The sequence below is a fragment of the Pongo abelii genome, chromosome 23, assembly GCF_028885655.2.
Source record: "Pongo abelii isolate AG06213 chromosome 23, NHGRI_mPonAbe1-v2.0_pri, whole genome shotgun sequence".
NCBI lineage: Eukaryota > Metazoa > Chordata > Mammalia > Primates > Hominidae > Pongo > Pongo abelii.
In genome coordinates, this window is record NC_085929.1 from 22,950,383 (window position 1) to 23,022,471 (window position 72,089).

The window sequence follows — 72,089 nt, forward strand, 5'->3', positions numbered from 1 at the left end:
AAGATCTTATTTCCAAATAAGGAAACATTCACAGGTACCAGGGGTTAGGATTGAACACATGTATTTGGGGGACACATTCAATCCACTGTCATGGATAACAGTGGGTTCCACTGGGAATGTGGTGGTTCAGGAGTGGAAGGAAGATGAACTTTTCACTGTGTATTCTTTTGAATTATTCACGTTTTAAAAAACATTTTCCTTATTTGCAAACTATGCACCTAACAAAGGTCTAATATTCAGAATGTATAAGAAACTTAAATAATACTATAAGCAAAAAACAACCCCATTAAAAAGTGGGCAAAACACATGAACAGACCGTTCTCAAAAGAAAGAAATACAAGTGGCCAAGAAACATATGAAAAAACACTCAACATCACTAACCAGAGAAATGCAAATAAAAAGCACAATGAGATACCATCTCACACCAGTCAGCAAAGCTATTACTAAAAAGTCAAAAAACAACAGATGCTGGCAAGGCTGCAGAGAAAAGGGAATACTTATACACTGTTGATGGGAACATAAATTAGTTCAGCCACTCTGCAAAGCAATCTGGAGATTTCTCAAAGGACTTAGAACAGATCTACAACTTCACCCAGGTATCCCAGTACTGGGATTTGTCCATCAAAAAGACACATGCACTCATATATTTATTGCAGCACTATTTACAATAGCAAAGATGTGGAATCAACCTGGGTGCCCATCATTGGTAGAATGGATGAAGAAAATATGGTACATATACACCATGGAATACTACACAGCCATAAATATAGATACAGCTTTCCATGGATACATCTGGAGGCCATTATCCTAAGTGAATTAATGCAGGATCAGAAAACCAAATACCACATGTTTTCAGGTATAAATGGGAGCTAAACACTGGCTACACGTGGATATAAAGAAGGGAACAATAGATACTGGGTACTACTTGATGGAGAAGGAAGAGAAGGAGGCAGGGGTGTAAAAACTTCCTATTGGGTAATATACTCACTACCTTGGTGACAGGATCAATCATACCCCAAACCTCAGCATCACACAATATACCAAGGTAACAAACCAGCACATATATCCCCTAGATCTAAAATAAAAGTTCAAATTATTAAAACAACTTAAAACAATACATACATTTTTTCCTGCAAAAATGTTTTTAATCAAACATACACAAACCAAAAACAAAGTTGGCATAATCAAAGTGTTGGTACTGCTAAATTGCTGGAATTTACACTCACACTGAGGGTGGCCGCAGGCTCTAAGTTTCTGAGGTTGGAGAAGGTGAATAGCGAGCATAAATACTGAGTTCTGTCTATTCATTCAGGCTGTGAGGAGAAGCCAGGGGCTGGAAGATCATTTTGAGGGAGAGTGAAAGTGCTGGGAAGCATTGTTAGAGTAGGAAAGATTGGAGAATGCTTGTGAAGTAAGGAAAAAAAATACAATGAGAGAAATTTGGAGGTCGGTGGGTGCAAGGAGATAGTGGGGGTGGGAGATCCCTGGGGAGGCCAGATTGGCATGGGGAGGGACAATGGAGGAGAGGAGGATGGTCTCCTCTGCCATGAAGTTCATCCTTCATGGCGTGAAGCAGCAGGGATGGGTTTTGAGCCAGAAAGCACTTGTGGCAGAGAAGAGGTCCTGAAGGGCTTCCCCTTTACGCTGACCACCAGCGCCTCTGGCTGGAGCAGGCTGGCTATTAGCTGGCTAGGGTACTGATCAGACAATAGGGAGGAGGGGACACAGCTGCTTTGGGCAACTCATGGGAGGCCAGGGTAATCAGTTAGGGAGGAAAGGCCTGCCAAGTGGCAGGAGTTCCAGCTGGGGCTGCCCCCCTACCTACGCAGAATACAGTAGAGGATGTGGGCTGAGAAGGGATTGCCCATCTAGTTCTATCTGTCACAGAGCTGAGGGTGCTTGTGGGACCTCCTCCCTCACCTCCCTCCAAACTCACCCATTGCACACTGGACAGTGGCCCCCTTCCTAAGCCTGGGGACATTCATGTCCCTTGGTGAACCTGCTTCCTCATCCTCTGGGTACAGGTAGGAACCTCTGGTAGGTGGAAGCTAAGGTCCCAAAAAGGAGCAGCAGGGAATGTTTGCTTCCTCTGTTATCAATGCAGGAGGCCTGTGAGGCAGAATCTGCCAAAAGCTCATTGCGAATCCAGTTCCAGTTATAGGCAATGGGAAGGAGAACCACAGTTCACCTCTGTCAGCAAACAGTTCATGAACTCCCGTGCCAGGATGGTGGCCCATCGATGAGGGCTCTACCGTCTAGGTTTGTGTCACTGCATTCTATGATGTTCGCAGAATGACAAAACCACCTAGGAGCTTTGCAAAGGGCAAAGGGCGAGGCTCTGATCTCATTGCATGGAGGTTACTGTCGATCCCCTGGTTGCATAGTCTTTGCTCCCTGGCTCTTAGGAGTGAGGTCTTTGCAAACAAGGTAGAAAGGGCACTGACTGTGGACTGCAAGATCCAGTGCAGAGGAAGTCATTGTCCTCAAATCATCTGTGTATCTGCAAGGCAGGATCCTTAAGCTTCCTCTGTTTCTTCCCAGGACAGCCCTTCCTGGGAGGGAAGAGTGAGCCTCAGGTCATGCCATTCTGGGGCTGGGAGCTGCACTTTCCCCTTTCCATCCTCCTGCCCTGCACACAGTAGGTGCTTACTGGACACTTGAATTCTTGGACATAGTGTGGAAAATAAATCTTTGCAAATGGAATCGTTTGGAACACTGAGCCTGTGCCTATCATGGAAATTCTGAATGTATCTATATCACATCTTTCCAGGTTTAAAACCTGAATCTTTTTAGAGTAAATCCCTTCGAATGCATGCAGGCTGCAAATCAAAAGCAAGCAGTAGCTTCAAGCATGGGCGACTTGGTAAGGCTTTGGCAGGATGCATAAAGCGCAGAGGCCAAGAGGGGTTCCGGCTGAATTTGAAAGGATGCCAAGTTAAGGGGTGAAAAGAATTCTCTGAGCAAATGCAGTCACATTGATCATGCAGGGTCACCGGTGGCGGCAAGGAAGGCTCAGAAGATACAGTTGCAACGGGAGGCAAGCGAGGTGGCTGGCAGGCGGCCAGGCAGACACGGAAACACTGATGAGGTGGGCCCTGGAGAACTCTGGGTCTGGCATCGCACTCAGGGCTCAGGGCAAGAGGTGGGGAGGAGGCGCCTCTGGAGCCCAGGCCCGCATTCCAGCCCAGTTAGGATCTGGGGTCTTGTTTCCTGCCTCTGAGCATAATCTGACACTGTTTGGGGTGGGCGAGGTCGAACTCTGATTCTCTGGACCAGGGGCTCCTTTGATGCTTCCCCAGAAAAGGTCTGATCGGTCTTGAGTGATCTCTGGGTCCCAAATATCAAGAGCCCACCCCCTAGAAGGCTTCCTTGGCAGCGCTCAGGTGCGCAGGGCTGCAGATGGATGCCGTACCGCTGAGCTCAGGGTCTGAGCCTGGAGGAGTGACCAGACAGTGAGACTGCCCAGGTAGGGATGCGCTCCTGCAGTGCGCAGCCCCCAGCTGGGGCCCTGGGTGGCCCTTCCTGCCCTTATCTTCCATGCCCGTAGGTTCCTCCCCACTGCAAGGCACCGGCTCAGCGGACAGCTCTGCCCCGAATCTCTGGCCAGGACTGCAACCTCTCCTCTTGCCCTGATGCCGCTGCTGCTCCTCCATCCCGGGGTCGCCCCCTCTCAGGAGGACCAAGGCGGCAAATCCAGTGAGCTGTTGCTCGCCTTCAGTTCCAAGGAGGATGGGCACTTGGGCCTGGCACGTGGCCACCGCCACCTTCCACCGCTGCCCCATGGTTCAGGCGTGGGGGTGGAAGATGGGTGAGCCCGCCGCGGGGACGGTGCAGTTACCATTTCCTGTCTGACCTCAGTTTCTCTTCTATAAGCGAGAGGTGGGGTTAAGATCTTTTAGGACCCTCTGCCTACCTGGCAATTCTTGGCGAGGTCTTAGGGACTGTAGCAGGGTGGCGGGGAGAACGGGGATGGTCGGCCTTTGGGGGTCACACTGGGTCTCCCAGTTGCACTGTGCGGAGGGAAGGTTCGCGGAGACCAGAGACTGGGAGGCACAAGCCGGGCAAGCAGAGGGCACCGGTATCACCCATCTCTGTTTTAGACGCTTGGCACCACCTTGGCACAGTGAATGAGAAAATCAATAGCTGGAATGCACTCAGGCTCCAGTCAGAGAGGCTCACTCTTACTGTGCCTTCTGACTTGGTGGGGGAATCTGGGCAGTGGATGTGTGTGGTGGAGTCCTGGAGAGATGGCACCACCTGAGACGGGTGGGATGGGAGGGAAGCAGACGACAGGGACTGGAGGCCATTTCCTCATGCCACAGAACTCACGCTCTAGTGCTGCGTCTTTCTGAGTAGAAGAAAAAAAACAAACTAATGGGGAGGGGGCCGAGTTATTCTCCAGGCCCGATGGTGTCCTCTGGGGCTCCAGCAGGGAGGGGAGCTTGCTGCTCCAGAACAGAGGATGGCCTGCCTGGTAGTGGGAACCCCAGAGGCTGTGCGGGGAGCCACAACACACTTGGCACTCCTCTGATAGTGCCGGTTGGGGTTTCCTAAGTAACTCGCCAGCTCCTGGCACCTGGGGTGATGAGAGCTCCTGCCTGGGGTTGGGGACGGGGAGATGGGCACTGGTTTCCTCCAACTCCAACCTGCCCAGGGCTTGGCTGAGATTTCCCTTGCCTGGGCTTGGAGTGGGACCTGGGGTGAATCCTGGCTTCACCTCACTAAGCCATGTGCTGCCTGACATGTCACTTAACCTCAAGTCTCCATTTCTTTAGCTTCAAAACGGAGGGGAGAATCTTCCTGAAATGTTGTTGTGACGACTCCATGGCAGTGCATGGGGGCGTGAAGGGAAAGGGGTTTTGTTGACCACCTGAGTCATCTCACTATGTAAGCCCAGGAAGAGATCACTGGCAGGAGGGAGTTATGTCCCCGCCTGCAGTGTGCCCTGCTGGTGGCCCTCTCTTTGCTCCAAACTGCAGCTCCTGGGGCAGAGGGGAAAATCCTGCCACTCACAGCTGCCTACCTGCCCTTCTGCTGGTGTGAGCTGGGGCTACAGGGTGTCAGGCCCTGACTCAGCTCAGAGCACCCTGTTACTTGTTTCCTGAGCCTTTCACCTTCTAGAGGGATGTTGTGGGGTTGTGGTCAAGATAAGACGGGGCGTGTCGAATCACCACTGCTCCAAAACAACTGGCCTGGAAGTAGCGTGTGTGCCATCCTGAGAGGTGAGTAAGCAGAGACTGCACCGCCACCTGAACCAAGGGCTTGAGGCTACTTCTTCCTTGGTTTACGTTTGGAACAGAAACCGCCTTAGTGCATTTATTCATTAATTTAATGGATATATTGTGGGAATCAAACTTAGAATGAAATTACTTTTGGCAAGCAGAAAAGGATTTTAAACTAATCCTTCTATTTGAATTATGAGGAACTGGGGGCCAGAGAGAGGAGTTGCACCTCTGGGACATTAGACATAGGCTTCCAAAACTCTCATTGCACTGTAGAGAGTACCCTCCCAATTCACCAGATTTTCATAGAGTGGAGGTATCTTCGATGGGTGTTTGAAGCGTAGATGGGAGTTCAGCAAATGAAGGTGTCACAGGAATTTTACTGTAGGAGTAGAGGGTAGCATGAACAAAGGTACAGAACTGGGGAAGCCAGAGGTAAAGAGAAAGGAATACATGTCTGCAATTCCTCGTCTATCTTCTGAAATGCAAAAGGCTCTCAAAACCCAGAGGGCTTTGCAATTTTCATGATGGTTGCAGCTGACCTGAACTGCCATGAGGTTATATCTGATCTTTATTGATTCCATGAATGTGATTATGGATGTTCGTATATTATGCTGCATGGATTACAGTGAGCATCCCTGGACTCCTCTGAGAAGACTCCCTGATTGCCCATTCCTAGCTTTCTAGTATCCAAACCAGTCTTGAATTTCAAAACTGATTTTGCCCTAAGGTTTTGGGTAAAAAGTGTGGACCCTATTGTACTCTGGTGGGAATCCAAGGCATGCACATACAGAGATGTGGGAGATGAGGATGCAGAGGTGAGGGAAAGTAGGCCCACAGAGCAGCATGGAGTCTGGACTTGATCCATTAGGCTGTGGGGAGGCACTGAAGGTTCTTGAGCACCTGTGCCTGTTTGAAAACAGTTGGAACAGATAAGAACCAGGACCAAACCAGTAGGCTGTAGACAGTGGCTGCTGCAGTTATGTTTGTTTGCCCCTGCAAATCACATGCTGAAAAGTGATCCCCATTGTCGGTGGTGTGGCCTAATGGGAGGTTTTTGGGTTATAGGGGTGGATCCCTCATGAATGGCTTGGTGTCCACCTAGTATTAATGAATGAATTCTCACTGTGTTGCTTCCTGTGAGAACTGGAAACAAGAGTATGTCTTGCCTGGCACTTCCAGGCAAGAGAGGGAAGAGAGCCTGGCACTTCCCTCTCCTCTCTCCTGCTTCCTCTCCTGCCCTGTGATCTTTGCACACACCACCTCTCCTTGGCCTTCTGCCAAGGTTGTTCAAGCTACTGAACAAGCTACTGCTTGTCAAGTCTTGTGGGACTATGACAGGGATTGACAGGATCCCTACCCTTGGGAGCCCTTGGTCTAGTAGGGGAGGCTGATTAGTCTATGCCTTCCATCAGTCTGCTCAACACCCACTGAATATGTGCCTACTGTGTGCTGTAGAGGTGAAGCTGCAGCAGCCCCAGTCCTTTCCCCTGAGCTCACAGTGACTGTCAGCACAGCTGAGTGTGTGGGGGGCAGCATGCTTGGCACACTGCGGGAGACACTGAGCAAGTGCCTGCACAGTGTCAGATACAGACAGGAGCCCCACAGGCCAGGGCAGCTTCTCAGCAGAAGCAGCCTGTGGCCCTTGCCAGAAGGAGATATCAGCACCATGCTTCCTGTGTGGTCTGCACAATCATGAGCTGAATAAACCTCTTTTCTTCATAAATTTCCCAGCCTCAGGTATCCTTTAATTGCAACACAAAAGGGCTAAGACTTTTGTGTCACTTAGAAGGTCAAGTCAAAGTGGCCTTAACTCTTCTTCCTGTTTGAGAAGTGTTGCCTTTGGTCACTCAATCATAACCTCTGCCTGCATTTCAGAGCATCCAGGTGGGAGTTTTACACAACCATCTCTCTTAGCCTTCCCAGCATGTCTGTTCCATGGGTATTGTGGTCCCTACAATACAGAGGAGATATTTGAGGTTCAGAGGAGTTCAGTAATTTACTCATGGCTACACAGCCAGCAAATATTGGAGCTGGGATTCAGGTCCACTTTTTTTTTTTTTTTTTTGCTCTAAAGCCTGTGAATTTTCCCCTCTGCACTGCCTTTGGAGGGGGACCATGGAGGGCCTAGAATGGGAAGGATGTCACTTATTCTGATTAGGGGAGGTGGAGGGGTGGTTTTTGGGCAAGGCCTCCAGGGGTGACCAGGCCTGGGATGGGCCAACTGGGAGCAAGGTACAGGTGCAGAGGAGAGCCTGTTGTGAAGTGAATCTCACAGCTCAAGTTTTGCCTGACTGACAAATTTGGAAGTGCTGGATAAACTATGTTGATACTAATAGTTGACTACCTGTGGTTTTTTGGGGTTTTTTGGTCTGCATTTGGCAGCTTCTCTTCATAGTCTATTATATTCTGTTGTGTGTCTTTTGTTATAATACTTATTTGTAAATAAAGGTGAGATAAAGTATGCACAGAGTTTGTTGGGTTTTGTTCATGTCATCATGTTCCTTCTTACTTGGAGCCTGTGTGATGGTGTTGAAGGAGTGGACCCACCACCCGAGGATGGAGTGTATGCCCACCACCTGCAGGACCAAGCTGCATGCCAGGGCTGCCTCCCCAGTCCTGCATGGCTTTCATGACCCCCTTCTAGGTTTCCTGGTGATGATGAAGAGTGACCTGCTGGGCCAGGTGGGCCACCCTCTCTGGACATGGCACTTCCCGACAGGGCTGGGCCACCACATATATGCTGGGGACTGTCCTTAGTGTGCTCATTGCTGAACATCAGAAGACACCAAACATGTATTGAGCACTTTTCAGGTACTATGTATAGTGACTACTGGCTTTCTGTATAGAATGCCCTTTAAGCCTGGCTATGCCCCAAAGGTACGTCCACCTTCATATGAAAAATGGGAAGACTGAAGTTCAGAAGAGAACACACAGACAGCTAGGGGTGGAGCCGAGGTCAGACCCAGGGTTCTGCCTGCCAGCCATTTTTGTGCCTAGGCATCTGCTGCCCATAGGAACCTGTAGGGACAAGGCCCTGGGTCATCCACTGGAGCCTGAGTCATTTTACAAAATCATGACTGAAGGTCTAAAATTCTTTTGAAGCTGCAGCTATCCAGAATAAGATCTCTCCTGTAGGACAGTGTGGCACTTCTCTCTCCTGGATGTCAGTCACATCTTTGGTAGAGGGGCAGAAGGAGGACTGCATAGTTGAGAACTTTTGGCTTCCCTTCTCTTCACCCTGGACCTAATGCTTCAAAAGCAAACCTTAAAAACCTTCTTTGTTTTTGCTTCTGCCCCCTCTCCCAGCCCAACCCCTTCCTTCTCCTCTAACTTGATGAGAACATGCAGTTCTCATTTTCACACTGATTTGCTACATGACAAGGGTGCTTTTCAGCCTCCTGCAGCTACTGAGGCCCAGTGCGGTACAGGTTCTTGCCCGAGGTCACACAGCATGTAACTGGCAGAGTCAGGGTTTCACCCAGGTCTCCTAGCCCCACTACACTGCTGTTCCATGGGTGAATCAGCTCAGCATCCAGGGGCTGAACAGCTACTTCTTGCCAAGTCTTGTGGGGCCATGACAGGGATTGACAGGGGTCCTGCCCTTGGGAGCCCTTGGTCTAGTAGGGGAGACTGACAAGTCAATGCCTTCCATCATCAGTCTGCCCAACACCCACTGGACAAGTGCCTACTGTGTGCTGCAGAGGTGAAGATGCAGCAGCCTCAGACCCTTCCCCTGAGCTCACAGTGACTGTGGGGCAACATGCTTGGCACGGTGCAGGAGACACTGAGAAGGTGCCAGCATTGTGCCAGATACAGACATGAACCCCACAGGCCAGGGCAGCTTCTCAGAGGAGAGGAAGCCAAGTAGAAGGCTGCAGACATCCTGAACCAGACTTTGGCATCACACCAGCCTTGATTCAAGTCTCACCCAGCCCCTTACCATGTTGTCTAACAATGGGCAAATCCCTTCAGCTGAGCCTCTGAGCCTCATTCCTCTATTTGAAAGCCTGGCACAATAATGGGAACAGTCATTTCAGGAAAAAATGGGATCTTAAACTAAGCAACGCTAAGGACAAACTCCCTGAGGTGTGGCTAGGTGAAGGAGCCCCTTGGGATACTGAGGCATCTAGAATCTAGCTGTGGCAGGAAGTGTTACCACCTCTAGGTCAGAAGTGTGAGGAGAGGAAATAGTTTTCCCTCTGCCCAGCAGGAGCTGGCAGCATGGAGGAGAGGCTGCCATGGGGTGTTCCCCAGAGTTTGGCAGTGGTGGCCCCTGTACACAGCAGGATGGGAGTGGAGCAGATGCACCGTCATCCCCCAAACTCCTGCCAGTGCTTCCAACTAGCTGAGCCCAGATGAAAGCTGCTGTGAGGGCCCCTGGTGCTCCAGTCTGCAGGGTCAGCCTCCTGGCACTGAGAAGGGCAGAGAAGGTGGAGAATGGATCTGGGGATACACAGTATTGCCAGTGCTGTCACGCCATGATTTGGGCATGGAGTCAAGAGCCCGAGTTTCACTCCTTGTCCAGCCTGCCCAGAGCTTTGGCACTGCCTGTATACCCAGTTGAGATGCCAAGTTCAGAATCCTTCCTAAACAATCTTCCTTGCAGAGATCTGAAAGTTCTGGGCTCCCATCCTGATCAAGGTGCCAGGAAACCCTGGGTCCTAGTCTGTCATCCAGGGCACCAAGAGGGAATCTGCCAGGTCAAGGTGGGAAGAAGCTGGGCTGGCATGTCAGGACAGGTCTGATCAGGTGGGGCTGAAGCTCTGGTGGTGTTTGCTGCTCTGCTGGAAATGGCTTAAGAAGAGTCTCCCAGCCTCTCTGGCTTCTGCAGGCCATGAGGTTTCCCCATGTCATGTACAGAAAGTAGATTTAGCTCAGATGGTGAGGGGCAGGGCATGGCTGGGGGTCGTACTAGGGTTGTTTTGAATCTGCCTGGTACCATGCAGGGACCATCCACTGCAGGGATCGTCCACTGCAGGTTCCATGGGATGCTCTGGGCAAAGACTCCTCTGTGCTCTGCCCCTCGCCATCTAAGCTAAATTCACTTGCTCTGTCCTGGCCTCTCCTCTCTGTCTTGGTCCTTACCTCTCAGTTCTAAAGAACTCAGCATACTCTACTGACCACTTCTTTTCTGTCCCATCCCCACACCCTACAGCCCTGCTCCCTGCCTTCCTGTGGCCTCATGAATGCAGGAGTCCTTCCTTAAATGATCTTCTCTTCCACTTTCTAAAAGTTCTTGTTTGCCTCTTCTCTCCATTTGGAAGGGCCCAGTGGCTGCACTTGCTTTTGGGAGAGGGTACATCTCTCTGGGGCAGAGGGACCCCAGGTATCCGTGATTACCAATGCTCTGCAGACGGTACTGAATCCCTAATGGACAGACACAGCCCTGCCTGGGCTTCCTCCCTACGTGGACTCTGTCTTTGTCGCTCTTGCCTTATTCAGCCCAGTGTTTGATGACATCTTCCGTCACTCAGGGGCCAAGGGGGCATGGCCTAAGACCTTATCAATCAGTGTCGCTGGTTTGGGAGCTGTCCAATCAGGCGCACAGGTGGAGAGGCCTTAGCGGCTTCAGGCCCACGCTGGGGCCTTCGCCTCTCGCTGTGCCGGGATCTTGAGTTCCGTTCTTTACCGCTGTGTTCTCTGCTACTTCAGGCTCAGCCTAGGTGGCCCTGTGACCTGCAGGTATTGAGAGAACCATGCTTAAGACACCAGGGCCTCCTGGAAGCCTAGAAATGGTGAGTGTGAGGGGCCTGGTGTCCTGAGACGTGGCGGGGATGGCTGGAAGTGGCTGGAACCGCCTGTGGCGCAACCTGGGTTCCCTCAGGCCGCAAGATGGCGGCTGGGCCCACCCTGGGACTTGCATCCTGTCCCAGACTTGCACGGCGACCTCGCCCTGTCTGCAGCATTCCATCGCCTGGATGGTGAGGGTGGGCTGGAGGGTCCTGGGGAGAGTTCCGATTCGGGGTGTGGGGCTTGTGCGAGGGGAGCTATTGTCCGGGGTCCCCGTCCCTTCTTTCTCCTGTTAAACCTTAAAGGGCATCATTGCAAAAATGTTAAATAATTTATTGGAGCAAAGAGCATTTAAGAGTTGTCCAGCACTGAGCCACGGTTTGTGGTCCACAGGAGGGGCTTGAAGGACAAGCTTTTATAAGGTGCATGAGGACAGAAACCCAATTCAGTAAATGATTGGGGACACTTACGTAGTTGTCTTATCTATACGATCAAGGTGGAAATTTTCTAGTTATGTAATCAGAGGTTAATTGGTGGTTTGTGGTGGGTTAAGCCTGAATTTTGTTTCCCTCTAAGGAAGTAATTTACAAGAAATACTTCTGAGTTAGATTCTTTTTTTTTTTTTTAACATAGGAACACAGGGCACTAGAGCTACCTCAGTCTAATTGCCTGCTGTTTAATTATTATAACACTGTCCAGGGAACTGGTTTCCCCTTGCGTTTTCCAAATGCGTCTCAAGCAGGGTCTCAAGTCCAACCCCCTGTTCCCCCAGTCTAACTCTGGATTGCAGTAAAATACTAAATTTCAGGCTGGGCACGGTGGCTCACACCTGTAATTCCAGCACTTTGGGAGGTGAAGGCGGGTGGATCACAAGGTCAGGCGGTGGAGATCACCCTGCCAGCATAGTGAAACCCCTGTCTCTACTAAAAATACAAAAAAAAAAAAAAAAAAAAAAAAAAAAGCCTGGTGTTGTGGCAGGCGCCTGTAATCCCAGCTACTCGGGAGGCTGAGGCAGGAGAATCACTTGAATCTGGAAAGCAGAGGTTGCAGTGAGCCGAGATGGCACCACTGCACTCCAGCCCGGGCGACAGTGTGAGAATCCATCTCAAAACAAACAAACAAACAAACAAACAAACCCCCTAAATTTCTAGTTCCTTCTAACATTCCCAAATGTTAATTTCTCCTCCGTAATTCACAAGATTATCAACTATTTGTCCTTTATTGTACATTTCAGACACAGTATTTTAATTATTTTTTCACAAAGCATTGGATGGCACCTTATAAAATATTTGTCTTCTGTTTGTAAACATTTCACAGGAAAGTGGAGAATAATCTCCTGATACTACTGTAAAAAAAATCTCTGTGCCTCTCTTCCTTTTATCTTCCGTGGGCCCAGACTTCTTATGAGAATGTCTTTGGGTTGAGGTTTCTGTTTGGAAACTTTACAGATTGATGTGTCCTCAGCCCCCTCCTGTGTTTTCCTGGTTCTGAACTTCAGTACTATCTGAGGAAGACCCAAGTTACTTATCATGGCTATGTCTGCTGGAGTGAGTAGTGCATATCAGCCCCTGGGTTATTTCCTCACGGAGAAAAACCTGGGAGTTATGGAGTGCAGTCTCTCAAGGGAGCAGGTGGAGGCCCTGGGGCTGAGAGGAGTCTCCTGGTGTATATATGGTGCCTCTAAAAAGCTAACCCCTTGGGACATTTAGTTTGTCTTCATTGATTCCAGCTTCCGTTTCTTGAGACACGTTTTGTTGGTCAGCCAATCAGATGCTGGTTTTGAGGGAAAAAGAGAAAAATGATTCCTGCCCTCTGCATTCTCTCAGATTTCTGAAAGGAAAATTAAAGTATCTCAAAGGACAAGGAAAACCCATCCTAATGAGATGGTGCAAGAACCTGCAAGTAAAATGCACCTGGGTCGTTCACCCACTGATGCACAGTGCCGCGTGTCCTGGGAGGGTGGTCATTGAGCACTTCAGTGAGCAGGATGGAAAGATCTCTCAGTTATTGGATGGCCTGACTTCACATGAGTCAGACATGTCTGTGTTGCAATCAGCACTGCCACTACCTAGTTTTGCCACCTTGAACGAATTTGCTCACTTATTTAAACTTCAGTTTTTAAACTGTAAATTTAGTTTTATCAGTAGAACTAGAAAGGTAAGACAACATTTACAAAGGGAATGAAAGAGATAGATTTGAGAAAAAATTAGATAGCTAGTCAGGAATTCCAGTCGTTAAAAAAATCTGATTTACCTTTTTTCTTTTCTAGAGGGAGTGTAGGAAGTTTCTCAGTCTGTTCTTTTTTAGGGGGTGATTTCAAATAGAATCCCAGGACTTAACTGTGGGAATGATATCAAGGAGTAGGATAGTGAATATGTCTTCCGTTAAGACTGTATGACTTGAATACATTTCCATAAGAAAATGTGGTAGATTAATTGGTGAATGGCATGGACTCATTAAAACATCAGTTCCTCTTTTTGTAGTGTGAATTCGTGACAGTAGATATCTCTGTCCTACGTCTGTTATCTTGATTTCTGAGTTTAATTCTAAATTTCATGAGATGGACTTGACACCTCCTAGAAGTGTTCCTGTGTGATGAATTGTTTACTAAATGAGTTGTGGAATAATTATATGTTTATTGTCTGAAAGGGATAAATGCTTCTGCTTTTCTTGTGGAGGTATGAAATGTAAGCACATTAAAATGTCCTTCCGTTACATATAAACACTGAGCGATTTGGCTGAATTTTTCAAAGACTGGTATTTTCTTATTTAAAATGAAGTGAATAACCCTAACTGGGAAGTTGAAGCCTTAACCCAGTGACCCCAAGCTAAGGCCAATATTGAATCTGCAAAAGGAGTTCACTGGAGGTCCAGTTAATTCTTCCTGGGGAGCCTCCCCTGCAAGTGTCCCAGTCTGGTCACTCCAACCATGGAAGAAGGTTTTAGACTGGGAGAAGCTACAGAGCTCTGAAAAAGTAGGTATCCACAGGCAGATGCAGTTGGGTTTAGGGTGGAAGGGGATTGAATGGGTTGTTCTGAGGATGGAATTGTTATTTTCCAGGGGCTGTTTCTAGACTTTGCCAAATAAAACAAAGTCGGATTTAGGTAAGAAGTTAGTTTCAAAGGAGTATTCCAACAGGGAGAAGTAACAACTATAAGATCTTTGAAGATCCCAGAGGGTAGGCAGACAAGGGCTGCCTTTCATAGGGAGGAACAGACAAGATTAGAATGACGATTGGAGGGGAAGATTAGGACGGAGGATGGCAAAACATATTCTAGATCAGAGAATGTTTCATCCGGAATTCAGTGTGTTCTTAGGAGGTACACACGGTGAGGTTGTATGTTGACTCAGACTGAGGGCAGGACAAAGTTCAGGGACCTGGGGGAGGGAGAGGAACGTAAGCAATGTTTATATAAGAAGTGTTTTGTTTTGGGCCGGGCGCAATGGCTCATGCCTGTAATCCCAACACTTTGGGAGGCCGAGATGGGCGGATCACCTGAGGTCAGGAGTTTGAGACCAGCCTGGCCAACATGAAAAAACCCCATCTCTACTAAAAGTATGAAAATTAGATGGGTGGGGTGGCACACGCCTGTGATCCCAGCTATTCAGGAGGCTGAGGCAGGAGAATTGCTTGAAACTGGGAGACGGAGGTTGCAGTGAGCCGACATTGTGCCACTGCACTCAGGCTGGATGACAGAGTGAGACTGTCTCAAATAAAAAAAAAAAAGAAAGAAAGAAAGAAAGAAAAAGAAAAAAGAAGGGAAGTATTTTGTTTTGACTCTGAAGACAAAACTGTTCAGCCTATTCTTTATGAGAAAAAGATGGAAATTTACAGAGTGTGTGTGTAGCTATGTGATAGGCAAAAAGGGAGCATCATCTAAGTCGTAACTGGAAGAGTGTTGTGTTTCTTTTTGTTAAGCTGTTCCTGGAGGACACAAAGGATGGGAATGTCATTAATCACAGCTATTGGCCAGGATTACCTAGGAGCCACATCTTTCCCCACCACTTTTCTTTGTCCTGTACATCTCTTCCGTTTGTCTCTTCCTGAGTCGTATCTCTTAAAATAAACTGGTAAATATTAAGGGCAGTGTTTTTCTGAGTTCTGTGAGAAGTTCTATCAAATTATTGAACTTGAAAGGGGATTATGGGAGTTCTGTTTAGAGGCAGTAGCTCAGATGTATAGATGGGCCCCCAGGGCTTGTGACTGGCATCTACAGTAAGGGCAATGGTGTGGGACTGAGCCCTGAAATTGTGGGGCCTGTGCTCACTCTGGATATCATCAGAATTGAAATTTAGGCACCCAGCTGGTGTTGGAGAATTGCTTAGTTTTCAGCAAACTCCATAGATTTGGTGTTAGAGGAGCAGCATCACAGGGGCCTGGGTTTGAGAATCCGGGTGTCCAGGGAAGGTCATCTCTGCTCTCCTGCACACAGCCTGTCACACTTCACATTATCCTGTATTTGTGGGTCTCTTACCAGGGAGAGAGGGGACTGGGAACTTAGAGGAAAGGAGTGCTGAGAACAGGCCCTCTCCTACCACAGCTGCAGATGCGTGATTCCCACCCACTAGGGAACATACCCACTAGGCATTCAAGTGGCCACACTTCTCCCAGGACTAGGCACCATCCTCATGAATTGCACTATGACATCTTTGCTCCTTAAGTTTCTTGCCAGAAACCCACAAAAGTAGTTAGAGGACCCCTGGTACATCTCCACCCTGACAATAAACTTGTAGCGGCAACTTATTATCTCTGCCAAACTGGAGTTCTGGACAACCCAATTATAATCTCATCTACTACGTGGACACAGGAATAAATCAGAATATAGTCCCACCTGGGCCAGTATGTATAGCACAAACCAGTCTTTCCACCTACCTTGTACTCTCCCCAACCTGTGGATTTTTGATAGCATCTTTCTCTCTTCTGCTTTCCCTCTCACAAACCATCTTTCATGTGTATACTGTGTACCCAGGAACACCCCTTATAGACCTGAATCTAGTGCCTACCAAAATTCAGATATCCAGGAGCCACGTCTCTAGACCTGGCCATTGTAGGTGAAAATGCAAGCTAGAAATAAGAGGATTAATCTTTGAAAGTAAGGGAAGAGATTTTGTTCTTTTTCCTTTTCTTAAAGCATTTATATGTAATTTTTTCTGCTTTTTTAAATATATGACAATTATTTTAACAGCTAAATCAACATTTTGTCATTCCTTTTTGACTCAAGATTTTCTTTAGGACCTGAGAACCATGGCTTTGATTCTATTTTTGATTTAGCAAAGCTCGTTTTATTTTTTTTTATTTTTTTTACCTTTTTTGAGACGGACGGAGTCTTGCTCTGTCACCCAGGCTGGAGTGCAGTGGCATGATCTTGGCTCACTGCAAGCTCCGCCTCCCATGTTCATGCCATTCTCCTGCCTCAGCCTCCTGAGTAGCTGGGACTGCAGGTGCCCACCGCCATGCCGGGCTAATTTTTTGTATTTTTAGTAGAGACGGAGTTTCACCGTGTTAGCCAGGATGGTCTCAATCTCCTGACCTTGCAATCCGCTCGCCTCGGCCTCCCAAAGCTCGTTTTATTTTTATTTTTCTGCTTTCTATCTTCTAAAGTAGACATAGATTTGTTTAGAATAAACTGATTTTAAAAGCACAAAACACTTGAGCACAAAGAATAGGATTAAATTCAGCAATACAGAGTGATGAAGAGTAAAAGATATTGAGTATCTTTCCTTTGACAGAAAACTGATCATCTAAGGCAATGACCTAGTATTTGGAGGCCTTGGTACTTACATGGCAAAAGCAAGAACAGTTTAGTGTATGAACAGAACAGTGGAATGTGTAGCTGTACCTTTGTTTCTGTTTATTACATAAGAACAGTTAGCATAGTTTTGTGTAGTATTTAGTAGACAACTGCATCCATGTAAATGAAACAGTATTTCATACAATAGTGTGAATATAAGGTTATAATATTTATTTTGGACAAACTCTTGAAGTAGTAACTTTAATATCAATATTACTTATTGTTTTGAAATATAAAGTATTTTAACTTAAATTTACAGATAATTTTAGAAAATACTGCATACATTATGACTAGTTTGTTAAAAATATTTGTAGTTATTTATATCTAATATCTAAAGAAAATTCACTACCACATTGTTACAGTAGATATTAGTCTGACATACTGCTTAGTTGATCCCATAGGTATAATTATATGTCAGCAAGATTTTGGAGTGTGTTCTTTTATTTTACTAAGTTAGGAATGCAGCTATTACAGAACAAATAGACACAGGTGATGCGGCCACCCAAGGATAACTGCTCTTCAGTTGGCATTGTTGCAAGCTCAGATCTAATCATCTAGATGAACAAAGTCAGCTTCCAATTCTTCATCAGAAAGTGCTGGTGGGGGTTGTCAGATGTGTTTCAATGTAGATGCCCAATCCAATGACCAGCAGATTACAGATCAGCATAGATGGAAGAAAAGCTTTAAGAAATTCTGCTGAGAATATTTTCCCTTTGTTCATAACACTAGTTTCTCATGCTGAGAGTAGCTGTGCACTTTGAGTGTTTAAAGGGGAACTGCTTCAGGGAATATTTTCTGGCCAACTTGAATAATCTCATATCTAACCTGAGTTTTTCTTTAAAATGCTTTCAACTTCTTTCTTTTCTCAATACAATCTTCCTCAGACTGAGAGCTGTTTTTCTCCCAATTCTTTGGGTAGTTGTTTCAGAAGACCTCTTAGTGTCTCTTGGTGCCTTTGAGAGGTGGGCTGTCACAGTGACAACCCTTGGAGCTGCTCTATCCAGACTCATGCTGGGAATCTAGCAGTCTTTTTTCTCTGTCACCTGTAGAAATAGAAACTGAAGCTGAAACTCTCCTGTTGCCATTATTGAGAAAATATAATTCTACCCAGGAGCCCTCTGGCAGCTCAGGGGTCCCACTCTATGATGTAGCACTGGGGTGCAGCTGTGACAGTTGGGGTCCACATGGGATATGGGTTGCCAGCTGTAGGCTGTGGGCTGTGCCTCAGCAGCAGTTAATAGGGTTCAAGAGAGGACACAGCTTGCCAGGAGAGGGCAAGCAAGAGTACTGCAGGCCAGAGCTCAGGGAGAAGGGACCCATTGCTTTGAAGTGTAAATAGCCAAGAAGATCACAAACTGTTCAATAGTATCTGTAGGAGAGTGGGAGGCTACCTTCCACAGGCACCTGGCTCCAAGTTGGAAAACTACTTCCTGTCATAAAGATGGGGAAGTTTATTATTTTTTGAATATGGCCAATTAGCATACACAGATGCCCACCCCCAATTACCAGGTAAATTTAGGGTGAACTATGTATGACAAATGGTGCTGCTAAGTCCTCCACTTGTGGACTAATGATGGTGACCTTCTTTCTATTTTTGCACTCTTCTAAGCAGATTGCCTGTGATGCAGGTCACATTCTGGTTTAATTGTGTGATACAATAGTACAATAGTTTTTTTTTTTTTCTGTTCTATTATTGTGGAGCTTTCCTGGCATTTCCCGAGTTTTGTTTCTAATTATATTCTCCAAACACTTTCCAGAATTGCCAGACATGATACAAACATATAAAGTTCCCACCACACTTCTTGCTGGAGGGGCCTTTCCCTCTCAGGCTTCCAGCCAATCCACAATTGTGCTACAAAGTGCATGCTGCCCCCAAAATACGCAGGCAGAATGGTGTTTCTCCCTATCTGGGATCTATTGTCATCTAAAGTCACTTCTAGAGAATTTTTAGACCATATTTCTACAAACTCCACAGGGCAGCAATCAACCATTCCACCTCTTTCAGTGATCTGAAACTGATCTGAAAGTGATCTGAAACTGATCCAGAGACCACAGGACCCAGAAACCCAGTCAGGATAACCCGTGTGCATTGAGTAGATATGAGAAGAATCTCCACTTTCTCCTTCCTCTTGTCCAAATGCCCACACATGTGCAAATAACACCTGCTGCTTTTCTACCCATCCAAGACCTAAAACTATGCTCCAAATTCTGATTCCAGATCTTGAGATTTGAGAAAAGAGAAAAACTTTTTTTTAAGGAATTCAAATATTAGGCCCAGAGAGACACTAAAATGAGGCCACAATCATGTCCTACTGCCTTGAGCTATGCATGCATCTCTTGAAACTGCTTGCTGTTGCCACACATAACTATACATTAACCTAATAATCCCACACTGGACACTACACCCCACACCCTATAGCTTAACAATGTGTAGGCAATCAGTAATGCTATTTCTGTAAATCAATAAGAATTCCTCACAAACAACTCTGTATCAGCCCACTACTTGTCCTTTACTTTTGCCTTTACAAATCCACTTGTAACTGCTGCTAATTGAAGTGTATATTCAGGGCAGCTTGAATCTACGCTCCCAGGTTGCAATCCTCAAGCTTGGCCCAAATAAACTCTGCTTCTATGAATGTTGCCTCAACTTTTTTCCTTTTTTTTTTTTTGAGATGGAGTTTTGCTCTGTTGCCCAGGCTGGAGTGCAGTGGCATGATCTCAGCTCACTGCAACCTCCGCCTCCCAGGTTCAAGTGATTCTCTTGCCTCAACCTCCTGAGTAGCTGGGACTACAGGCGTGTGCCACCATGCCTGGCTAATTTTTTGTATTTTTAGTAGAGATGGGGTTTCACCATATTAGCCAGGATGGTCTCGATCTCCTGACCTCATGATCTGCCTGCCTCCACCTCCCAAAGTGCTAGGATTACAGGTGTTAGCCACCATGCCCTGCTGCTTTTTTCCTTTTCAGTCAACATACTATTTAGAGTGTGCAGCGTCTTTGAGGGGATCTCTCCTCTGGTTTTACTCTGCTTGCTGTAATAGCCAAGAATGTAGAGACAGGTGGATCCCACCCAGAATCTGCACGTAAGAGCTGGCTACCATCTGGGATTTACAAAATAGGGCTAGACTTTGGATTGAGAACATACAGAAAAACCACAGGAGATATTTTCTGCATAGTGAGGTCAACATTGACATCTTAAAGTCCCCCTTACAGAATGTGTCCCTTTGAGCTTTCCAGATCTTGTCCAGTGACTTGCTGCAGATAAGTGGGAGGCTCCTGAGGTAAATAGACTCTGATGGCAGAATCTGTAAGTATAAACAAGCATTGTTAAACCAAAATTAAAATTCCGAGGCCTTCCCAACCATCTGAATGGACCCCTCCTCTTGGCCAGGGCATTCCAAAGTGAACCTGAAAGATTAGCTCAGACCATGACAGGAACTTGGGGTTAGATATGCTTCATTATGCCCTCTTCCCTTTGGAAATCAGGAAAAGCCAACCAAGGTTAACATCAACACAGACCTTTAGTCTGATAAGAAATATTTACACTCTATTATCTTTGAAGCCTGTGACCTGGAGGCTTCATCTGCATTATAAATCTGTAGTCCCCACAACCCCTTATCATGACCCAGACATTCCATTCTATTGATAATAACAATTTCAACCAATTGCCCATCAGAAAATTGTTAAATCTAACTATAACATGAAAGCACCCACTTTGAGTTCTCCTGCGTTTATGGGCTGACCCAATGTATATCTTAAATGTATTTGATTGATGTCTCATGTCTCCCTAAAATATGTAAAAGCAAGCTGCACTGAGACCACCTTGGGCACATGTTCTCCAGGTCTCCTGAGGGCTGTGTCGTGGGCCATGATCATTCATATTTTGCTCAGAGTAAATCCATTCAAATTTTTTACAGAGTTTGACTCTTTTTTTTCAACATATCTTAGCAGTGAGAGGTCAATGCCAGAAAATAATTAGAGCTGTGACCACAACTACACCTACCTGTAAAATGTGACACTAGAGTAGAGTATTCTTGTCCTTCCTCTTACCTAAGAACTAGCTAATTAGGATGGGTGATATCACATCTGGATCCAAGTTCTAGAGCTCCACCATGACACTTTCATTTTCTGTTTAGAGTCAGGTTGGGTCTCTTTTGCCTGGATTACCATGTGGCCATAATCTCAGAGTCACTGGGAACCCTCTCACAATGGCCTGTGAGTCTGTGAGACATTTGAGGATGTCCTGTGCAGACTTGGATCAGGCTGACAAGAGTGTCTAACTCTGGTTCCATCTCAGAGTAAGATAAATGAGGCACCCAGTGTTTGTTTCTCTCCTCATGGAAGGAAGCTCCTTGGTTGGTACCCAAAGAAGAGTTTCTCCAGTTTCTTGGTACTTGGGTGAAAAACAAGGAGGAGGTCTCAAGACTCAAACTAATAAACCAATTGCCTCCACTTCATATGCCACAAGAAAAATAGGTGAAGCAGTCATGGTCCTTACCATCCAGGAACTTTCAGTCTGGAGCAACTAGATAAATGGTTGAGTTCAGCACCATGTGGTCAGTACAATGAAGGGAGGTGTGCAAGGCACTTGGGCTTCATTGGGACCATGTCCCTTAGCTGTTATGACTTCCGATGTTACCACCTGAAGGGCTATTCATTCACAGAAGAGTTGTGATGGTTGTTGTTGCTATTTCTAGTGTTTTTACCTTGCTAAGAATCCATATTTAGCTTCTAATAAAATTGTTCTAGAAAACCCTAGGAGTTTTGGTTAAATTGCTTAGTATTATATGTTATAAAATAGACAAGGAGGTAGCTAAAAATAGATTAAAATTACACAAACTCTTAGGCTTAGGAAAGAGAACTGGAAATACCCCAGGAGCTTTGAGAACATAATTCTACATAGGACCCTCTCCTTGCCCCATCCCTGTCCAGATTCACCCTCTTCTGGGGCTTCATCTAGGTCTTGAATCTCTCCTCACAGAACTGATTAGAGGAGATCAGAGTTTTGGGTGGTGGCTCCTGCTGCCTCTCCAGAACTTGTGCTTAAAATTTCCTGAAACTCAAAGGTAGACAAATCAGAGCAATTTACTGTATATTTTGGAGCCTTAATTTCTTTTTCATTGAAGCCAGGGCTTGTAGAGACATCCCTCCCAGCAACCTATGTTCTATTTCTGCAGATCCAGTAGTTGCTTAACAAGTCACAAGAAAGTAGACACAAACGTAACAATGAGAAATCTCTCTGAACTACACTTTACCCTTCCTTTCTATATTCCTATTGGTCTATATTTATCTTTCATTCTATATATTTTCTTTTCACATCAGTGATGAGGAAACAGAAGAAGAAATAAAAATGCTGGGTCCTTCATCTAAATCCTGGGAGTTATTGAACACTTAGTACCCAACTCTCAGGCTGTTATAAGGATTAAGTCACATAATGTGAGATTCCCAGAACAGTGCTCCTTAACATACTTTTGAGCACATAGTATCTGCTTAACAAACTGCATTAATGAATCTGTATGTGTTATTTTCCACTGCTTTTGCCTCCATCTGTGAATCTTAAGATGCCAGCAAAGAATGTGATCTTTCAGGATGGAGATTGGTTGTCTTCATCTGGATCATATGTACTTGTGACAGCAGTGCTGGGTGTAAGGGTCTCTGTGCTGTGCGTGCTTTCTTTAGCTGAGTGCTGCTAATAGGTCCAGGGGGATCAACATCAGCATTGACAGGGGACCATTCATGGACCCTTTCAAAATCTGCAGAATCACATTATGTATGGTGGGGCTAAGATTACCAAATGATTTATATGCACTGTGAAGCTGGAGAGACAATGCTTGGCTAAGTGGTTCTCAGCCCAGGCTTCTAATTAGTATCACATGGCCAGTTTGAAGAACTCTCTTGACTTGTGCCCTCCCTCAGAGTCTGTCTATTGGTCTGGGTGGAAGCATCCATGTTGTTTTAATAAAATGCCTCATGTAACTCTGAGGTGAGGCCAGGGTCAAGCACAAGGGGTTCAAGATAACATTCATGAGAGGTGAGTTCAACCTTTGCTCCGGAAAAAAGGTCACAGGGCCTGCTCTCCTTGGGTTTTGTAGGGTCAAGTCAGTGCAGCACAGATTCCCATTGCTGCAGCAGAAATTTCTGGCATCTGTGCTAGGTGAAGGCACCTGAGGGCAAGAAAAGAGAAACTTACATTTTGATCTTTGAGGAGGACCTCATTGTTCTCAAATCTCTTGTGTTATAAAAGATAGAATGGTTAGACTTTTTCTGAACATCTAGGTCCTTCTGCCTGTGGTTGTGGTGATAGCAGGTGAATGGATTGTGCTGATACTTTTAAAGTCATATCCTCAAGATGCAGGTGTGACTTTTCCAGAGAAATCTGTGAAGGAATCCCAGAAGAGGAAGAAGAGGAAGAAATGGCTTTTTCTCAGGTGAATGTGTCTTAGATTGAGCTGTGTCCACTCTGCTTCCTGGAATTCCACGTGTTTAGAACTCGCAAACTTTTACTCCCCTATTTGTGCTGTTCCTCCTTAATGAATTTGTTTCAGCTATTTTTTTTTCTCTTTTCTTCTAATAGTCAGGAGCTTCTGGAAATTTTCTTTGCTATATACCAGAGCCTTCTCCACATTCTCTTTATCTTGCCTTCTTACAAGCCATGCAGAATTCTTACCATGAATTTATGACCTGTAATATTTAAAATGTTCCCTTTATGGCTGTTGAACATGAAAAGGTGTGGATACCCAAGGTTCCTATTGGGGAAGTGCTGGAGTCCTTGTATATTAGTCAAGAAGGAGAACATGTACTGTTTAGGTTCCATCCATGTGCTCCATCAGCTCTGTGCAGAAGAGGATTAAGAAAATACACATTTGAACAGAATGGCATTTATTGCCCAGATTAGTTCAGAAAGTTCTAAGAAAAATAATTTGGAGATACTCGCTCTCTAGGACGCTAAGTAAAGACTATTTAAATACAGTATTAGAGATTACAGAACGTGGTAGCTATCTGTAGCTTGGACTTTTCATAAAATTGATGTATTTTGATGATTAGATTGAGATTACAGCTTATGTTTTTGAGGGGCCAGTATCAACGCAGTGGTGATGTGTTCTCTGCCTCAGCATACAATAAAAACCTGTCCTGTTATAGTTGATGTTAATTTCATTCACTTGCGTAAAGAGCTCTGACAGATTTTTCTGCTGTGGAATGAATGATCTTTCCCTTTATTATTTAGTACCTTGGGGGTATTTCCCAGCTGATGTGCATAAACCATCACATTTAATTTGGAAGCTCCACTGTCTTCTTCGATTCTCTTTACATGTATCTTTCTTTGGAAAAATGAAGGCTCTCATTGTTTACTGGTCAGAAAAACTGGGATAAACCCAGGCTCTGCCACTGACTGGATGTTTAACACAATATTCTTCTTAGGTCAGAAACATTAGCATCACTGGTGAGCATGTTAGAAATTCAGAAACCCAGGCTTTATCCCAGATCTCCTGAAACAAAATCTGCATAATGAGATCTTCAGTTTGTTGTTGTGCATATTAAAATTTGAGCAGTACCCTCTATTTCACCATAACTTTTTCATCTGAAAAATACATACAACTTATTCTGTATGATGTAAATATAGCCCTCAAAAATGTACATGTCTGTGTTCATGCTCTTAATGTTATATTTTATTATCCAGAAAAGCATAGGCTGATGCACTGTTGTTACAGATCTTATTCCATCCTCTTTCCTCCAGGAGAGACTATTTCTGTGTTGAAAAGCATTTTATTAGGTGACTCTAGTCAATCATATAAGTCACGATCAGTTCTCTTCGCTTTTTTTGTCTTGAGTCAAATTAAGATTTATGCCTATGGCCACTTGGTAAAAAAGTGTTTGTGTACATTTTTTTGTGTGTTTGTTTGTTTTTTTTCAGAGACTGTTGACATTCAGGGATGTGGCCATAGAATTCTCTGTGAGGAGTGGCTATGTCTGGACCCTGCTCAGCAGAATTTGTGTAGGAATGTGATGTTAGAGAACTACAGAAACCTGGTCTCCCTGGGTGAGGATAACTTCAATACATTTTTCCTAATATACCACAAGGGTTTCATTTCCTTCCTTTGTAGAATTTTTTTTCTGTAGTTTCTGCTTTCCATGAATACATTTTAGATTCCTGCTTTCAAGACAATCTTGGAGATTTGTTGTTGTAGAAAAGAAATTCTCGAAGATGTTCCACTTTTACCTGAACTTTCCCCTTTCCTGAGCTGATCTGTGTTGTCTTTTATTATAGATAAGTGGTAATTCCAGAAGTTTGGTGGCTTAAAATATTGTTGCCCACACCTGAAAATCCAATTGCCACTACTAATTTTTGGTTGAGTAATACTGGGTAGTGGAGGTAAAGACCCAGAAATTTAAAATAAGTCCTAAATATTCTGGAGGTTCTGTCATGGAATAGTATTTGGAGATTTTCTAGACTTCTATTATGTCTTCTTTTCCCTACTAAACATAGTACTAGGTTGGTAATTGGAAAATCTCAGCAACAATTATGTTACTTTTTAAAATAAAACAGGTATTGCTTTCTCTAAGCCAGAGCTGATCACCTGTCTGGAAGAAAGGAAAGAGCCTTGGAATGTGAAGAGACATGAGACAGTAGCAAAACTCCCAGGTAGGTGAGAATGAATGAAGCAGATGACACAGCAGATGACAGATGAGAGGTCCCAGGTCAATGAGGAAGCCAGACCTTAAAATGTGATTTGGGAGGCCTGCCTTTCAGTGGAAATAGTTTGTGAGAAGCCTGGATTTCTTTTTCTTTCTCTCATACAGGGGCATCTTCTGTCTCATGCTCTTAAATTCTCTATGGATTCTACTTTCCCTTTAGTGATCCTCCTTCTAGTTTACATTGAGAGGCAAAGTCATTTTCATGGCATATGAGGGACTACATGATCTGACTGCTTTTCTGTTGCCTTTAGGGACACACAAATATATTTTTTTAGAAACTATGATAAGCCATTTTTAAGTTCCCCTTTTGAATCATGGCTAAAATTTGTGAGAGTAATAGTGATATTGGGATTTGTTTCAGAAATTCCAGGAACACTCGGGACAGATGTTATGAGTTTTCTGCTTTAAAATTTTCTTAAACTATGGCGGTTTCAAATGTGTTTCTACAGAAATTCATACTTGGTAATTTCATCAGAATACTAAGCATCTGCCCAAATTTAAAAAAAAATCTGATGTTATTTTACTTCACTTTTTTTAGTATGAACTGAGTTGGTCATTTAAAGTCTATATGCCCTAATTCCTTAACTGTAAGATAGTTTAATTTGTCTACTGCCTACATTTCTCAAATATACTATGCCATTAGGGAGCTTACAACATTGCTGAGCACATATTAAAGTCCCATTTGTGACCTTATTTTTAATAACTATTATTTTATCATTTTATCTTGTTTAGTATGAAGCTTACCAGGACTGTGTCATTCATGTGCCTGTGCATATATGTATGTGCATCTGTACTGTGGATGTTTTTTACAAATTACATTTGTATAACTACATATTTATTGTGTATAATGTAATGACTTGCTATGTGTATACACTATAAAATAATTAGTACAATCACATTAACAGACATATCTACCCTTAGTACCTTTTTTTGTAGTGAGAACACCTGTTTACTGCCTTAGCAAATTTTAAGCATACAAAACATTGTTAACAATAGTCATGAAGCTATATATTAGATCCTTAATGCCTTTTTTTTTTTTTTTTTTTGAGACTGAGTCTCATTCTATCGCCCAAGCTGGAGTGCAGTGGCACGATCTTGGCTCACGGCAAGATCCGCCTACTGGGTTCACGCCATTCTCCTGCCTCAGCCTCCTGAGTAGCTGGGACTACCGGCACCTGCCACTACGCCCGGCTAATTTTTTGTATTTTTAGTACAGACAGGGTTTCACCATGTTAGCCAGGATGGTCTTGATCTCCTGACCTCGTGATCTGCCCGCCTCGGCCTCCCAAAGTGCTGGGATTACAGGTGTGAGCCACCGCACCAGGCCAGATCCTTAAAACTTATTGATCTTATAACTGAAAGTTTGTATCCTTTGAACATTTATTCATTTTCCTCACCTTTAGTCCCTGGCAGCTACCATTGGACTCTGATTTTATAAGTTCAACCTTTTCAGATTTCTCATATAAGTGAAAACAAGCAGTATTTCTCTTAATGTGCCTGCCTTATTTCACTTAGTACAGTGTCCTTCAGGTACATCCATGTTGTTGAATTGGCAAGATTCCATTATGTTTTATGGCTGAATAATATTCTATTGTCTATTTGGGCCATATTTACTTTATCCATTCAGCATTCACAAACATGTAGGGTTTTTTATATCTTTGCAATTGTGAATAATGCAATGAACTTGGGAGTGCAAATGTTTCTTTGAAATACTTGTTTTGTTTCCTTTGATTATATACCCAAAAGTGGGATTGCTAGATTGCCTGGCAGTACTGTTTTTCAGATAACCTTCATATTGGTTTTTATAATGACTCTACCAATTTAAAACTCTCCAAGAGTGTACAGAATATTTTTTCTTCACATTCTTATCAATAATTGTTATATTTATTTACATATATATGTAAAGATGTGTGTGTGTATATGTATATATACACACACACATATATGAGCTTTTATATAAAAATTCATATATAGATGGATATATCTATACAACTCCATTCCATTCTAACAGATGTGAGGTGATAGCTCATCATGGTTTTTATTTGCAGTTGCCTGATGAGTGGTGATGTTTTGTAACTTTTCATATATTTGTTGGCCATTTGTGTCTTCATTTTAAAATATGAATTCAGTCTTTTGCCTATTTTTCAATTGGGTTATTGTTTTTATTATTGTTTTGGCTTTGGATTTGCTTAGTTCCTTATTTTTCATATATTATTCTCTTATGTGTATAGTTTGCAAATACTTTCTCCCATTTCATGAATTTCTTATTTTATTCTATTTTCTGTGCAAAAGCTTTTTAGTTTGATGCAATTCAGCTTGTTTATATTTCCTTTGCTGCTGTACTTTTGGTGTTGAGGCAAAAAGTATATATTGCCAGGACTATCAATATTTCTTCCTATTTTTTTAGGAGTTTTAAGGATTTGTGTCTTATATTTAAGTCTTTAATTCAAGGTAATTTTTCATAAGATGTAAGAAAAAGAATCTAATTTCAATATTTTGCTTGTGGGTATCCAGTTTTCCCAGATCTGAGTACTGAAGGGACTATACATTTTTCAGTGTGTATTTTTGGTGCACTTGTTTAGGGTTGACCTTATATGCATGAGTTTATTTCCAGGCTCTCTATTCTGTTCTGTTAATTTTTAATGTCTATTTGTTTCCGTGCTTACCATCTCATTTTTCTTAGTGTGGTCTTAAAATATAGTTTGAAATCATAAAGTATGATGTCCCTTTGCTTTGTCTTTTTTCCTCAAGATGACTCTGGCTATTCAAATCTATTGTAGTTTCATATACACTTTAGGATTGTATTTTGTATTACTGTGAAAAATGCCACTGGAATTGTGATAGGGACTTCACTGAATCTGTGGATGACTTTGGATAATATGGTACTTTAACAATATTTATTCTTCCAATCTATAAATGTGGGATAATTTTACATTTCTTGCATCTTCTTCAGTTTCTTTCATCAATACCTATATATTTCAGTATAAAGATCTTTTACCTCCTTGGTTAAATTTGTTCCTTAGAAATTTATTATTTTAATGCTGTTGTAAATGAGATTGTTTTCTGCTTTTTTTAATCAGGTAGCTTGATGTCAGTGTATGAAACCACAGCTGATATTTGTATGTTAATTTTATATTTTGCTAATTTACAGAGTGCATTTATTAGCTTAGACAGATTTTGGCTTACTGTTTATAGTTTTCTGTATATAGCATCATGTCATCTAGAAATAGCAACATTTTTTCTTGTCTTCAACTTGAATACCTTGTAAAAAAATTTTATTTGAGAAATGTCACATACTTTCAGTGCTATGTTAAAATAAAAGCATTGACAATGGGTACGATGTAGCCTTGCATTGGTGTCTGTGAATCTGAAGAAGCAAACACCTTTTCAAGTTTTTATAAACTGGTTTCAAGAGGTAAAGATCTCTTGTTGATTCCCCCAGGGGATGGGATGCCCTCAGGGTTTGTAGTGAATAGGGGTTGTAGCTGGGTCACAAGGCTGCTGGGTCTTGTTACCAGGGTATTGGGTGATTGTGATCCCTGTCTTATTCCTGGACAGACTGGATTTCCTTCAGGACTTGGGTCTTTAGGGCAGAAACAAGGGCAGATGTCTGCAGTTGAGTGTACATATGGTGGGTCTTATTACCAGGGTGTGGATGAGTGTGTGGCTCCCTCTGAGCACCTGGGCGGGTTTTCCCAGGTCACTGTGTGGGTTGCTAAATGGGCAGGACTGGCCATGAACTGTGACAAAGGAAGCTAGAACTGAGTCACTGAACTGTTTCAGGGGACACAGTAAAGTCCAAGGTCTGCAGGCGTTGGGTGTCTCTTCCAAGGTCTCTGGACAGACAGGACCACTCCCAGACTATACCTGAGTTTCAAATGATTACAGAGTCTGTTCAGTATTCTCAGTGGGATTGAGTTGGGTAGACCATTTCTTGCTCTGTAGCCAAGACCAGGAGTCCTCTAGTTTGCCACCTGAATGAGGGCCTGCCTTCTAAAAAGGATGCTTCTCAATCTTGAGCTTTAGCAGGGTTTCACAACATCCCCCCAGATCCCAAAGATTTCTTAAAGGTACGCTTTTTGACATGGGGCCTTGCTATATTTCCAGGATAATCTGGAACTCCAGGCCTGAAGCAATCTTCCCATATCATTTAGCTGTGATTACAGGTGTGAGCCATGCTCACTCTCTCATAAAGAAACTTTTGTCAGGAAATAACCTACAATTATTTTTTGGCTATGGGATCATATACAAGCCAGGTACCATCTACTCCAACAGTGTACTGATGTCAGCTTCCCTCTATGTTTTGTCTCTGTTTTCTATTTCAGATTTGTAATTTTATATTCAGACATTCAGAACAATATGCCAGAATTTACATGATATGCCTGAAGTAAATCAGATAATCAGTAAGCACCTCATATTTACTAAAACAGTCACTTATAAATTTTTTAGTGCAGGCAAAAAGGAATCATAGGATTTCCACCCACTTTCTTCAGTCTACATCTAAATAAAATATGATTTATTTTATATATCAGTGACTCTCACTTTATTTTACAAAACATATATAGTTTTTTATATTTAGAAATGTAACACTATTATATGCTTCTAAATGTTAAATTACAGCAGTATTATTTTGTGTAAGAATAGCATCAATATATTAAAAACATACTAAAAGTTGCCTCCCATGCCTTTGAAATGCTTACTCATTAAAATATTTTTATTAGAACCTTTTATTTATGGTTATAGTGCAGTTTGTATGAAATTTTACTGCCATACACTCCACATCAGTGATTTAAAATACCTGATTTCCATGAGTGCACACGGTTGATAATTGTAGCTATTTGGACAAATACTTTTTAAATGGTACATCAGTGTTGCATTCCAGGTTTTATGGGTAAATATTTCTCTTATTATATTTTAGAATTTCATATTTTTTGTGTAGCATTTTTGACATCAGTTTATTGTGTTTTTTTGTTTTAGTTATGTGTTTTAATTTTAGACAATGTGCAACTTTGAGTGTACATTTTAAGGCAGTGTGGGGCTTAAAAGATGAATCAGCCATATGTCTATCACAGTTAAGTTATATGTGTATGTGATTTTACCTCTAAATATGACTCTAATTTTGTTATGGCTTATCTGATGTGTTTAATGAATATGTATTTTTTGTACAAGGGAACACTTGTGATTTGAAGGTAATTTCTGTATGGTTTTTTAGTTATCCTTTGAAAAAAGTTTAATTGTCATGAAAATACAAAACATTAAATTTGCCATCTTAATTGTTTTTAAGTGTACACTTTATGGCCAGGTATGGTGGCTCATGACTGTAATCCTAGCACTTTGGGAGGCTGAGGCAGGAGCATTGCTTGAACCCAGGAGTTTGAGACCAGCCTGAGCAACATAAGGAGACCCGATATCTACAACAAATAAGAAAACTTAGCTGGGTGTGGTGGCATGTGCCTCTGGTTTCAGATACTTGGGAGGCTGAGGTGGGAGGATCACTTGAGCCTGGGAGTTGGAGGCTGCAGTAAGCTGTGGTCACACCACTGCACTCCAACCCAGGCAACAGATTGAGACCCAGTCTTAAAAAGTGTAAATTTCAGTCATGATAAGTATATTGTTATGCAAAAGGCCTCTAGAACTTGTACGTCTTGCAAAACTTATAAAACTCAATACACATTAAGTAACAACTGCCCATTTTACCCTCTCTCCAGCCCTGGACAAACACCCTCCCACTTTCTGATTCTGAGTTTGACTACTTAAGATATCTCATATAAGTGAAATCAGATAGTATGAATGACTTTGTTACTGGCTTATTTCAGTTGACAGAATATTTTCAAAGTTTATTTTAAAATGTGACAAGATATCCTTTTTTAACAGTGAATTACATTCCATTGTGTGTATACAGCACTTTTATAAATGTGTTTGTCCAGGGACATAGAGATTGCTTCTGGCTTTTGGTTTTTGTGAATAATGATACAACAAATGTGGATGTTCAAATGTTTTCCAGGTCAGGTGTTGAATAATTTGGATATAGATTCATAAGTGGGACTGCTGGATTATATGATGTTTTCCTTTTTAATATTTTGAAGAACATTCATAATATTTTTTATAGTAGCTACATTATTTTTCCATAAGTCCACATGGGTTTTAATTTCTTCACATCCTCAACAAATTTGATATTTCTTTTTAAATTTATAGTGGCCAGTCTAATGGTTGTGAGGTGAGTTTGTTTTGCATTTATCTACAAATTAGTAATTTCAAGCATCCTTTCAAATGCTTTTTGCCATTTTTATATCTTTTTTTGAGAAATGTCAGTTCAATCTTTGTCTATTTTTATATCAAGTTATCAACTTTTGTTGATTTTTAAGAATTATTTATGCTGGATATTAACTCCCATCACATGTGGTTTGCAAATATTTTCACCCACTTCTTAAGTGACATTGTTACACCACTAAGTGTTTTCTTTGACGTGCAGAAATTTTGAAGTTTAATGTAATTCAATTTTTCTGTTCTGTGTTGCTCATGGATTTGATGTCACATCCAATAAACCAGTACCAAGACCAATGTCATATCTTACCCCTGTATTTTCTTCTAAGAGTTATATTATTTATATATTTTTAAGTTTAGCTATTTTGTTAAAAACTTTTTTTGTATATGGTACAAGGAAAGAATCCAACTTAAGTTTTTCAGTGTAGATATTCAGTTTTCAGCATCATTTATCTCTTTGTTTCAGTAGCACATTGCTTTTCTTCTTGTAGCTTCATTCTTGTAGTTTCATCCCGTTTTAGTCAGAAGACATACATTGTATGATTTTGGTCTTCTTAAGTTTAATAAGATTTGTTATGTGCCTTACCAGAATGGATCAGGTGCAATGAAGAATATGGTGTATTCTGTTGCTTTTGGCTGGAGAGTTCTGTACATGTCTGTTAAGTCTAATTGGTCTATAATAGGCTTTGGTTTGGATGTTTGTCCTCTCCACATCTTGGTTGAAATGTGATCCGCAGTGTTAGAGGTGGGGTCTGGTGTGAGGTGTTTGGGTCATGGGAGATAATCCCTCATGAATGAACTGGCATCATCCCTTTGGCGATGAGTGAGTTCTCACTTTATTAGTTCCCATGAGAGTTAGTTGTTTAAGGGCATTCTGCACATCCGCCTCGCACATGCTCCCTCTTTCACCATGTGAAACGTTTGGTCCTCCTTTGCCTTCTACCATGATTCTAAGTTTACTGAGGCCCTCACCAAAAGCAGATGCTGTCACCATGCGTCTTTTATAGTCTGCAGAACTGTGAGCCAAATCAGCTTCTTTATAAATTACTCCATCTCGGGTATTCATTTACAGTAATGCAAAATAGACTAATAGAGTCTATAATGTTATCCAAGTTTTCTTTTATTTATTTTCTACCTGATCAGCATTTCTCTCCTTTAGTTATATTTTCTGATCAAGTTTTAACATAAATTTTAAAATAAATTTCTACAAAACAATGTAACATTGGGATTTATAGCAATTATTTTGAATTTCTTCACCACTGGGGGTTATATTGACATCTTAACAAAATTATTTGACCCTTGAGCAAGAATATGTTGTAGAGTATGTTTAGTTTTATACTTTCTATTCTGATTTTTCTATTCATTATGAAAGTGTGATCTTAATGTCTGCAGTTACTATGTTGTTGTATATTTCTTGCATCATGTCTGTCAATATTTGCTTCATATATTTGGGAGCCTGATTTTATAGTTACATATACATATAGATAGTTATAACAGTTACAAATTCCTAGTAAGTAGACTTATTTTATGATTATATAATATCAGTCTTTGCCTCTTGTTCTGGTTTTTAACTTGAAGTGTATTTTCTCTAATATAATTATGACTACCTGACCCATTTGTGGTTACTATTTGTATGGATTTTAAAAATTCTGCTTCCAGCCTGTTTGACTGTTTAAAGTGAGTCTCTTGTAGATTGTGTATTTTATAATCTTGTTTGTTTAGCCATTTTATTTCTTTAAGTAGTTTAAACTGTTTCTATTGAAACAATTTCTTAAAGAAATGAATGTGCTGCTACGATTTTCGTTCTTATTGTTTTCTCTTTTTCTTGTAGATAGGTTTTCCCTCATCTCCTGTTTGACTGCCTTCATTTTTGTTTGGTTGTTTTTCAGTGACATGCTTTGATTATTTTCTCATTTTATTTTGCATACTTTCTAGGCATATTTTCTTTGTGAGCACCTTGAATAATGGAGATTGCATAAAACATCTTAACATTATAACAATATATTTTGATCTCATAAAACTTCAATCGAATATGAATACTGTAGCTGTTTACATCCTTTAGTTTGTTATTAAATTCACAAGTTATTTTATATTGTATATCTAGTAACAGATTTATACAAATTTATATATTTTTCAAATTCTATAGCAGAATTTTAATAGTTTTATGCACCATCATTATGATAGTAAACAATTCTATGTCTGTTTATATATTTGCATTTAATGAAGAGCTTTATATTTTGAATATGGCTTTATGATATTGTGCAGCATCATTTTGATTTTCAACATAATGGACTCTTTCTAGCATTTTTTGAAGGCAAGGTCTCATTATGTTGCCCAGACCGGTCACGAACTCCTGGCCTCAAACAATTCTCCTATATTGTCCTTCCAAATCTCTGGGGTTATAGGCGTGAGCCACTAGGCATGCCACAGTTTTGCATTTCTTGTAGGAGTGTACTGGCAGTGATAAACACCCTTACTTTTTGTTTATTTTGGAAAGTCTTTATTTTTCCCTTATTTTTGAAGTAACTTTCTAGATCAGGTATTCTTGGTGGATAGTGTTTTTTTTTCATCACATTCAAATATGAGAAATTCATGGCCCCTTTCTTCTTCAAATAACCTTTGTACTATTTTTTTCCTATGTTATCCTTCTAGGAGTCCTTTCATGGGTATATTTTTCTACTTGCTGGTATCTGGTAAGTTTCAAATTTCATGTTTTAATTTTGTTTTGTAATTTTGTATTTCTGTGTCTTGTATGTTACAGTATGCTTCCTGGCATCAGGTAATTGTTTTTAGTTTTTATTGTATAATTTTTTTTGAGATGAAATCTCACTCTGTAACCCAGGCTGCAGTGCTGTGACATGATCTCAGCTCACTGCAAACTCTACGTCCCGAGTTCAAGAGATTCTCCTGCCTCAGCTTCCCAAGTAGCTGGGATTTCAGGTGTGCACCATTGTGCCTGGCTATTTTTTTTTGAAGGGATTTTCACTCTTGTTGCCCAGGCTGGCATGCAATGGTGCGATCTCGGCTCACCACAACCTCTGCCTCCTGGATTCAAGTGATTCTCCTGCGTCAGCCCCCTGAATAGCTGGGATTACAGGCACCTGACACCACACCCAGCTAATTTTGTATTTTTAGTAGAGACAGGGTTTGTCCATGATGGTCAGGTTGGTCTCAAACTCCTGACCTCAGGAGATCCGCCTGCCTTGGCCTCCCAAAGTGCTGGGATTACAGGTGTGAGCCACCATGCCTGGCCAATTTATATATTTTTTAGTACAGATGGTGTTTCACCACTTTGGCCAGGCTGGTCTCGAACTCCTGACCTCAGGGGATCCTCCCGTCTAGGCTTCCCAAAGTGCTGGGATTATAGGCATGAGCCATCATGCCCAGCCATTTTATATCATCATTTTGTAAGGCAATATTCAGCTCTACACTTTAAGACAGTGTGCGGCAAAAGTCAAATATGAGTCAGCCATATGTCTGTTCCCAATATAATTATCTCTGTGTTTATTTGCTTGTATAAATACCCCCCTGTATTGTTTATGACTTTTATATTCTGTTGTTTGGTTGTCAGTGGTAGTTTTATGCTGCCCAGATGAGTAGTCATAGAAATTATCTTAATTTCAGTATCTATTGGTCAACTTACATTATTTTTGTGTGGGAGAAACACCTGTGATTTGAAGATAATTTTTAAAGAGCATCATAGTTCTGTATCTCCTTTAGGTATTATTACTTATTTCTAATTATCAAAAACACATAACTCAAAATTTACAATCCGAAATATTTTCAAATATTCAGTTAATTATGCCAAGTATATTCATATTGTTATGCAACATATCTCTAGAATCTCTAGTTTTCATCTTGCAAAACTAAATCTCAATACACATTAAAGTGCTACCCATTTCCCCCACTGTCTGGCCCTCTACAAATACTACTGCTTTTTCTGTGTCTAGCTCCTTTAGATATCTCATATAACTGGATTAATACAGTCTCTGTCTTTTTGTGGCTGTCTTATTTCATTTTGCATAATGCCATCAAGATGTATCTTTGTTATAGCTATTAGAATATTTTCTGCTTTTTAAAAACTGAGTAATATGCCATTATTTTTATATTCCAGATTATATTTATCCATTCGTTTGCTGAGGGAACTTTGGGTTGCTCTCATCTATTGGCATTCATTAATAAATAACACTTCATGTGATCGTATATGTGAGAGTTTATATTTATGCTGCATTATATTTTATTTGTCTAGTTATTCATTCACCTTTATGCCTGTACTAAACTGTGTTAATTACTTTAGCTTTATCATGTGTTTTTAAATCACGAACTGTGATATCCCCAGCACAGTTCCTGTGTTTTTATTTTCAAGATGGTTGGTCACTTCATTGTGCCTTGAAATTCTATATGACTTTTTGGTTGCTGCTTCTATTTCTGCAAAAATGAAATCGAATTTTAGAAGAAATTGCATTGAATCTGTAGATCACATTGGGCAGTGTAGGCATTTTCACAATATTAATTATACCAGCTTTTGAAGAAGAGAATGCTCAAGTGAGTGTTTCCATATATTTGTGAATTTTTCACTTTTCTTCCAGTTATTGACTTACACTTTCATTGCATTTTGGTTATACATCTGTAAAATTTCAATTTAAAAAATTTTTTGACTTCTTTTGTGGCCTAACAAGTGCTCTGTTCAAGAGAATTTTTATGAGCCGTTGAGAAGGGCATGTAACCGGATGTCATGGAGATATGATTTCTATACTCCATAAGGCATAATTTTCTTAAACTGCTCTCAAATCCTCTGCCCTCCTATCAATATTTATTCATATTTTAGTATTCATTACTGAAAGAGAGATATTGAAATATCCTTTTACCTATGTCTTGTTTCAATTCTGTTAATATTTGCTTATGTGTAACCATAATGTGAGACAGACACATACCCACCCCCCCCCACACAAATATATGTATACACACATTTGTCATAGGTTTCCAGTGAATGAACCCCTTTCTTATTGTTTAATGTCATTTTTTGTCTCTTGGGACATTTAACCTAAAGTATATTTTATAAAATATGATAATTTTTGACTTAAGGTATATTTCAGGTAATATAATCTTGACCTCTCCTAATCTCATTTGGTCAGTATTTACAGAGGATAACTGCTTCCATTCTGCCAGTTTTAGCCTCTTTTCACCGTTAGATATAAAGTGACTCTTGTAGACAAACAAAATTGATTTTGGCTTCTAAATAATCATTATTATCATTATTATAATTATTATTATTATTATTATTTTGAGATAGAGTCTCTGTCACCAGGCTGGAGTGCAGTGGTGTGATCTCGGCTGACTGCAACTTCTGCCTTCCAGGTTCAAGCGATTCTTCTGCTTCAGCCTCCCTAGTAGCTGGGATTACAGGCACACACCACAACACACAGCTAATTTTTGTATTTTTCATAGAGACGAGGTTTCACCATGTTGGCCAGGGTGGGATCAATCTCTTGACCTCGTGATCCTCCTGCCTCAGCTTCCCAAAGTGCTGGGATTATAGGTGTGAGCCATCACACAAGGCCTCTAAATTATTTTCATAAATCTTTTCACTTAGTGTATACCTTTTGATTTGGAAGTTTATTTAATTACTATTTAAACAAATTTGTGAAAAGGAAGTACTTACTATTGTCATTTTATTATTTTGGTTTCTTTAGCTTTGTCTTCTCTCTTTGTGTTTTCCTTTGTGTCTTTTTGATATTTGTGTTGATATGTTTTCACTGCTTTATTATTTTCTTTTGTGTATTTATATAGGCATTTTCTCTGTGTATACCTTGGCAATTATATAAAAGTTACAACAGAATATTTTAATCTGGTAAAAACGTAACTTGAGTTGCATAAAAAATTTTTCCTTACTATATTTGCCCTCAACTTTATGTTACAGATATCGATTTTATCTTATGTTATATACCCACTGACAGATATTTATGATTATTTTTATGCTTTTATCTTTAAAATTTTAGAGAATAAGTAAAACTGTTTCCAACAGCATTATGCTAATGTTACAGAATTTTATTTTTGTATATGTGCACATATTTTCTAGATAATTATGTGTTTTTATGTAATTATGTGTTGTTTTCTAGCATCATGTTTTTTTCAATGAAAGTGATTCCTTTCATTAGTTCTTATAAGGCAGGTATAGTGCTGATATACTTTTCAGCATTTGATTTTCTAGGAAGGTTACTATATTTTTCATTTTGTAGGACAGTTTTGCAAGTTATCTTAGCATTGCTTGAAAGCTATTTCTTTTTTTAGCAGTTTGACCATATCTCACAATTCCTTTCTGGTCTGCAAGGTTTCCGTGGACAAATTCAGTGGTCATAGGAGCACACTTACAAACGACACATCACTTTTGTCTTGCTCTCAAGAGTCTCAGCTTGTCTGACTTTTTAAATCTTGTCTTGTATATGTGTCTTGTTATGAGTTTCTTTGTGTGTATTGTAGTTGGAGTTTGTTGAGCTTCTTGATTTTTTACATCCCTTTTTCTTACATTTGAGAATTTCCCAGTCATTATTTCTTCTTGTAATTTTCACCTCCACAATTTGTTTCTTTTATATTTTAACTTTTTGTTGATAATCTCATTTTCCTGATTTTCGAGTATTATTCAGGTTATTTCAAATTTTTAAAATTAATTTATACATCTCCATGTTTTATGGTTGCTTTCTATATTTTTTAAATTTTTTTGATTGGACCATGTTGTTCTAGTATTTTGTACACATTGCATTCCTTGGTTGAGATTTTTTGCAATAAGAAAAAGCTACATGTCACAATCTTTATAATGTGGTTTTATCTTGACAGAGTCTGAAACCTAGTCTGGGCTAGACATTCTGAGAGCCTCTCAAATCTGTGCTTAGGATATGTCTGGAATGGTGTGATTATTTGTCAGTTAAATTTCATGTTTCTTCTTAAAAGGCTGTAATCATTTCCTACACCTTTTAACTGTCTGTGGTAGTGTAGTCTCTCTGCTGCTGTAACAATAATTTACCACTGGTCTCAGCATACCCAAGCTGTCTTTCCGGTGTATCCCACCATTCTTTTCAATAGCCTGTTTTACAGGAGACTGAAACCCATCTTTGGAAACATCCCCCTAAGCCAGAAGTAAGCATACATTTGTGAAAATCGTCTTTCTCTTTTGAGGAAGTGGCCAGGAATTGGCAGTTTACTCCTAAAGGCACCATGCTGTATTGCGAAGGAGGAAAGGGTGCCTTGGGTAAATGTAACAAACTCCTTCCCCTTCTATGTGGCTTTTTGCATTGTCCTCAGCTGGGGGCCTGGAAGCACTTAATTCATTTATAGAGTTATCAAACAGACATTTTAGTCAGTATGTTGTTGTTACATATATATGCCTATGAAGCTGTTAGGGCCTATGGTATTTTGTTTTGCCATCTTGCAAATGTACTTGATACAATTTTATATGCTAGATTTATATAGTATATTTATCAAAGTCTAGTTTTGGGGTAATTTGTTATTTTTATTTTTTGCTGCTGTGTATTCTCATTACACCCAAGAGCTTTGGTCAGAGAAAGGCCCAAAAGATTCATTGCAAAAAGCACTACAGAGAAGATACAGAATATGTGGACATGGGAATTTACAATGTAGGAAAGGCTGTAGAAGTGTGAGTAAGGTACACAAAGGATGTTATAACAGACTTAACCAATCTTTGTCAACTACACATAGTAAAATATTTCAATGTAATAAATGTGTGAAAGTCTTTAGTAAATTGTCAGATTTAAATAGACATAAGATAAGACATACTGGAAAGAAACTTTTCAGATGTAAAGAATGTGGCAAATTTTTTCACATATTCTCACTCCTAACTCAACATCAGAGAATCCACACTAGAGAGAATTCCTACAAATGTGAAGAATGTGGCAAAGCCTTTAACTGGCCCTCAAACCTTATTAAACATGAGAGAATTCATACTGGAGAGAAACCCTACAGATGTGATGAATGTGGCAAAGCTTTTTTACAGTCTGTAAGCCTTATTATACACAAGAGAATTCATACTGGAGAGACACCCTACAAATGTGACAAGTGTGGCAAAGCCTTTAAATGCATCTCAGTCCGGAGAAAACATAAGAGAATTCATACTGGAGAGAAACCCTACAAATGTGAGGATTGTGGCAAAGCCTTTAAATGGTTCTCAACTTTTAGTAGCCATAGGAGAATTCATACTGGAGAGAAACCTTACATTTGTAAAGAATGTGGCAAAGCCTTTAAAAGGGCTCATACCTTAGTGGACATAAGAAAATTCATACTGGAGAGAAACCCTACAAATGTGAAGAATGTGGCAAAGCCTTTTTGTGGGTCTCATGCCTTACTAGACGTAAGAGGACTCATACTGGAAAGAAACCCTATAATTGTGATGAATGTGGCAAAGCCTTTAAATACTCCTCAAACCTTAATGAACATAAGAAAACTCATACTGGAGAGAAAGCCTACAAATGTGAAGAATGTGGGAAAGCCTTTAAGTATCGCTCATCCTTTAGTGAACGTAAGAGAATTCATTGTGGAGAAAAACCCTACAAACGTGATGAATGTAGCAAAGCATTTAAGTGCACTTCAGACCTGACAAAACATAATATAATTCATACTGGACAGAAATTGTACAAATGTGAGGATTCTGGCAAAGCCTTTAAACAGTTCTCAATCCTTACTAGACATAAGAGAATTCATACTGGAGAGAAACTTTACATTTGTAAAGGATGTGGCAAAGCCTTTAAACAGGCTTCAGACCTTAATGGACATAAGAAAATTCATACTGGAGAGAAACCCCACAAATGTGAAGAGTGTGGCAAAGCCTTTAAGTGGTTGTCACGCCTTACTAGACATAGGAGGAGTCATACTGGAGAGAAACCTTGTAACTGTGATGAATATAGCAAAGCCTTTAAATACTCTTCAAACCTTAATGAACATAAGAAAATTCATACTGTAGAGAAACCCTACAAATGTGAAGAATGTGGGAAAGCCTTTAAGTGTCGCTCATCCCTTATTGATCATAAGAGAATTCATACTGGAGAGAGAGCCTACCAATGTAAAGAATGTGACAAAATCTTTAACTGGGCCTCCAGCCTTCTAAAGCATAAGAGAATTCATATTGGAAGGAAATCTTACAAATGTGAAGAATGTGGCAAAGCCTTTAGGTCTTGCTCAAGCCTTTCTAATCATAAGATACTTCATACTTGAGAGAAACTCCAGAAACCTGAAAAATGTGACAAAGTTTTATTTGGAACTCAAATGCTTCTAAACATAGATCATAATGGAGAGAAACCCTAGAAACGTGAAGAATGTTAGAAAACCTTTAAGTGTTTGTCACACATTACTGTACATAGGAGAATTCATACTGGAGAGTGGCCATACCAGTACAAAGAAAGGGGTATTACATTTAGTCAATGCTCATAGCTTATAGTATATGAAAGCAGTTATAGTTGGGAAATATTGTAAAAATACAAAGAATGTAGCAAAGCATTTAACATCTGCATAAATTCTACTCAAATTTCAATACTTCATACTTAAAGCATAATAAGTGTAATTAAGACATTTTAGAAAATATAAGCCTTTATAGGAAATGAGTATTGATTTGGAAGATAAATATTAAAACTATAAAGAGGGTGTAATCACTTCACTTTGATCACAGATCTTTTTGTACACATATTTTATGCCAGAGGAAAACCCTGAAGAAGCTTCTCAAAGCTTCTATTACTTTATTAAACATCAGAGAATTTGTACTCAAGAGAAACACTACAAATGTATTAAATGTGGAAAAACATTTGTTTTTTTTTCTTTATCATTTATTATTTTTATTTGGACAACATATATACATATGTACAAAATACCTACTGTCAGAATCCTCTTTTATAATTTCATTTGATTTACAAAAACGGGACAGCAAAATAACTTAGGTCACTAATAATACTGTACAAAAATAAAACTGATTAAACAGTTGTAAAGATCAGCATCTTACAATGATACAGATCATCTGTTGTGAAAGGACATCTCAATCTATCCAGAGTACTGTGCTAAATCTATCTGCAAACTGACAAACCAATGCGTTTCTGTAATACCAACTTCCAAATAGAATTCTAAAAGGAAGCATGACGTGGGACTAAAGTTTAAACTTTAAAACTTTAATCCGGGGACTCATTCCACAATGGTAATGGGCTTTCTTATTGCCTAACAAAGGAGTGGAGATATGTTAACTCTAAAACTATTAAATTTTCCAGAATATGACAACTACTTATAGTATTAGATAAAACAACATTTCTTCCTTTTTAAACACCTGCAATAGTCTTTCAAAAATTCTGTTAGGTTAGAAAAGTAAAGAAAAATTACTATCCTGCAATTGGATTTTCCTAAGTTAAATCCATGGTCTTTTTAATATAAAAAGTAACTGTTTCATAGTTTTAGTGTTCAATGAACTCAGTAGTCCTATTTGAACTGTATTTTGATATAGTAAATCTAATTTGAATGCTGGTTCCTCTTTTGTGACATTTTAAAACAGGATTGAATCACAAAGAATAAAAATTCTTGGGTTTATACGTTACATAACTATAACATATAAGAGCATATCAAATGTGTGTTTGTCAACAACTTCAAAAGGCAAGTAACAACGTTCTGGGGAAGCAAATTGTGCATTTTTTTAAAAACAAGTTGCTGCATTTATATCCACCTAAGTGCTTGACAAAAGCCACATATAGATTTACTCCTGAAACTATAAAGATTGTCTTTCACTGACTTAGCTTTGTTTTCTTTCATTTCTGTGAGTGAAAGATGACTTTTTACAAGTTAGCAAGTTGCTAGGCAACCCCAAACTCTTCACTCACTAAAAGGCAGCATGCAGAATATCATAAGCAGAACCATTCCATGAGCCCAGTAAGAAATAGGCAGCCTAACCTATTTCATATGGAAGAACAGATGCCCTTAAAACTTACTTTGGACCCAAAAATTAAAATTTGGTTGAAAATAAGTGTTTCCAAAATCTGAAACAGAGGTAGCAAGTGTTCTTTAGTGGCAAAACATTTGTTTAAAAACTACAGCTTAGGCGAAATCAGACAGACAAAATGTCTGCATTCAGGCATTTGACAGAATCAGAGTGTTGAATATAGAAAAGAATACAAAGCTAAAATTATTACATAAATTGTTTTTATGTAATTTTAAAAGGAGGAGATTAATGTTGAAGAGGTATATTTACATTCAACGTGTACTTTTTTCCATTGAACTATAGAATTTTCCATTGAATTTTAGAATTTTTGAAAAGCAAATATTGATCCAATTGAACTTTTAAATACCTTCATACTTTTCCTTTATACCTGTTGTTCATGTAATAGGACTGAGTCAACAACTGTTGCTGCATCATAGCTATGAGGGGTTTTTTTTTGTATTAGATCACCACCATTCATGAAATATTCCATGGATGAGTGAGGATACTGAAATGCAAGATCCATGATGAAAATCTAAGTGGAGAGGTTCTTTTTGGTTGAATTAAGCCTTGTAAGGGATGCATGAGGTAGATGTTTAGAGTAATATTCATCTGCATTTTAATGAGAGGGAAACACTTTAAATGTTTGTAGTAAATTGTTTCACCAATTGCAGTTTTATGTAATAAAATGAAGTTAGTGTTGTAACACTTTTTTTGAGATTATGTGTGAACTTAATTTGTTTTAAATTCAAATTGTGTTTAATGTATTAAGACTATAATGCATGTAATGAAGTGTTATCTTGCCACCAACATTAAATTGTCCTCTTACTCAAGGATGTAAAAGATGGTAACAATATATTATTTGGTAACATAGTGAAATGACATCTCCAGTAATCCCTGCTGCCAGTGGCTTTAAACTACAGATAACTTGAAGAACATTCCTCCCATAGATTGCATTTTTATTTTTCTTTAAAGTTATTTAAAGTTATGTTTAATTTTTGTGAGTATGTAGTAAATGTACATGTTTAGAGCATATATGGAATATTTTGATGCAGTCATTACATGTGTAATGATCTCATTAGAGTAAAGGAGATCGCTATTACCTCAAGCATTTACCCTTTGTGTTACAAACAATCCAATTATATTTGTTATTTTTTAAATGTACAACTAAATTTTTAAGGACTACATGGTTATTATGATCTCAATGAAAACTTATAGGAGTTCAATTAAAATCTATATATTTTTGAGTCCTGAATGACTATTAACAAAATTTTGTCCTGTATTTTTATTTGAACATGTGTCCTCTTTTCCTACAAACATGTAACATATACAGACTTTTAGTTTTGATTTACACAGAGTTAAATGTACAAAGCCCTTACTCTAAAGATAATCTTTAGATATAAGGGAATTATGAGGCAAGTAATTGGATTCGTGTGCATCTGTATGTACCTATTTTGAAAAGAAAAGAATATTGAAAGAAAATAATTTTTGTAGGGTTGGTAATTTACTAGAAAACTAATAGTATGATTTAGCCATGTGTCCCAACCCAAATCCCATGTTGAATTGTAATCCCCAGTGTTGGAGGAGAGACCTGCTGGGAGGTGATTGAATCATGGGGACCTACATTCACCTTGCTGTTCTTATGATAGAGAGTTCTCATGAGATCTTTTTAAAAAGTGTGCAGCACTCTCACCTTCTCTTTCTCTTTTTCCTCCTCTGGCCATGTAAGTTGTGCCGCCTTCACCTTTGCCTTCTGCCATGATCGTAAGTTTCCTGAGGCTTCCCCAGCCATGTGTTCTGTACAGCCTGGGGAACTATGAGTCAATTAAACCTCTTTTCTTTATAAATTACTCAGTCTCAGGTAGTACTTTATAGCAATATAAAAACGGACTAGTACAACTAGCAACTTCAAAGATTCTGAAAACAAATCTGTATTCTCTACTTTGTATTGAACTTATTTTTGTGAAATATTATGGCTCATGATTCAGAATCTCCCCATGCAAATTCTCTGTCTTTATTTGCCTGCCATTCATGCTAGAATCATAATTTTTTTGTTTCTTATAATATTCTTGTTTCACGAAGTATTCTTTATATGAACTGGTCAGGGATTATAAAAATAATTTTTATGAAATTTAGAAGTGCACAGAAAATAATTTTCAGATGCAAGTAATTCCACAATGATTATATTATTTTCACTGTCTTATGAGCTACATGTGGGCCATGAAGATTTCCATTAAAAACACACCTTAAAATATAAACTGTGGCCTAAAAGCGTCAAAAGAAGAGAGGGAGAACCTCACATCAAAGCCCAAATTAGAGCTGGGTGTAGTCCAGCAGTTGTTGCTGGGCTTTCCTGTGGGTGAAAGAAGCTTAGGGTGGGGCCCTCTATGGTTGTTCACTGCTGATGGGTGCAGGGAGAGCTGCTTGGTGTCTCAGGACTTCTGCCTACCTGGTCTTGGCTCTGCCAAGAGTTTCCTTCCAGTGGGGAAGTTGTGTGCCCAGCTGCATGTCCATCCCTCATGGGGAGCCATGCTCAGTGTCTGGGGATGAGGACCCTCAGTCGACAAACTGGGGATCCACCTGGCCTCTGTGCATGGCTGCCTCCCAGGCTTCCAACCACTGGCAACCCTTGACCAGTCATTCTCAGTCAAGTCCCCACATCATGGTGTGCCCACGTCACAGGGCTCAGGACTCCCCCAGGACACACTTGTTCACCCATAGAATCCTGCCTCAAAGTCTCAGGTTCTCATGTAAGGCAGGATGATGAGGGGGCAACCATGCCTTTGATTTGTCCTGCATCTGAACTGGGCACAGTTCTCTCTGCTCCACATATGTTACCTCATCAAATAGGTCACAGGAACAATCAGGTTGGGGGTCATGATGAGTGCACTGGAACTGGAGGGTTTCAGTTGCCAGAGCCTTCCAAGCAGCCACATGCAGCTGGCTAAGTCCTGAGCCCAGGGCAGAAACCACTGGACCCAGCCTGTAGGGTGCAATGACCAAGGGTGTGTTCAATGCCTGGAGTCAGCCCTGTGATCTGGTCTTAGGGGTGGTTGAGAGGCAAGCAGGGCCTGATGGAGTAAGAGCTGGGGGCCTGGGAGGTGCCACATCTATGCCATAACAGAGTTCTTAGGGACCTTAGGTTTCCAGAGCCAGGCAGCCCAGGTTCAAATCCTAACTGCTCAATTTCCTGGCTGTGTGACCTTGGGCAAGTTGCTTAACCTCTCTGTGCCTACATCCAGGATGGGGCTGCTATTTGATGAGATAACATCTCTTAAGATTTGGTAAGTATTTTATTGGTAAAATGTGGGCATGCATTTCTGTAAATATACAGATAGGATTGGTCTTCCATGGCCTTCTAGCCATGGGCTCTCAGCTCCTATAGGCAGTGGGACAGGGCTGGCCTGGGCTGTGGGGAGGCCCGAGGAGCCCTGTTCAGTCAGCTCCTCACATATCCTGCTCTTGCAGGACTGCTGCTTGTGTGCTGCACTCCCGCTGGCATGGGGTACATAGTCAAAGCTTCCTGGTATACTCCACCCACTCATCCCCAGAGAAGTCCCATGAAGGGCAGGTGCTCTGCACAATAGGGAGACTTTTGTCCAGAGGGAGGGGAGTATCCAGTGTGTCAAGTGCTCCTACATTGCCCAGGAGGAAAAATCACATTGATGGGGCATGGAGGGGGCAGATTTCAGCCCTGCCTATAGCATCATACCCACTAGGGCTCCTTCAGTATCCAGCAAGAAGCACCTAGGTACCCACCCCCACTGGGTCACCAGCACCAGCCCCCCAGCCCCAGCCCTGCCCTGTCACACTTTCAGATCTGCAGACACACACACACCTCCCAGCCTCAATCCAGGTTAGGGTGCGGTGGGCCCCCTTTTCCTCCCTCCTCAGGGTGCTCATAGATGAGGCTGGATGGCCCCAGACAGGCCACCACATAGTCATCATGAATGGGACAACTAGAAGGATAGGAGATGCAGAATTCACATTGTGTGGCTGGCAGGCTGGAGCTCATTTTCCCAGGAAAGTTCTATTTTGCAAATCAGGGATGATGGACTGAATCCAAACCCTACCACTGTACCTCAGCATGGTGGGCAGCAAGCCACAGCTCCAGTCCTCACCCAGCCGTTCCAATGGGTCAGGCTCGTCACAGGCTGTCCTGTTGCCGAGGGACCAGCATGACTAAGGGATAGTGACAGAGCCCCTCAGTCACCCCATCCTAAGCCTCTAACCACAGAGAAAACCCCCTCTCTGTATTGTTAAAATTTTAAGAAAATTGAATTCATTAAGAATTTGCCTACACATACAACAAACAGACCCCCAAACAACCGAAGTGAAATAACATTAAACAAGAGAAAACCACGACCACCACCCTAAAACAGCCTTGTTGAGTCCATGAAGCACCTGGTGCCCCATTGTCATATGTTTTTGTAATATTTTCAAAGTTGAGCCGTGTTCTACTCTTTGTCTTAAAGGAGGTCTTCAAATTGTATACAATGAAGGCCCACAAACCCTGGCTGTACCCTGGTGAGGGGAATTCTCACTTGTCTTAGGTCCCCATGGCATGATTTAAGTAATTTATTTCCTTTGCCAAGGGCAGGAATAAATCAGAGGGAATGGAAGATGTTCAGTTCCTGAGTGAGGCTGCAACCTCATGACCCCTGGATCACCTGGGTGCAGGTCCCTCACCCTTGGAAATTAAAGTGGCACTCTGAGTAGAAAAGGCACTGCCTGGTCTTCCTCCAGCCACAGAGTCAGGAGTGGGTGACAAAGGGTGCAGTGCCCTGGCCTCTCTTCCAGAGACCTGGTTTAATTGATCAGGGGCACTGCTCACAGCTTTTGAGCAACACCAGACGGTGTGGGTGCCAGGTAGTTGCAGCTTCTGTTTCTGATAAAGGCCTGGGGACTAAGATTTAATGGATTAGTTAAGATGATGTGAAAAATTGATCTACAAACTACAATTTATGGCCCGCTGTTTTTTGTGGACTGTGGCATGTGGTTTTCAAGTCCTGCATCTTAAAGTCCTGGGGACACACAAGGCCAGCGTTATTTTCCCAACTTTGCCCTCAGGGCTCATCTTCGGCTCCTTTGCCCAATGCCCTCCAGACTTTTAAAAGAGGAAGCTTAATTTTGTAGAATTAAAAAATAGAAAACAGTACTTCATTATCTGGCTGTGAAATAGGGGTGTCCCGTTTTAATTTTAGTGGCTAATAAAATGCCTTTCCTGGAATTAACTACTTCTAATTTAAACACCACACGATTTTGGCTACTTGGATAGAGTGTTTTATGAACTGTTATATTTTGCACTACAGTTTTTAAGCTCCAGTATGACATATTTTTCTCAAGACTTATCAGGATTTTTTATATAAAGTAATATACTAGATGGAGGAGAAAAGGTAATCAGGTAAAATACAAATAGTAGCAAAATATAACAGATTAAAACTTCTTTTATTTGAAGTTCTCTCTCCTTATACTGTCACCCCACTCACTTTGTTCCCACTGTTGCTATAGAAATGATTTGGGAAACAATGGTCCTAGCTGCATCATTAATTCAGTATGTCTTCCAACTGGTTTCCAATTAGGGGTTCAATTTCAAGGCCAGTTGGACTTAAATGACTTTATGGAAACAGAAGAATCAGCCATGCTTGGCAAGCACAGCTGAGCATTCTGTGAGGAGCCCCGGGTGCACTTCAGTTTTCCAGCAGAATCAGGACAGCCACACAGGCTCATGTCCCTGTGACCCCTCGGCCACACGAGGTGCATGTCTTCAGCCACCATTCCCTTTGGGGAGGACTATTTCTTTCCCTTCTCCAGGACTATACCTTGTTATCCAGGACCCATTAGAATGAGCATGGGAGTTTCAAGCTTGGTGAAATTCAACCTTGGAGGCAGTGAAGGGAGAGATGGCAGGGCTGGGGCTCCAGTGTTGGGAAGTGGGGACCCAGCCATCCTGGGAACTGAGGCTACAAGCCCCGGCCATGCTCCATCGTCTCAGGGCACTGCACTTACATGGCACAAATTCAAAGCCAGTATGGCAAGAATTTCAAGATGGTGACAGAAGAGCATTTTTTTTTTTTTTTTGAGACAGAGTCTCACTCTGTCGACCAGGCTGAAGTTCAGTGGCCCAATCTTGGCTCACTGCAACCTCCACCTCCCGGGTTCACGCCATTCTCCTGCCTCAGCTTCCTAAGTAGCTGGGACTACAGGCACCTGCCACCACACCCGGCTAATTTTTTGTAGTTTTAGTAGAGACGGGGTTTCACCGTGTTGGCCAGGATGGCCTCGATCACCTGACCTCGTGATCCGCCCACCTCAGCCTCCCAAAGTGCTGGGATTACAGGCGTGAGCCACTGCGCCCGGCCCCAGAAGAGCATTTTCAAGCTCAAGCTGGGGCCCTTCTGAGTGAAGGTCTTGTAGCTCTCATGCCGTGACCCCCTCCATGCTGGTGCTTGTGCTTTTGCGACTGGGAAACCCCATGGGGGCTGTGAGCAGATCTCAGCTCAGGGTAAATTCTGGGTAAGGGAACAGGCTCACGCAGGCAGATCAGCTCTTGGAGCCCAGGCAAGGGGTGGGGGAAGGTTCAATCACCCTCAGCTCCAGGGCCTCCTGCCTGTGTCCTCTTCTCCCTCTGGTCTGTTGGCAGTGAGGTCTGGCCAAGGAATGGGACTGGACAGTTGCCTGCCCTCTTGTGTTGGACAGTTGGTGGCAAACAGCTAGAGAAGTTCAGGTGTGCAGCTTGCCGTTATATGAAAACAAGCACATTGCAAGAGGATAATCACAGAGCCCTGAACATAAAACATTTACAAAATTAAGCTTATGTAGGGCCATCAATCAAGTTTCAAACATTTCCAAGGATTGAATTTATAAAGACAATGTGTTCTGATCATGTAGAATTAAGTTAAAAATTAAAACAGAGATAACCAGAATAAAAATCTTTCAAGTTTGGGAATTAAGAAAACAATTTTAAATAAAATACATGTCAAAGAAAAGAGGCACATTGGGAGTAAAAATAGTTTAAATTTAATGACAATAAAAAGATATTATACCAATATGAGTAATATGAAGCTAGACATTTTTGTAAGTAGACTTACTCTATAAATGCATGATAAAGAAAAGAAGAAAGCATGAAAGTCACTTATATGCACAGTTATCTCAAGAAGTTAATTTTAAAACCTCAGAGAAAGTAAGAAGAAAGTTATAAAGATAAGAAATTGATTAAATAGAAAACAAGTCTATAACTGTTAAAAAATAACTCTGGAATGAAAATTCTTCCCATAAAAATTCTAGATTTAGATGAACTTACCTGGTCAAACCTGTTAAACATTTGAGAAATTATGCTAATTTTACACAAACTCTTTCAAATAATAGATCAGGAAGTACTCTCCACAGCTTGATTATGCATCCAGCATAATCTTAATACCAAAATGTGATATAGGCATTATAAGAAGCTTTACACAGACTAATATTTTTGCCACCTCTGAACACAGATGCAAAGACTCTAGACAAAATATTAACAAGCCCCAAATCCTCAATATACAAAAATAATAATTACTTGAATTAATTGGGTTTATTCCAGGAATGCGAGATTGGATTCTCATTCTTAAGAATAAGAATTAATCAATGTAGTTAAGCACATACCTAGTATAGAGTAGAAAATTGTATACTAATATTAAGATTCATCAACAGCATTTGATAATACTTAACATCCATTCATAATAAAAACAAACATTTAGAAACTAGGAATAGAAGGTAGTTTCCTTAATCTGGCAAAATAAATATACAAAAACTTATGGCAAATATCAACATGATAGTGAATTGTTGAAAGCTCTCTGAGATTGGGAACAAGACAAGAAGGTCTGCGACTATAAATTTCCATCAACCCTGGCCTGGAGATCCTGGGCAGTGCAATAAGGCAAGAAAAAGAAACAAAAGCTATAACTATTAGAAAGAAAGAAATACTATTGTCATAATTTGCAGATAATACAATTGGGTAAGTAAAAAACCAAACAGAGCCTGGAGATCTATTATTAAAAGTAGTAAGTTTGGCAAATGTTTCTATATACATCAATAAACTGAAAAAACTTTCAAGTTAGCATGTATAGTAGCATACAATCTTAAATGCTGAGTAAAGAATCTTGTGAAAGGTATGCAAAACCTCATCAAGGAAAAATATAAACCTTCAGAGACATTTAAAAAACATATAAATTAGGAATACCATACTTATTGGTACTGCAAAACACAATTATGTAAAGATGCCAATCCTTTACAGATTGAATTGGTAGAGCTGATGAAATACTCGTCAAAATCTCATATGGTTTTCTGTGTAAACTTACAGGGTAATTTTGAAATTTATATGAAAAAATTAATGAGTTTGGAAGAACCAAGAGGGAGCTTTTTATCCAAAATATAAAAATAAGTCTCCTATGATATTAGTTCATTCTCATGCTGCTATGCAGAAATACTCGAGACTGGATACTTTATAAAGAAAAGAGGTCTAATTGACTCACAGTTCTGGATGGCTGGGGAGGCCTCATGGCAGAAGGCACCTCTTCACAAGGAGGCAAGGGAGAGAATGAGTGCCACCTGGGAAAATGCCAGATGCTTTTACAATCATCAGATCTCATAAGAACTCACTCATTATCATGAGAAAAGCATGAGGGAAACCTCCTCCATGACTTAATTGCCTCCCACCAGGTCCCTCCCAGGACACATGGTGAGTATGGGATTATAATTCAAGATGAGATTTGGGTGGGGACACAAAGCCATACCATATCATCTACAGCTGCAGGAATTAAGATAGTGGAAAGAAGGACAAACAGCATTGTCATCAGCCCAAGGGAAGGGAATTAGAGGTAGCACCTCTGCCAGACTCCCAACTGCCACCTGCCTGTCTGCTACAGAGCTCTGCTATAAACAGACAAATCTCTGATGGTGAGAATGGGCTGGCACCCTTTAGAGTTGGGCATAGCTGAGAGGTCAAGGGGATGGTGAGCTCTCTCTCCACAGGCGTCCTGGACAGTTCAGAGAAATAGCCAAGCAGGGTCCACAGACAGCAGTAGAAGGCAGGTCTGCTGAGAAATGCCCTCACGGACACCTTCTCCTTCATCCCAGGTCCAATTGGAGCCACCTTTGGTCAAGGGGTGGCTGCTAGTTTTGGGGAGAGATGCTGGATTGATAAGGATGCTGAGTTTCAGTGACTAAAAAGGCCAAATTGTTCAGTGACATCTGACATGGGGAAGGGGCAGGCAGTGGTGGCTCCAGCGTCCTGAACAGCTGGCCTGTCATAACAGCATCCAGGGGGAGCAGGAAGAGCCACACATGTGCCAGTTTCCATGCATCTGGCCAAGGGGCAGCATGAAGGACTCACAAGGCAGCTGGCAGGAAACAAACCCTGAAAGAAATTCATGTTAGAAACATCCTGGCAACCTGGTGCCACTTAACTTTCTCTTTCTGCTTTAATATGAGGGAAAGGAGATGCCAGGAAAAAGAGATGCAAATGTTGCTTAACAAGAAAGTCCAAAAGTCAGATAAGTTGAAACAGCTTTCTTCTCCTGCCAGAAAGATCAAAATGTGGAGAGAAGCCCCAGCCTGGACACCCATGCACAGGTGCAGAAGGCTCTACCTGCCCTATGACTGCAGCAAAGCCCTGGGGCCTCCCTTCCCTGGTAGGACAGTAACAGGTGAGACCAGCTGCCAAAGGACACCTGGCTGACACACTTACCTGAGTAAGCCCTGGTCTACTTAAAGGGGAGGGAGGTATATTTACTCAGACATTTTATTAATTTTTGCTTTTGCCCTAAATTACAAAGACCAGATGGGACATTTTATTAGGTATCGTTGAACCAAGTATATTTAGTTAGCCAATATATTCAGCTAAAAACCTCAAGAAAAATGATTAAATTAAAAATTGCAATGTTACACAGGTGACTATGAGGAAGACTTCTGATTTACTAAGGCTAGCCCTTCTGGGAAAACCACACTGAGGCCAAGGCTAGCCCTTCTGGGAGTTCCAACAGCCTTGCCTGGTGACAGTGTTTGACCAGCCATCTCTAAGAGGAGAAGGCCTGTGTGTGCCCCTCCACAAAGGAAAGGGTGGGTGGATTCCACGGGCATCCTTTCTCATTCATGCTAGGGAATAGTGTGGGCAGGTGCCGAGCAACATCAGTGCAGCTGTCCCCAGCAGGGCGGCCTTGAACAGATTAGGCATTTCTGTGATGAAACCTGGGGCCAAGAGGAAGGAATAACACCTGCCTCTTGGAACTGTTGCAAGTGACAGGGCATATCCCATGGAAGGCTCACTGTTATGAGCCAAATAGACAACACTTCCCTGTCCTTGCTGACTGCTCCACCAGCTGTATGGATCTCCCAGATGTTCATTCCCATCTCCCTGCAAGACAGGAACTGTCCCCACCAAGAGGGAAGATGGCCTGGAGTAGGTGCAGCTCACAAGGGCCTGTGCCCTGGATCGTCCATTCCTCCCAGAGTCTTCCTCTCCTGGTGTAGTGCCTGCTGATGTGGGCATTGGTTTTGTGGATTCCTGGACAGACTCCAGGATCTGCAGAGTCAACAGCTTTAGGTGGGATTCCCCATCTCACACCCTCCTCTATCCCAGAACATGTAGACAGAAAGGACACAGGGCTAGAAGATATTTGGAAGTCTGCCTAGGTCATTCTTATTTGAATTCCCAGCTTCTGGCAGCAGAATTATGAGAAAGACAAGGGACACCAGGATGGCTGGAAAAGCCCTGAGGGGCTTGGGGCACTGGGGTCTCTGACCACCTCTAGCCTGAGGAGATGTCCTGGGATTACCTGCGCTGTGAGCCATCCTCCAGGGTGTCCCTGCTTAGTTTACATGAGGTTCCCAGTGACATCCAACTTCTCCCAACACTTTCCAAACATAAGCCCCATTTTCTATGAGTATCATGAGACAAGGCCTCATTACATGAAGATGGAATGCCTGGACACTGAGAAGAAATTTCCTAGGGAGCTTCCTCTCCTCTGGGGCCCTGGGCCTCTCTCTCATGAGCCCTGCAATTTGGTCCTTGTGCGTTCTGTGGACTTCTTCACTCCTGGCCCTTCTGTCCTGGGCGAACAGTGGCCTCTGCTCAGTAGGACATAAGCCTCGCCTCTACTTTCCCTCTTTGATCACGGCTGTTTCATCTCAAATTGCTATCAAGGAGCCTCTGAAGTAGGAAGGACAGGCTTGCATGCATTGGTGTTTGAGAGTCAGTTTATTCCTTCCAAGTAACTGTACTGGCCAGGAAACGGAAATAATCAATGGGGAATAACAACCAGCATTTAGAAGTTGTTCATAGCTAGAGGGACTGGCACACAAGCAGCCCGCACAGGATGACTCTGCCGCCCACTTCCCCAGATGACAGTCCGGGCACTTCTCCTCTGTGGGGCTGTGTGCTCTGTGGGGGCCTGGAGACCTGGCCAGGTTTGTAGCTCTCTTGGCAATGAAAGACAGAAGCAGGCAGATCCGTTGAGATGCTTAACCCCATCTAGGGCAGAGCCCACCTCTTCAGCAAGCTCCTATGTTGTGGTCTGAGTTGTATTTCCCCAAAAATTCAGCTGTTGAAGTTCTAACCCCTAGGACTTCAGAATGTGGCTATATTTGGAGATGGGCTCTTTAAAGAGGCAAATAAATGAAAAGGAGACCGTTAGGTTGGGACTTCATCCAACATGACTTGGTTTCCTTAAAAAGAAGAGGCGATTGTGACATAGACACCTGCAGAGGGAGGAGTTGACCATCTGCACACCAAGAGGAGGGGCCTCAGGATGAACCCACCTTGCCCACACCTTGACCTTAGACTTCCAGCCTCTGGGATTGTGAGGCAACAGATTCTGCAGTACTTTCTCATCATCATTTGAGCTTCCAGGGCTGGAGGAGCCAGAGGTGTCCTGGTGTGGATCTTCTCCGTGCTCCCACTTCCAGCACAGGTGCTGAGAGGATGCTGGAAGACGGGCAGGTGGCAAGTGCCTTTTGTAAATGGGATCCCATTTACACATATACATTTCATTTTCTGGTCAAACATATTTTCTCATTGCTTTCTAAATTTGAATGACATGAACACATCTCCTAAACTCACAGAGCCTATGGTCTATTAGGAAAATTAATAGTCACCTGGAGAAACTGAGGAGAACATATGTGATCATTTGGATTGCCATTCGGTGAAACTTCATCCTTCTTCCCCTTGCTGTGGGGGTAGGGTGACTTCCCCATTGTGGATTTGGGGAGGATGTTCGCACACCAATGCATGCAAGCCTGGCCTTGCCAGCTCAGAGTCCACCCTAGTGCTTTGGGAGGCCAAGTTGGGAGGATTGCTTGAGCCCAGAAGTTTGAAACCAGCTGGGCAACATAGCAAAAGCCTGTACCTACAACAAATGAAAAATTAGTCAGGTATAGCAAAGCTTGCCTGTTGTTCCAACTATGCAGGAGGCCGAGGTGGGAGGATCACTTGAGCCCATGAAGTTGAGGCTGCAGTGAGCTGTGATTGTGCCACTGCACTCCAGCCTGGGCAACGGAGCTGGAACTTATCTCATCTAAAAAAATGAGCACACACATATTCATCATATTGTGCTGTAATAGGGTGAAAAGGAAGTGTCCTTACTCCAGGAGAGGAGTCAGCGAATGACAGCCTGTGGACCTAAGCCAGCCTGTTTCTGAATGGCCCATGAGCTAAAAATGATATTTATATTTTTAAATGGTTGAAAAAAATCAAAGGAATGATAATGTTTTGTGACACATGCACTTTTTACGAAAGTCACATTTCCAGTTAGTAAAGCTGTATCGGAATGTAGCCACATGCCGCATGGCTGCTTTCAGGCTACAGCAGCAGTTTCATAGTTCAGACTCAGGATGCCTAAACGACTTACTTTCTGGACCTTTATAGTAAAAGCATGCTGATCTGTGAAGAAAAGGCAGTCTTAGGGTGAAAAACAAAAGTGTTGCCTCACATAGGGTGGAGCACAACTGCACTGTGACCCTGCAGCAGAGTGAAGCAGGCTTCAGGGCGCCTTTCAGAAACTTGCTCAGGCAGCCAGCTGACACCTCCTACATGCCCAGGTCTGTGAAAGCCTGCCTGCCCCAGCACAAGGAAGCAGAGGATTCTACCCTGTATTTATTTGCAGGGAAAGATCCCATTCTATAACCTTGACTTTAGCGCCAAATCTTTCCTGCTTACGCACTGTATTTTTTCTTTCCTTCAAGTTCTCATGACTTATCTATTCTCTGAACACCTTTCCAAGTGCAGTGTCTTGTGCTGAATATGAAGATAGAGAGTTAAAGATGGTCATCTGCCTGTCCGTGCTTCCACCAACTCTGCCATTTATCCATCCTTCCATTCATCCACCCATCCAGCAACCTTTCCATCCATCTATCCATCCACTCATCCATCTGTCTATCCACTCACAATTCATCCACCCAACTACCACCCATCCATATCATGATATATCTACTCATCTATCCATCCAGATATCCACTCATTCATCCATTCACCCATGCAAACTTCCACACATGCATTCAATGAGTATTTCCCAAGTGGCCATTTGCCAAGTGCCACGTCTGCTCAGAGATATGCTGATGAACAGCTAAGTCTGTGCCTTTGTGGAGTGCACAGTTTTTGAAAACAGGAACAAACTACTCTGTCATTATAAATAATAATGAAAAAAAGTAGAGGAAATGGGAAGTTATCCTGGTGATTGCAATGGAAAGAGAACTTTCTGAGAAGGGGAAGTTAATCCAAGACTTGGAGTTGACAAGTAAAATGACATTTGAAGTGTGAGATTCCCGAGGCTGGACTAAGCTGGCCCCTGGGGCTGGGGGCTTGGAAAGGGTCACAGCCAGGAAGGGCCCTGGAGAGATTGGGGCCTGCAAACCAGAGTGGATTCTCATGTTCATGACATACTGTGACAGTGCCTTGTGCTCTAAGCCTCCATACCAGGACAGACCTAGCACTTCTGGGGAATGGAGGGTGGCAGGAGATGCTTGCTCAGAGGCTTTCTGGATCACCTGTGCTGGGAGCAAAAATTCACCTCAGAATTCATGTCCACTGGAGCCTGTGAATATGGCCTTATTTGGAAATGGGGTCTTCGGAGATGTGGTCAAGTTAAGATGTTAGCATACTGAGTAAGGGTGAACCCTAAATCTACTGACTGGTGTCCTTATAGAAGAGACACAGAGGGGAGACATAGATCAGAGGCCATGTGAATACAGTGTCAGAAATTGGAGTGATGCATCTATAAGCCACTGACTGCTGGAGCCGCAGAAGCTGGAAGAGGAGAAGAATCCTTCCCTAATGTCCCTGGAGGGACCAAAGCCTGCCAACACCTTGGTTGTGTACTTTTGGCCTCCAGAACTGTGAAAGAATAAATTTCTATTGTTTGTATCTGGAGTCACTCAGTTTATGCTAACTTGCTATCAGAGCCCAATAAACCAGCACATTGTCCCCATCCAGGGCAAATTGCTCCCCCTTAGTTACATGGCTGCTGGCTGGTGCTCACCTTGCCACATGCCCAGGACACAGCAGCCCCAAGGCAAGGCCGGCATTTTTGTCCAACCCATCCCACCTGAGGCCTTAACTGTAGCTCCTTGTGGGGCCCAGCTACTGGCCTGGCACACACAGTAATTGCTTTAGAATTTACACATATTTGCTTTATTTATTGTAAAATAACCATGGCTCTGCTCCCCAACCCATTCTTCATCTTGGACCCTGTGGCTCCCATCCTCTTGGCCAAAAGCTAAGGGGCCCCCAAGCTGGCTACTATGAGTCCTGACCAGCTGGTGCAGTCTGATGAGGATGGGGTTTTCTTTATCATCTATAAAAATGAGAAATCCCTAAACAAAGAAGCACCACCCACTTTGGAGCTGAGACTTGGGTAGAATTCAGTTTCATACTCAATAGGAAATGATTTATAAGAGGTTTGGAGGCCAAAAGTTGGCCTGAAGAGGTGGGTAGACAAAATAATTTATCAGAAAATTCCAAGTGACAGTCTGTAATGGTTGGAATGCTGCATGGTACAAACCTTTCCCAGCCAAGACAAGTGATGGGGGTCTGCCATGGTTGCCAATGCCTAGTCCTAGTTTGGTTCAGAGCTGAGTGGATGGGCAGACAGCCATCTGTCATTGTCACAGAGCCACTGTTGCCTCTGCTGACCAGAAGCATCCTCCCTGGGAGGACCTGAGGCTCCCAAGCACACACCTGATTTTCTGGGTGAATTTTAGGCTCAGTGACCCACCTCTCAGGAACCAGTGCACTGTGGATCCTGGTGGGCATGGAGCCCATTAAGACAGTGAGAACATTGAGCTAACAGATGGAGCAAGTGATCCTTCTCATGGGGAGACAGGGAAGACAGAGGTTGGGGCAAGTCCAGCTGCATCTCCACAAGACAGAAGGGACCTTGGGTGATGAATGCCCAGGGGCACCCATCTCCTCCCACCTGGGCTGTAACAGACACACAGCAGGTGTCTCTCCAAGCAGTCATGCCAGTGACCAGTCAAGTGACTGAGGCCGGAGCACAGGAGCCAGCGGCTGCACAGAGTGACTCTTTCCAAGTCTGGGTGCTGCAGCCTTGTTCTGGGGCCCCTTGCATTGGCCCAGAGCACGGTCAGCTCAGCCGTTTTCCCTTACCTGCCTAAATGAAACCCAGACATTCCCTGCGCACAACAGAAGAATAAACTCAACTTCCAGAGCTTCCTGTGTCCAGGCTGCTTCTGTATTTCAGATGAAAGTTCTTATGGGTGCAGTTGAGTTTGGGCATCCTGAAATCCCCAGAATCTGTGAGATTCTCTGACCAGGAAGAAACACGAGGTGAACCATCCCTGGACCTGCACACATGTACATAGCCCTGGGGGCGAGTGGACACTGACCACACCTGTGACACTGAGACATCATTCCCCACGCAAACAGGAGACACCCACATGCCTGTGCTGCTGTTTCCAGGGCAGCGTGCTGACCTCATCGCAGAAGTTGCTGAAGATATCACTCGAGTTGCACTCTGTACTTGGAAGTAGATGCTGATTTGGAAACCACTCCCCCAATAAGACAGATGAAAGTTTCAACGTGGAAAAGAGGTGTTGTTGTTTTTTAATTTGTGGCCAGTTTCTCTGATGATAAAGAGATGGCTGTGCAGTTCTTATTTTTGAACCCCATGTACATATTGCTTATTAATATCAGTATCATCCATTAATCAGCAAGGTTTCCATTTTTAATCATCTATTGATATATGGCCTGTGTCTTTGTAGAACTAAACAAATTTCTACTCTTTGTGTCCCTCTACCACCTTGAGGCAGAGAGGCGCATGGCCGTGGGATGAAAATGTTTATTTACTGCCTGCTTTCTGATTAGAACATACCTAGTCCATGGCTTCAGATGGCTTTTACACAGAGGGACTTATGGCCACCTTCCTGTTATCCAGACAGGCAACATTGTTTTTTCAAGAGCATAAGGAATGCAAGGACACAATTGCTGCCCAGGACCAGCCCCAATGCAGAGGCAGAGAGGATTGCAGGGCTTATTATTTCCTTGTTCACGGGCTGTTTCTGGGGCCGGATGCACTTGCCCCAGCTGCTGAGCTGCCAATTCCTCTCTGCTGTGCTCTCCTGGGCTTTGGCAGGCACTTGTCCTTGAAGCATTTGTTTGGGAAAGTGAGGGAGGACCAAGGTGACTTCAGGAAGGTGTGGGTGCTCCCTCTGTCCTGCAGGTCTGTATCCCGCAGAGGCCATTGGCCTCTTGCCTCCTCTCTGCTCCCCTTCTCTCTCACACACAATTTTCGGCCCTCACCCTAGTGACAGCTCTGATTTATTTGAGCTTTTTCACTGGCCAAGAGGCAGAGCCATTTCTGGTTACAAACAACCCAGCATAGAGCTGGGTACGAAGAGCCAAAGACCACTCCTTTCCACCCCTTCCCAGGCATGGCAGAGATGGGGCTCAAGGAAACCAGAGAAGGACCCCACACTCTTGGCAGCACCTGGGGAGGCCACAGCTATCCTGGCCTGGGGAGGCTGGTTGGGATGGAGGGAAGAAAGTCCCTTGTTAGGACCTGAAAGCTGGAGGAATAGAGCCTCCCAGGCCTGGGGATGTGAGGCTCCCAGGCTGAAGCCTGGCTCCCTGTCCACCTGTGCCCATTTCACCCTGGGCTTTCAACTGCAAATCTTGCTCATCTGGAATTTTCATGGCAAGAAATAACCCTCTGTCTCTAACTGCCCTGAGGGAGGCCCGTGCTTCTTCATCTTCTAAACACCAGATCCACCAAGAAAGTGTCCATGGCCAGGCAAAGGAGGCACTCAGATGGCCAGGAAGGCTGGGGCCGAGGACTCAACAGACATCCTGGGGAGGGGCACATATGCTTCTCAGAAGTCCCCAGTCTCAGCCTCAGAATGAGCTTCCCCTCTTGCAGCTGGCTCTGCCTGGATGTTTGGGACTGGAGCCTGGCCTGACAGGACCCCTGGCAGCAGGCAGGCACAACCTAGGTGTCCCAGGCTGACTCTGGATGGGACTGTTATTCTCACAGCTGCAGTCACCACTATGGGTTCAAGACATAAAGCTGGGTGGTCTCCCAGGCTACAGCCACCAAATGGTTCCAAACAGTCCCAAGAATTTGGGATGTCTCAAGGGCCTCCTGAAGATGGGGGTGGAGAGGGGCACTGAGGGGCCAAGTGTTGCACCTATAGAATCAGCTTCATCTTTGCATTTTTGACTTTGTTTTTACACCATTTAGTGGTTTATGGGGGAAAATAGATTCCTGCTGCTAAAATAAGTTGAAAGGCATTTATCTGCTGAAATGGGGAAACTGAGGCCCCATGGGAGGAAGCCCCAGACTCAGCTGGGATCCCACAGCACAGTGAACAGGAATCCTAACCTTCAGTCTAGGGCCTGCCCCTGATTCTGGCCACCACCCCCAGCTGAGGTTGTCAGGGAAGGATGGGCTCCAGCTGCAAGAGCCTCTGTGTGTACTGGGGGTGGTGGACAGACCCACAGGTGCACCACTGGCCACCCAGCAGAGGACACCTGGCCCTACAAGCACCTGCTGCCACAGCTGTAGGTTGGATGTGCGTCTGTGATCTGTAGCTTCATAAAATGCCTTTTAACGAAAGTAAAACAACACAGGAGGGTGGCACTGGATACAAGGATGTGTCTGGGAGAAATGCTTCTTACAGTGTGTAATGATGGACAGAACACATCCCCAGTATTGGCCAAAGCTGTCGTTCAATCCCTTTCTGATGGCAGTGTTTTCTCTGGTGCACGGAACAATTTTTATTTTAATTATACTTTAAGTTTTAGGGTACATGTGCACAACGTGCAAGTCTGCTACATATGTATACATGTGCCATGTTGGTGTGCTGCACCCATTAACTCTTCATTTAACATTAGGTATATCTCCTAATGCTATCCCTCCCACCTCCCCGCTCCCCCCACCCCACAACAGGCCCCGGTGTGTGATGTTCCCCTTCCTGTGTCCATGTATTCTCAATGTTCAATTCCCACCTATGAGTGAGAACATGCGGTGTTTGGTTTTTTGTCCTTGCCATAGTTTGCTGAGAATGATGGCTTCCAGCTTCATCCATATTCCTACAAAGGACATGAACTCATCCTTTTTTATGGCTGCATAGTATTCCATGGTGTATATGTGCCACATTTTCTTAATCCAGTCTATCATTGTTGGACATTTGGGCTGGTTCCAAGTCTTTGCTATTGTGAATAGTGCCGAAAAAAACATACATGTGCATGTGTCTTTATAACAGCATGATTTATAATCCTTTGGGTATATACCCAGTAATGGGATGGCTGGGTCAAATGGTATTTCTAGTTCTAGATCCCTGAGGAATCGCCACACTGACTTCCACAATGGTTGAACTAGTTTACAGTCCCAGCAACAGTGTAAAAGTGTTCCTATTTCTCCACATCCTCTCCAACACCTGTTGTTTCCTGACTTTTGAATGATCGCCATTCTAATTGGTGTCAGATGGTATCTCATTGTGGTTTTGATTTGCATTTCTCTGATGGCCAGTGATGATGAGCATTTTTTCATGTGTCTTTTGGCTGCATAAATGTCTTCTTTTGAGAAGTGTCTGTTCATATCCTTCGCCCAATTTTGATGGGGTTGTTTGTTTTTTTCTTGTAAATTTGTTGGAGTTCATTGTAGATTTTCTATATTAGCCCTTTGTCAGATGAGTAGCTTGCAAAAATTTTCTCCCATTCTGTAGGTTGCCTGTTCACTCTGATGGTAGTTTCTTTTGCTGTGCAGAAGCTCTTTAGTTTAATTAGATCCCATTTGTCAATTTTGGCTTTTGTTGCCATTGCTTTTGGTGTTTTAGACATGAAGTCCTTGCCTATGCCTATATCCTGAATGGTATTACCTAGGTTTTCTTCTAGGGTTTTTTATGGTTTTAGGTCTAACATTTAAGTCTTTAATCCATCTTGAATTAATTTTTGTGTAAGGTGTAAGGAAGGGATCCAGTCTCAGCTTTCTACATATGGCTAGCCAGTTTTCCCAGCAGCATTTATTAAATAGGGAATCCTTTCCCCATTTCTTATTTTTGTCAGGTTTGTCAAAGATCAGATAGTTGTAGATATGTGGTATTATTTCTGAGGGCTCTGTTCTGTTCCATTGATCTATATCTCTGTTTTGGTACCAGTACCATGCTATTTTGGTTACTGTAGCCTTGTAGTATAGTTTGAATCAGGTAGTGTGATGCCTCCAGCTTTGTTCTTTCGGCTTAGGATTGACTCGGCAATGCGGGCTCCTTTTGGTTCCATATGAACTTTAAAGCAGTTTTTTTCCAATTCTGTGAAGAAAGTCATTGGTAGCTTGATGGGGATGGCATTGAATCTATAAATTACCTTGGGCAGTATGGCCATTTTCACCATATTGATTCTTCCTACCCATGAGCATGGAATGTTCTTCCATTTGTTTGTATCCTCTTTTATTTCATTGAGTAGTGGTTTGTAGTTCTCCTTGAAGAGGTCCTTCACATCCCTTGTAGGTTGGATTCCTAGGTATTTTATTCTCTTTGAAGCAATTGTGAATGGGAGTTCACTCATGATTTGGCTCTCTGTTTGTCTGTTATTGATGTATAAAAATGCTTGTGATTTTTGCACATTGATTTTGTATCCTGAGACTTTGCTGAAGTTGCTTATCAGCTTAAGGAGATTTTGGGCTGAGATAATGGGGTTTTCTAGATATACAATCATGTCATCTGCAAACAGGGACAATTTGACTTCCTCTTTTCCTAATTGAATACCCTTTATTTCTTTCTCCTGCCTGATTGCCCTGGCCAGAACTTCCAACAGTATGTTGAATAGGAGTGGTGAGAGAGGGCATCTCTGTCTTGTGCCAGTTTTCAAAGGGAATGCTTCCAGTTTTTGCCCATTCAGTATGATATTGGCTGTGGGTTTGTGATAGATGGCTCTTATTATTTTGAGATACGTCCCATCAATACCAAATGTATTGAGAGTTTTTAGCATGAAGGGTTGTTGGATTTTGTCAAAGGCCTTTTCTGCATCTATTGAGATAATCATGTGGTTTTTGTCTTTGGTTCTGTTTATATGCTGGATTACATTTATTGATTTGTGTATGTTGAACCCTTGCATCCCAGGGATGAAGCAAATTTGATCATGGTGGATAAGCTTTCTGATGTGCTGCTGGATTCTGTTTGCCAGTATTTTATTGAGGATTTTTGCATCAATGTTCATCAGGGATATTGGTCTAAAATTCTCTTTTTTTGTTGTGTCTCTGCCAGCTTTGGTATCAGGATGATGCTGGCCTCATAAAATGAGTTAGGGAGGATTCCCTCTTTTTCTATTGATTGGAATAGTTTCAGAAGGAATGGTACCAGTTCCTCCTTGTGCCTCTGGTAGAATGCAGCTGTGAATCTGTCTGGTCCTGGACTTTTTTTGGTTGGTAAGCTCTTAATTATTGCCTCAATTTCAGAGCCTGTTATTGGTCTATTCAGGGATTCAACTTCTTCCTGGTTTAGTCTTGGGAGAGTGTATGTGTCGAGGAATTTATCTATTTCTTCCAGATTTTCTGGTTTATTTGCATAGAGGTGTTTATAGTATTCTCTGATGGTAGATTGTATTTCTGTGGGATCAGTGGTGATATCCCCTTTATCATTTTTTATTGCATCTATTTGATTCTTCTCTCTTTTCTTCTTTATTAGTCTTCCTAGCAGTCTATCAATTTCGTTGGTCTTTTCAAAAAACCTGCTCCTGGATTCATTGATTTTTTGAAGGGTTTTTTGTGTCTCTATTTCCTTCAGTTCTGCTCTGATCTTAGTTATTTCTTGCGTTCTGCTAGCTTTTGAATGTGTTTGCTCTTGCTTCTCTAGTTCTTTTAATTGTGATGTTAGGGGGTCAATTTTAGATCTTTCCTGCTTTCTCTTCTGGGCATTTAGCGCTATAAATTTCCCTCTACACACTGCTTTGAATGTGTCCCAGAGATTCTGGTATGTTGTGTCTATGTTCTCATTGGTTTCAAAGAACATCTTTATTTCTGCCTTCATTTCATTGTGTACCCAGTAGTCATTCAGGAGCAGGTTGTTCAGTTTCCATGTAATTGAGCGGTTTTGAGTGAGTTTCTTAATCCTGAGTTCTAGTTTGATTGCACTGTGGTCTGAGAGACAGTTTGTTATGATTTCTGTTCTTTTACATTTGCTGAGGAGTGCTTTACTTCCAACTATGTGGTCAATTTTGGAATAGGTGTGGTGTGGTGCTGAAAAAAATGTATATTCTGTTGATTTGGGGTGGAGAGATCTGTAGATGTCAATTAGGTCTGCTTGGTGCAGAGCTGAGTTCAATTCCTGGATATCCTTGTTAACGTTCTGTCTCCTTGATCTGTCTAATGTTGACAGTGGGGTGTTAAAGTCTCTCATTATTATTGTGTGGGAGTCTTAGTCTCTTTGTAGGTCGCTAAGGACTTGCTTTATGAATCTGGGTGCTCCTGTATTGGGTGCATATATATGTAGGATAGTTAGCTCTTCTTGTTGAATTGATCCCTTTACCATTATGTAATGGCTTCTTTGTCTCTTTTGATCTTTGTTGGTTTAAAGTCTGTTTTATCAGAGACTAGGATTGCAACCCCTGCCTTTTTTTGTTTTCCATTTGCTTGGTAGATCTTCCTCCATCCCTTTATTTTGAGCCTATGTGTTTCTCTGCACGTGAGATGGGTTTCCTGAATATAGCACACTGATAGGTCTTGACTCTTTATCCAATATGCCAGTCTCAGTCTTTTAATTGCAGCATTTAACCCATTTACATTTAAGGTTAATATTATTATGTGTGAATTTTGATCCTCTCATTATGATGTTAGCTGGTTATTTTGCTCGTTAGTTGATGCAGTTTCTTCCTAGCCTTGATGATCTTTACAATTTGCCATGTTTTTGCAGTGGCTGGTACCGGTTGTTCCTTTCCATGTTTAGTGCTTCCTTCAGGAGCTCTTTTAGGGCAGGCCTGGTGGTGACAAAATCTCTCTGCATTTGCTTATCTGTAAGTACTTTATTTCTCCTTCACTTCTGAAGCTTAGTTTGGCTGTATATGAAATTCTAGGTGGAAAATTCTTTTCTTTAAGAATGTTGAATATTGGCCCCCACTCTATTCCGGGTTGTAGAGTTTCTGCCAAGAGATCAGCTGTTAGTCTGATGGGTTTCCCTTTGTGGGTAACCTGACCTTTCTCTCTGACTGCCTTTAACTTTTTTTCCTTCATTTCACCTTTGGTGAATCTGACAGTTATGGGTCTTGGAGTTGCTCTTCTCGAGGAGTATCTTTGTGGCGTTCTCTGTATTTCCTGAATCTGAATGTTGGCCTGCCTTGCTAGATTGAGGAAGTTCTGGATAATATCCTGCAGAATGTTTTCCAACTTGGTTCCATTCTCCCCGTCACTTTCAGATACACCAATTAGACATAGATTTGGTCTTTTCACATAGTCCCATATTTCTTGGAGGCTTTGCTCGTTTCTTTTTATTCTTTTTTCTCTAAACTTCTCTTCTCGCTTCATTTTGTTCAAACTTGAAAAAATCTTTTATCAAGGTTTTTAACTTCTTTTCCATTGGTTCGAACTTCCTCCTTTAGCTCAGAGAAGTTTGATCATCTGAAGCCTTCTTCTCTCAACTCATCAAAGTCATCCTCTGTCCAGCTTTGTTCCGTTGCTGGTGAGGAGCTACGCTCTTTTGGAGGAGGAGAGGCACTCTGATTTTTTGAATTTTGAGTTTTTCTGCTCTGTTTTTTTCCCATCTTTGTGGTTTTATCTACCTTTGGTCTTTGATGATGGTGATGTACAGATGGGGTTTTGGTGTGGATCTCCTTTCTGTTTGTTAGTTATCCTTTCAACAGTCAGGACCCTCAGCTGCATGTCTGTTGAAGTTTGCCAGAGGTCCACTCCAGACCCTGTTTGCCTGGGTATCAGCAGCGGAGGCTGCAGAACAGCGAATACTGATGGACAGCAAATGATGCTGCCTGATCATTCCTCTGGAAGTTTTGTCTCAGAGGAGTACCTGGCCGTGTGAGGTGTCAGTCTGCCCCCACTGGGGGTGCCTCCCTGTTAGGCTTCTTGGAGGTCAGAGACCCACTTGAGGAGGCAGTCTGTCCATTCTCTGATCTCAGGCTGTGTGCTGGGAGAACTACTACCCTTCAAAGCTGTCAGACAGGAACATTTAAGTCTGCAGAGGTTTCTGCTGCCTTTTGTTTGGCTATGCCCTGCCCTCAGAGATGGAGTCTACAGAGGCAGGCAGGCCTCCTTGAGCTGCAGTGGGCTCCACCCAGTTTGAGCTTCCTGGCCGCTTTGTTTACCTACTCAAGCCTCAGCAATGGTAGCCGCCCGTCCCCGAGCCTCGCTGCTGACTTCCAGTTTGATCTCAGACTGCTGTGTTAGCAATGAGCGAGGCTCCCTGGGCATAGGACCCTCTGAGCCAGGCGCGAGATATAATCTCCTGGTGTCCCATTGCTAAGACTGTAGGAAAAGCGCAGTATTAGGGTGAGAGTGAACTTATTTTCCAGGTGCCATCTGTCCTTGGCTAGGAAAGAGAATTCCCTGACCCCTGTGCTTCCTGCCTCACCCTGCTTAGGCTCAGGCTCGGTGCACTGCATCGACTGTCCTGCACCCACTGTCCAACAATCCCTAGTGAGATGAACCCAGTACCTCAGTTGCAAATGCAGAAATCATTCATCTTCTGCGTCGCTCACGCTGGGAGCTATAGACTGGAGCTGTTCCTATTCGGCCATCTTGGCTCCATCGCATGGAACAATTTCTTACCAATCCCTTTTGCATGGGAGGGGTGTTAGGGGATAGGGGCTGAGCAGAGTGGGAAGGTCTGCAAAGGGTGTTTCTGGAGGCTGAGACCTGGGAGCCCAACCTCACCCCTTCCTGTCTTTAGCCCTTTCTCTGTGATGGCCATGCAGACACCCTGTGCTCCACCTGCCTAGGGTGTGGGCCAAAACTGGGCTGGCAGAGGTGCTGCCTGCAGTCCTCAGGGTGGCCCTATGGCTGGCTGTTCAGACACCTGCCCATGGTCCACTGTGTGCCTGCCCTGTGCGGGGCATGGGACACGTGCCCGGGCACCACCCACGGCCTCCTCTAGTGACACTCAGTGGATTTCTACAGGGCTTGGTGTGAGGAGGGCTCAGAAAATACTTTAGGGCTCACTGCAGCAGGGCCCAGGATGGACACTGCTCCAATGCCCCATTTGGGAGAGGACTCTCCTGAATTATGGAGATCCAGGCTCTCCAGAGGGTTGTGATCCAGGCGCAGGTACAATGGCTGCATCATGCCATGATCATGCAGCAGGCCAATGATTGTGAGCCCCTCCTTCCAGTGCTTTGGTCCTAGGGTTGCCCCCATGGTAACTAAAGTGTCTGACTTCCCATCTGAGGACCTAAGCCTTGCTGGTCAGGAGGCACTGGGACTCTGAGGCCTGTGTCCCCCACTGTCATGTGGGCCTGGTCTCTGTGATATTTGGATTTTTGGGACTTTGGAGAGTGGGAGGCAGACGAGTTCATGACCAGTCTTTTGGCTTCGGAGCCAGAAAGCCTGGGTGCTCAATACAGACAATGTCAGGAGGATGTGGCCTTCCTGCCTCCTAGCATCCTTTTCCCTTCTGAGATGGGCCCAGCTGCCCTCTGAGCAGATTCTTCACTCATTCCCCGGCCCCTCCAGCAGGGGCAGTGGGCCCTGCCCCCACTTCCTGGGCAGAGGCCTTGACTACGCCAGTGCAACAGCCTGCTTCAGGTCCCTGGCTGGCCGACAAGATCTGCCAGGTCTTTTGCTGTTCCTTAGGGGCCTGGAGGCTGGGTAGGGTGGGGCTGAGGCCAGCCACCTTCTTGCTGCCATTGGAGCTGAGATGGAATCCAAGATAGCTAAGTAGGAAGGGAAGAGCTGGTGGGTGCTCACGGCTTCATGGAGCCCTGTGGTATCCACATCTGCCCTAGATCCTTCCTGCCTATGTACATTGGTACAGCTTGGCTTAAGCTGGTTTGGGTTGTAGTTTCTGTCATTTGCAATTCCAACAATTGTAGCAGATGTACCCTCTGAGCCTCAGCTTCCACCCTTCATGCCTTGGGGAGAGGCTTTTCCTTGATTGGCAGCACCACCGGACAAGCCAAACCTCACCCAGGCCAACCCTCCCTGGGGTGGAAAATTCCTGCTGACACCAGCCTCCCTGGGGTGGTCCCACAAGAAGGAGGCCACCAACTGCCTGAGTCCTGGGCTGTGCCTGAGCCCTGGTGATTCAGGTATTGAGTGGTTCTGTCTGGGGGCAGCCCTGGTCTTGCTGAGAGGCAGTGTGGCCACAGCTAAGAGGTTCGGGGAGGCAGCCAGGGCTGAATCCTAGACAGATTGAACATGAGTCTATAGTCCACTGACCACACAGCGGTGGCTCACTTAAACTTGGATGACAATAGCAGCTACCTGTCGGGGCCCAGGAAGACACTGGCCAGGTGTGGCCCTTCTCCTTCCCTGGGTAGAAGGTGTTGGGGATCTCTGTCCACTGAGGTCCTTGATTTTCACACCTGTGAGGTGAAGTTCCCAGCACAGGGGAACAGAACCCCTTCAGGGTCCACGTGGTGCCTGGGCCTTACTCACATCCTCCTGGGAGCGGCCTGGGGCTCAGGCCTTTGAGAGCCAGTGGAGAAGAGTAATTAATACCCCAGGCCTAGGGAGATGCAACGCCTAAACAGGGTGCACTGGGTGGCAAAATTCCATCCTATTTTGTGGCATCAAGACTGGAAGGGTCAGCCTGGCTGATGTTGTAGCCCATTCATCCTCTCCCTCAGCCCTGGCCCCACTGTCCATGGCCACAGGCTTCAGCTTATGCAGCTCCTCCTGGGAAGTTCCCTATCAGGATCTCATCCTTTAGGCACCTGGAAATCAAGGCCACCCACACAGCCCCAGGGCCCCGGGCTCACTGGACCCCAAGAGATTCAGAGCTATGGGGTATGGGACACACGTTCACAGGCAGCCAGACAGAAAAGGGGCTCGACCTGGCTGTGGATCTCCCGGGAGCCGAGACGTGTCAGGACACACGCACGCTGGGTGGGAACTGGAGTCTTCGGCTGCTGGGCCTCCCGCCCCCAGGGTGTGAGCTCAGCACACACTTCATGACTCTTGTCCACACAGGAGCACTGGCTCAGATTCCTCCCAATGCAGCAGCAGGAACATCTCTCTCAGCAGGGTCCAAGGCAGGACCCCCAAAGAGGCTGCCTCCAGAAACTGCTGAGAAATGAGGTCCAGGGACCCTGAGCTCTGACTGGCACTGTCAGAGGAAAGTCAAGGCCGGGCTAAGAGCCCCATCCCCTCCCCTCAAGAGTGGGCATGAGACCCCATCTCTCCTTGCCTCCGTTTCCTCACCTGTAGAGTGGCTATGAGGAGTAAATTACTTTATCTACATGGGCTGAGCAGTTTGGAGGCACTGAGCTCTTGTGATGTGGATGTTCTTGTTGAAGGAAGGGCTTTTACAACGGCCACTGCTGCAGGGCCCTCGGCATCCCCATACACCATCCTTCCAGAAAGATCAATTCTGGCCATATCTCAGCACCAGACACCCCAAAGGGCCTGCGCAGTAGGACCTAGAGTCACACCCCCACCCTGCATGACAAGGGACCCTCTTTGAGAAGACCTTGGTCAATGTAGCAGGGGGGTCAGGATGCAGTGACGGGGAAGATGATGGCTGGGGCACCTCTGTTCAAGAAGGAGTCCTTTGTCCATCTGCAGCAGGGTCATATCACTGTCATGAGTGGACCGTGTGCAGAGCTGGCATGCCCAGTCCTCACAGGAGCTTCCCCTAGCTATAGCGCACCTTGGCCAGCTTGCCTTAAGCATGCACTCACCTCGACCAACTGGGGGGACCTCATGGGTGCTGGGATTAGGAGCCCACCTTGCATGTGACCCCCAGCCCCTGACAAAGGATGAGGCTGCTCTGGTGCAGAGGGAGGAGGGAGAAGGACGCGCCCCCAGGCTGGCCACAAACAAAGCTCTTGGCAGGACACCCCCACCCAAGGTAGCAATTCAGCAGGCAATTGAGGGCCCAGGTGTGGATATTTTTAGTCTGTGAGCTGCCATCCACTCTTGTCTGGGTGTTAATGTCCAAATGTTTTACAAGTATATTACCAGAAAGAATTAATCCTGAGAGGCAGCCATTTGTGGGAAGGTGTTAGAAAAATGTTGCTTTTCATCCCTTCATCCTTACCATGCACAGAGGGCCGGGCAAACTGGCTTCTGAAGCTCTGGTAAGGTGTAGGCTGAGAAGGAACCTAGTGGACCCCCCAAACCATCCTGCTGCAGGAGCTGCTTCCTTGCATGGAGGGCCCAGAGTAAGCAGCACGGACACTAGAGCTTTTGGAACTCCTGCCGCAGTGGGTGCCAGAGAGAAGGGCTCCTCTATCTCTCTTGGAGGGTGATCCAGCAGCAGCCAGGGCAGGGGTTGCTGCCCTTCCTCAAAATGTGCTGGAACCCCCCTTTAGGAATTGGCTAAAGGAGAGCTGTCTGTCCTGTTCCTGCTAGAGAAGGGCTGGCGATGAAGGGGCTGACCAGATGGGACCCCAGAATCGTGGAGGCAGGAGTCAGCAGGATGAGAGGGGTTCCCTTAGACTGTGCCTCTTCTAGATGGACGGTCCAGGCCAACCTGTATTCCAGCCAGCCCAGGGCACGCACTTCCTGGAGGACTAGGGTAGCAGCCTGGGGATGGAGCATTCTGCCCTCCACCTGAGGCACATGAGGAGTCTCTGAGGAGAGCTAGATGGGCCAGTGGGTCACCTCAACAACCCTCACCCAGCCAGGACAGCCAAGGCATGTCACCTGGAATGACTGGCTCTCCAAGGGCCAGCTGGCCACCCTATCCTGGAGGTGATCAACAAAGCTTTGATCCTGGCCAGAAAGGAAGATGCTGGCAGGGCCCTGGGCTGAGGACAGCAAGGACATATCACACTTACCTGGGCAGGACCCACACACAGAGACTCCTGGAGAGGCACAGGGCCTGTCACCAAGATGAACAATCTCTGGAGATTGTGTCCCTGGGGACTGGCTGTGTGAGCTGCCCCAATGTGCCACCCAGAAAGTGGAAATGGCCCTGGAAAGCGGTAGCAGGGAAGCCCCTCCCTGGTGGCTTATTCTCCACCTGCCTCCCTCTGCTCCTGGCAGCCTTGCCCCATCTCGATTTTCAATCCCACCTGTGTCTGCCTGGAGGGTGCCATGGCTAGCTTTAGTATTTCCTTCTGCAGCTCAGTGATGGGCTCCAGCAGCCCTCACCATGCCTCAGAACCTGAGACCCTTAGGGAAGGACAGGACATGCTGCAAACACAAACCCAGTGTGAGAGGGTCCTCAGGCCACAGAGGTCACAGGTAGGGGGCTACAGACTCCAATTCTGATTTCCTGACCAGGATCCAACCATCAGCATGCTCTTTAACCTTATTAAGTCTTGCTGTTCCCATCTGTGACATAGGGAAGGCACCCACCTCAGAGGTTTTGTGTAGCAACAAATGAATATGATTAAAGTGCCTTTCCTGGTGCTATACATGAAGCCAGGTATGAGTCCTCGTGCAGCTGCCCGCCATGTCCAGGTCCCAGAGGGTAGCCTGGACCCTGACACTGGGCCAGGGCTCAACAATGCCTGGATGCCAGGCCCCCCGGAGATCCTGGGACCCTGGCCTGGGCCTGGACAGAAGGTGTTGCTGCGGCATTTGGAGATGACCCCATGGGTGAGGACTGGGGCCTATGTGGCCCTGTGAAGGGGTGCACCCTAAGGTGGGGCTTGGGCACCCAGGCTGAGAGGGTACAGGATGGACGGGCCGGCGGGTGAGATCCAAGGCCACTCTCCATGCTTCAAACAAACCCCTCACCCTCCATCTGCAGACTCAGCTCCGCATATTTAAGATACTAATGGGCCATTACTTAAAAAATGATATTTTGCTTGTACACTCAGAGTTTTCATCCGACATCAGTAG

The 72,089-nt window shown here is 43.2% G+C and overlaps 2 pseudogenes; one reads left to right on the forward strand and one right to left on the reverse strand.

Moving 5' to 3' along the window:
- Positions 1–17,334: 17,334 nt before the first annotated feature.
- On the reverse strand, positions 17,335–18,613 carry LOC112130656 (BCL2/adenovirus E1B 19 kDa protein-interacting protein 3-like; annotated as a pseudogene).
- Positions 18,614–23,059: 4,446 nt separating this feature from the next.
- Positions 23,060–26,709, forward strand: LOC112130657 (zinc finger protein 722-like; annotated as a pseudogene).
- The last annotated feature ends 45,380 nt before the right edge of the window (positions 26,710–72,089 follow it).